The sequence below is a fragment of the Phragmites australis genome, chromosome 5 (genome assembly GCF_958298935.1).
Source record: "Phragmites australis chromosome 5, lpPhrAust1.1, whole genome shotgun sequence".
Classification (NCBI taxonomy): domain Eukaryota; kingdom Viridiplantae; phylum Streptophyta; class Magnoliopsida; order Poales; family Poaceae; genus Phragmites; species Phragmites australis.
In genome coordinates, this window is record NC_084925.1 from 40,813,219 (window position 1) to 40,883,032 (window position 69,814).

General features: G+C 43.4%; 7 protein-coding genes and 1 pseudogene across 16 annotated transcripts in view; 3 read left to right on the forward strand and 5 right to left on the reverse strand.

Moving 5' to 3' along the window:
* LOC133919691 (phosphatidylinositol/phosphatidylcholine transfer protein SFH9-like) overlaps positions 1-301 on the reverse strand; it is a 5,759-nt gene extending 5,458 nt beyond the window's left edge. For 2 of the 3 annotated variants that reach the window (XM_062364164.1, XM_062364162.1), the window contains exon 1: positions 75-301. The gene's annotated coding sequence lies outside the window, so the exon portion shown is untranslated. The other variant, XM_062364163.1, reaches the window with a different exon arrangement.
* A 5,963-nt stretch (positions 302-6,264) lies between these two features.
* On the forward strand, positions 6,265-9,441 carry LOC133919693 (transmembrane 9 superfamily member 12-like). Of its 2 annotated transcripts, none has more exons than XM_062364167.1 (2): positions 6,265-6,387; positions 7,206-9,441. In XM_062364167.1, the coding sequence occupies exon 2, from the start codon at positions 7,239-7,241 to the stop codon at positions 9,198-9,200; it is 1,962 nt and encodes a 653-aa protein (XP_062220151.1). In that variant the 5' UTR covers positions 6,265-6,387; positions 7,206-7,238; the 3' UTR covers positions 9,201-9,441. The 2 variants fall into 2 exon arrangements, with proteins under 2 accessions (XP_062220151.1, XP_062220150.1); XM_062364166.1 differs by lacking the exon at positions 6,265-6,387 and adding an exon at positions 6,405-6,808.
* A 3,785-nt stretch (positions 9,442-13,226) lies between these two features.
* LOC133919695 (ADP-ribosylation factor GTPase-activating protein AGD12-like) lies at positions 13,227-19,798 on the reverse strand. Of its 4 annotated transcripts, none has more exons than XM_062364168.1 (9): positions 19,629-19,795; positions 18,368-18,468; positions 18,030-18,114; positions 17,670-17,745; positions 17,279-17,442; positions 15,691-15,820; positions 15,395-15,511; positions 15,209-15,304; positions 13,227-13,811 (listed from the first exon to the last, which is right to left on the reverse strand). In XM_062364168.1, exons 2-9 carry the CDS (start codon positions 18,417-18,419, stop codon positions 13,533-13,535), a joined length of 999 nt encoding a protein of 332 aa, XP_062220152.1. In that variant the 5' UTR covers positions 18,420-18,468; positions 19,629-19,795; the 3' UTR covers positions 13,227-13,532. The 4 variants fall into 4 exon arrangements, with proteins under 4 accessions (XP_062220152.1, XP_062220153.1, XP_062220154.1 ...); XM_062364169.1 differs by lacking the exon at positions 19,629-19,795 and adding an exon at positions 18,839-19,120; XM_062364171.1 differs by having other exon boundaries at positions 13,631-13,834; positions 19,629-19,798.
* Positions 19,799-21,428: 1,630 nt separating this feature from the next.
* Positions 21,429-25,486, forward strand: LOC133919696 (KH domain-containing protein At4g26480-like). Of its 4 annotated transcripts, XM_062364173.1 has the most exons (7): positions 21,429-21,771; positions 22,300-22,385; positions 23,117-23,265; positions 23,982-24,086; positions 24,164-24,280; positions 24,728-24,871; positions 24,976-25,486. In XM_062364173.1, exons 1-7 carry the CDS (start codon positions 21,662-21,664, stop codon positions 25,123-25,125), a joined length of 861 nt encoding a protein of 286 aa, XP_062220157.1. In that variant the 5' UTR covers positions 21,429-21,661; the 3' UTR covers positions 25,126-25,486. The 4 variants fall into 4 exon arrangements, with proteins under 4 accessions (XP_062220157.1, XP_062220160.1, XP_062220159.1 ...); XM_062364176.1 differs by lacking the exon at positions 23,117-23,265 and having other exon boundaries at positions 21,727-21,771; XM_062364175.1 differs by lacking the exons at positions 21,429-21,771; positions 23,117-23,265 and having other exon boundaries at positions 21,784-22,385.
* An 8,804-nt stretch (positions 25,487-34,290) lies between these two features.
* On the reverse strand, positions 34,291-42,947 carry LOC133919697 (enhancer of mRNA-decapping protein 4-like). Its single transcript, XM_062364177.1, has 13 exons — positions 42,071-42,947; positions 41,301-41,350; positions 40,988-41,144; positions 40,682-40,900; positions 39,793-39,921; positions 38,755-39,328; positions 37,805-38,679; positions 36,481-36,840; positions 36,286-36,405; positions 35,697-35,867; positions 35,401-35,559; positions 35,053-35,178; positions 34,291-34,961 (listed from the first exon to the last, which is right to left on the reverse strand). The coding sequence occupies exons 1-13, from the start codon at positions 42,809-42,811 to the stop codon at positions 34,653-34,655; spliced, it is 3,990 nt and encodes a 1,329-aa protein (XP_062220161.1). The 5' UTR covers positions 42,812-42,947; the 3' UTR covers positions 34,291-34,652.
* Positions 42,948-55,574: 12,627 nt separating this feature from the next.
* On the forward strand, positions 55,575-56,989 carry LOC133917688 (probable glycosyltransferase 7). The gene has a single exon (XM_062361560.1). It carries the CDS (start codon positions 55,679-55,681, stop codon positions 56,957-56,959), a length of 1,281 nt encoding a protein of 426 aa, XP_062217544.1. The 5' UTR covers positions 55,575-55,678; the 3' UTR covers positions 56,960-56,989.
* A 656-nt stretch (positions 56,990-57,645) lies between these two features.
* On the reverse strand, positions 57,646-61,285 carry LOC133918064 (protein PECTIC ARABINOGALACTAN SYNTHESIS-RELATED-like; annotated as a pseudogene).
* A 1,247-nt stretch (positions 61,286-62,532) lies between these two features.
* On the reverse strand, positions 62,533-65,514 carry LOC133917689 (DNA-directed RNA polymerases IV and V subunit 4-like). Its single transcript, XM_062361561.1, has 8 exons — positions 65,430-65,514; positions 64,606-64,704; positions 64,333-64,437; positions 63,164-63,275; positions 62,993-63,070; positions 62,847-62,880; positions 62,687-62,755; positions 62,533-62,607 (listed from the first exon to the last, which is right to left on the reverse strand). The coding sequence occupies exons 1-8, from the start codon at positions 65,512-65,514 to the stop codon at positions 62,533-62,535; spliced, it is 657 nt and encodes a 218-aa protein (XP_062217545.1).
* Positions 65,515-69,814: the final 4,300 nt, after the last annotated feature.

The window sequence follows — 69,814 nt, forward strand, 5'->3', positions numbered from 1 at the left end:
CGGCGGTGACGAGGACGACACGGACGCCGGCGGGAGAGGAAGAGAGGCGCAGTCGCGGTCCTAAGCAAGGATACCTGGATCTGGATCGCGGCGTGCTCGGCGCCGATGGCGCTGGGAAGCTCGCCTCCGGCGTCGCCGTGGGATCGACCCGCCGCCGTGAGATCGCGAGGAGCGGAGACGGGGCAGCGGCGCGAAGAGTTTGGTGTGATCGGGGCGGGCCTCCTCTTGCCTCCCTACGCGGTACGCCTCCGTTTCTTGCTCCCGAATTCCGCCTACTCTTCCTATGCTTCCTGCTAGACCGCTAGTGCTCGTTTAGACCAAGACCAGGGATTCCCTTCACGGTCAAATTCCCATCGTAAAATGATTCCCGTTCTCTTTAGCGCTCCTAACAGTTTTCTTTCACGGTTCCCTTCACGACGAGATTCTCAGGATCATTCCCTTCAGAACAGAATTCTCTCTCCTTTCCCTTCGCGATTCCCTTCGAAGGGAAACTATTAAAGATGAGAGAAAATAAAAAGAATAAAAATAGAGAAGAAAATCGGAAAGGGAATGAAATGAAGGAAATATAATTGGGGATAGTCTTACGGGGACGCCCTTCGGTCTGCGCCGGGCCCAGCGTCAGCGACGCGCGCCCGCTCCTCCGCTCGGCTCGCCTGCGTTGCGCCGACGCTCACGTGCAAGGTCACGAGCAGGCGCTCAGGCGTGGGGCCCGTATGTCGGTTAAGGAGAATTATATTCAAGGATTTTTAAGGTCACGTTTGTTTTTAGTCTGATAATGTATTCTAGCTAAAAACAAAAGAAAAAACAAACAGTTATAATTTAAAAGTTAATTCTCACAATTAATGATCTATGTTATAGTATAAAACCTTACAATTTATAATCTGGTGAAACAATTTCTACATAAAATACAGATTACAACAATTTACAACAAAAACAAACAAGCTCTTAAACTTCTGCTTCGAATTTTAGGCTTCCAGAGGCCTAGCGACAGAAGCTAGGATCATTGACCTATAATAGTGGTGGAGTTTGAACAAAAATCTAAGGCCCCGTTTGGATGCTGTCGGTGACACAGGAACCAGGGGTCCTCGAGTCCCGAGGCCAGAATAGCAAAATGCCACGTAGCGCCCTCCTTCGGAGGTTATCTCCCTAAGGTCCGAGAAGATCAAGTTTTGGGAGAGGGTGCTTGGGGATATGAATAGTGGTCTCCAAACACCCAAGTTCCCCGATGATAAGAAAGGCCAAGTTCTAAGAGAGAATGCTCGGGGTTGCGAACAGTGGCCCCCGAGCACTCGAGTCCCCCGATGATCCAAGGGAAGTCAGTTCCAGGAGAGAGTGCTCGGGGTCGTGAACAGTAGCCCCCGAGCACTCGAGTTCCCCGAGGACCCGAGCAATCAAGTTCCGGGAGAGAGTGATCGGGACCGCGAACAGTGGCCTCCGAGCACTCGGTTCCCCGAGGATCAAGAGAGGGCATATCCGCGAGAGAGTGCTCGGGGCTGCGAGCAGTAGCCCCCGAGCACTCACAGTTCCCCGAGGGCCTGAGAAGTCATTCACCGGTGGTCTCCACAGAGGCTCAGCGGTGAGGTGCCAACTGGTGAAAGGCCCGATGCTGCATTTAAGAGGGTGTGTTGCCTATCACTTCAAACCACTCCCCCCACGCCTACTATCAATCCCTGCCACGGCCTGGCAGGGAGCGCGTGGGGACATTTAATGCACGGGTCCCATCGCGTGTTATCCGGTGCGCCTCGGGATAACATCGCAGAGCTCGAGGCACCCCGCCTGCTGCCCTGCTGTGTCAGGCTTGCTCTGACTAGGCGGGCACGCCGGGCTGCTCGGTGGCTGCCCGGTGGGCCCTCCCCGCGGCGTCCGTTGAAAAGCGATATGAAGACGAACAAGACCGGACGGGGGCGCGTTTTCAACCCTCCCCGTCACCTCGCGCAGCAGCCCATGATGGTTGCTTTCTATTTATGACGCCTTGAAACTCGCGCCATCCTTTCTGGGCACGCTACCGCCCCGACGAGTATATAAGCGGGGTGGGCTCCCCGGAGAACGAGAGATCAGAGACAACCGACGAGATGACAAGTCTGGGAGCCTTGACGAACACCGAAGCACGGAACACATCGATGAGTCCCGAAGAACAAGGAGCACGAAGCTCTAGACTTAGACAAATATTCTTGTACACAGCAGATCCTCCGAGAGTCATTCTCAGAACATTTATAGCATACACACAGGAGTAGGGTGTTACGCTTAGGGTGGCCCGAACCTGTCTAAAAATCCCCTGAGCATTTACTCCTTCCTGCATCCAATCATTCCACCTCCACCTGCATCTCATTTACTCCCATTTATTTTCACCTACGAAGCGGATTCAGAATCATCCCCCGGCCGAATCTCAAAGGGGGTCCCTCCGGATCCCCGCTTGAGGAGTTCAACCCTCCGACAGATGCCAAAATCGTTTTGAATTCTCGACCGTTTCAACAAATCCAACAGTCAAACGCTTGAGTGAGAATCGTTTCTAGGCGTATCATTTCTTGAATTGGGAGAGAATCGACGAAACGGCCAAGGGGTTGTTTCTCTCGTTTCTTACCGAGTCTGACCCCACACTCGTAGTCAAGCTTCTCCTGCCACGCCATTGAGCTCCACCACCACCACCCATGTCGCCCTCCCACAAGCTGTCGGCTGCTCTGCCTCGCCGCTCAAGCCACCGGCTACTCTACCCCATCGCTCAGTCGTCGGCTGCTCTGCCGAGAGAGATAAGGATAAGGGAGAGAACCTATGAGATAGGGAGATTTTTTTTTATCTGGCTAATAGATCATCAGATTTTTTTTTAAAAAAAAATAAAGTGGTCAATATTATGCCCTTTAATAACTAAATCACATTAGATACTACTACCTAGAACTAATCCGAAGATAATTAAATTTTCTAAAATGAAGTGGTCGATTGCACCATTTCTAACGTTGTTATCTGTCTTACTTAAAAAGGGACTTGTGACTTTTCTATTCCGTCTGATTCCCATTTCGCTCCCACATTATCGTTTCCGCTCCCTCATTTCTGTTTCACTCCTTCATCGACCCACCAACCACGTCATCGTCGCCAAACCGCCTTGCCTCTCTCCTATCGCTTGACTTCACCGTCAAGATCCCCTCCCCAACTGCTGAGATCCCGCACTCATCTTCCACATCGATTTGTGCATCACCTCCATCTCCGCTGCCCCCTCATGGGTCGCCACTACCGTCACAGCCGCCCCACATCTTTCCATCCTTGCCCGATGTCCGCGAGTCCCTCCACCCCACCTCTCAAACCAATCAATCCAACTTCTCCGCGCGTCCTTGTGTGCCTTCGGTCACCTAATCCACGTGCCACCCTCACGCCGAAGTCGCGCAACCCTCCCGCGGCCCTAATCTGTCTGTGCGCCGAAGTCATCGCTCGTCGCCCTAGTCTACCAGCCCCTTTCCCTCTCTCCTTCTCTAGTGCCCAGTTGGCCTGGGAAGAGGAGGAGGAGAATGAGGGAGGCACGGGCAACGCCAGCAGTCGGGAGGATGACACAGTGGGTGTGGAAGGCGATGGTGCCAAACTTGAGGACAGCGACAGGGATTCGTCGGTGCTGTTGTCGGAGCGTGGCTTCCTGACATACGACGGCGGGGGCACAACCACGTGCATCGCACATGCTCGGTTGGCATCGCAGGGGATGACGGCCGCCCGGGAGCCCTGACAGCTCCCTCTCGCTGCAGATGTTTGTGCCCCAGGTCGTGCTGGTTCTGTTAGGGTGTTGCTCGTACAGACCATCTACGGTTGGCCTGTCACTGTGCCGAGATGTGCTGCCCCGAGCGTAAGCGCGGACCGTCGTGCTAGATGGCTTCCACTTGCAGGAATCTGTGCGCTTCGCAACGGGGAATTGAATCTCGATCTCCACCGTCCAACAATGTATCTACATCACACATCTAATGTTGCCACGGCCATTGAGTCCGCAGAGCTCATTGGACGCTTCACTATCGGCATTGATGCCCTGTAAAAGAACATTGATGTCATGTAAAAGAACACGTGCGACGCTGAGTCACCCTGGGATGTCTACCTCTCCTTGCTTCCTAACTACAAGCCATTGTGGCTCGTGCGGCCTACCAAGTCCAGGCACCTCCTCACGAAAGCTAGACAAGGTGAGATTATTTAGTTATACTGCCATCGATGTCTGTGAGGATGCTGCAATGTAGTGATTTGGTGGTACTTTAAATTAAAGATCTTTGGTTGTTCCTCATCTATCATTGCACTTTTTATCTGATGCTTTGTGCTTGGTTGTAGCGTGCAGATTCAAGTTATTCTTTGGATGATCCTGTTAGTTGTGATATGCGAGTGCACATATGTTGTTCAACTAAATGATTATATGTATAGTTATGTATAATTTTGTATTTCCTTATTCTTTCAAGTGAATATGTTAATTGAGAACATGTTAGCTTAGTTAGATATATATATTAGTATGAATCATAATCTTAATCTACAATAATCTTTGCAATGGTTGTGAATATATGATAGCAGAAATTTTATAATATCACCCGTCTATGGAACACATGTAAGATGGATTTGGTCAATGAGAGGCCCAATGTTCAACCTATTTAACAAGTAATGTTTAAGTAATTGTGTGGCGTGTCTCTTACCTTTTTGGATTGAATTAACCATGGTTTTCTGACACCAGCTACTGCAGTCGCAAGCAACTCAATCAAAAGTTAGGTATATTATAGTTTCTATTTTCTGCTATTGTCAGATATAAGCAAGACACGACATCTTATCTTTATGAACATGTCTTAGTTCTCAAAGAATTAATATGTTAGATAATTTGTTTATAATCACGCACAACAAACTGTAGTAGAATAGCCTAACTTTTGATTATTTGTAGCCTTAATTGATGCAATAACTGAAAAAGGACCATCAATGCAATATAAGCCTATGTTGAGGATATATACATGATCTAGCTCTGTAACATGATTGTTCTTTACAGCCTTGTGGTTGCATGTTTGAGGCTTATATTGCATTGAACCCGGAGAAGTCATTGCCCTCATATTCACCTGTGGGTCTTATAACAATTGGTAAGATCTTAATCCGTGGCCCACTATTGTTGGTTGAAATGAGTAAATAGTTTCACTTATTCCTACCAAGTTGAACATTGTTGTTCGGTAATATATTCTATTGCTTTGATAATATACTCTATTGCCTTGGTACTATCTTAACTTCCTAAATGCAATTATAGTGGCCCTATAGTGAGCGTCGACTGGAGGAGCTCGAGCAGTAGAGAGGGCGACTAGATATGGGCGGGATTTCATCTCCAATGGGTGGTGTCGTGGTAATTCATACATCGAGTAATGCATGCATCCTTTTTCGTTGAATCGTGTGGGAGATGGTCAATCCTATCTACTTGTTAACTATTGTGATTGTTCTATCATTTTAGTAGATCTATCATTTGGTAGAGCTATACATCATAGTGAGATCCCGCACTACCGAATCAAACATCGAAAGAGAGATTTATATAGGTTCGAATCTCTTAAATGATAATAACTCTACGTCACGTGTTCTTATATTGATCTTGAGAAAGATTACATGGAGATCGTGACTAACTTAAATGTGATCTATATTTAGTCGAAGGTTCTTTGCACATTGTTTGATGAGTTGATCATGCAGGTTGCAATCATAATCTTGATTGTGTATGCTAGATGGTGATGCCTCCTCAGCAAGATTCCATAGCTCTATATAGGCGAGTTACCATGTCACACCAGATTCTTTTTTAAATAAGATTATATTATTTTTAAACTTAGGGATATATTTTCTTGTTTAAAGATATCATGATATATACGTACAGTTTCCATATATCTAGAGATTCTTTTTCCTAAATATACCTGTATGGTTCGAGTATCCGAGATACCCATAAAAATTCATATACAAATAAGATCCTCATATACAGTAGATTTATACTCCTCAACATTGACCGTAGGAGACAATGACGAGGACGGTTGATAACAGCTGCCAACGTAATACAACACATTTTACCTTTTACGATGCTGCAGTGCCTTCTATTTATGCGATAATGCACTTCTCATAGCTGACAAAGTCAGGCCCAAGTAGGGTTGTCGCAGAACAGTAGTAGCCCAAGCCTGCGGCCATCCCAAAAAAGAAAAGAAAAAGAAGGAGGAGGAAAGTTCAGGCGCACCCGTCCAACTTAAATCGACGGCCCGTGCGGTGCGACTACTGGCAAATCCCCAAACACAGCCCAGTAAAAACTCGCGAACCATTCGTGCAGGGGGGGGGGGGGGGGGGGGGGCTCTGCTGCCCAGTGCTCGCTCGGTGCTGGTCACGCCTACGAGCACATCCTCGTCGGCTCCACCGCCAGCCTCTCCGGTGCCTTGCCAGGTGCGTATCGATCGATTCCTCCTCAATTTCGCCGTTCACGACCTTCGATCTGCGGTTGTTGGTCGCTCTCTCCCTTTCCTGCCGCCGCCGCAAGTTGCTGTGCTGTGCGACACCGTCGGCGCCCTCGCGCCGCCAACGGGGCACATCAAGCCAGGCCTCATTCGACCGAAGCCTTCTCCCGTCGAAAGTCGCCGCCCTCCTCCTTTTCCTGGCCCTCTACTGGTACCGGACTGGCGTAGGGTGGAGATCCATTCGGTGCTGGTGTCTGGTTTAGTTAATGGGTAGAGATGTGCCTGGATCTGGCGCTGGTTTCTGGATCTGGAATGTTTGCTGCTTGATACCCTGTTAACTCAATCAATTCCACCGGTCCGGTTAGGTTCTTTTTCAGGGCGAAAGATCAATCTACCCAAGGTGCGGTACAGTTAAGTTTCCAAAATCCTGGGGGTTGAACCGAACCCTTACGCCTCACGTAAAGCTTCTCCTGCAGCCTAGTTCCCATTCTGACTCGGACGGTCTCCGCGAGCAAACATCTTCTACATTTTAGTTTATTTTGTCTGCGAACGGTTTCTGCTAATAGATGTGTAATTTCTATGTCGTCAATATCTTCATGATATCATACCCTCTAAACTGTCAATATGGATTTTGAAAACCTGGCTAAGAGTTGGCAGTATCCTCCTGCAATTTCAACGTAAAATGTGTCTGTTTGCAAAGATGCTGTCTCGTGCCCTTCTGTTTTATTTTTTTGCCCATACATTTACCTTGCACACAATTCTATTTAGGGGAACTGAGTGTGGATGATATTGTTCTTCTGGTTACAGGTTATAGGCAAAGTTTGTCCTGAACTGCTAATCATGGCGAAAGGTTGGGTATTCTCTGCTTTGTTAGTGGTGTTTCTAGTGTTTGCTCCCCCTTGCAAGGCGTTCTACTTGCCAGGCAGTTACATGCACACATATCGGCAAGGTGAGGAGATACGGGCAAAGGTGAACTCACTCACTTCCATTGAAACAGAACTGCCCTTCAGCTACTACAGCCTCCCATACTGTCGTCCTAAAGATGGGATTAAGAAGAGTGCCGAAAACCTGGGGGAGCTTCTGATGGGTGATCAAATTGATAATTCCCCCTACCGTTTCCATGTAAATGTTAATGAATCACTGTATTTGTGTACCACAAACCCACTTGATGAGGGTGATGTGAAGCTCCTCAAGCAGCGGAGCCGTGATCTCTACCAGGTGAACATGATTCTCGACAATCTTCCTGTGAGGAGGTTTACTGAGCAGAATGGATTGACCATTCAGTGGACGGGCTATCCAGTTGGTTATACACCAGAAGGCACCACTGATTTCTACATCATCAATCACCTGAAATTTAAGGTCTTGGTCCATAAGTACGAAGGAGGTAAAGTAAAGGTAGTTGGGACTGGGGAAGGAATGGAAGTGATCTCAGAAACTGACAGTGATGCCAAATCTGGTTATGAGATTGTGGGATTTGAGGTCGTCCCATGCAGTGTGAGGCATGATCCTGAAGCCATGTCGAAGCTTACAATGTATGATAAAGTCGATCCTGTGAACTGCCCTGTGGAGTTGGAGAAATCTCAACTGATTAGGGAGAAGGAGCAGATTACTTTTACGTACGAGGTTGAATTTGTAGACAGTGATATCAAATGGCCATCACGGTGGGACGCATACCTGAAGATGGAGGGTGCCAAAATTCACTGGTTCTCAATTATGAACTCTTTGATGGTAATTCTATTTTTGGCTGGCATTGTATTTGTCATATTCTTGCGGACGGTGAGGAGGGACTTGACTAGGTATGAAGAGTTGGACAAGGAAGCCCAAGCTCAGATGAATGAGGAGCTCTCTGGGTGGAAGCTTGTTGTTGGAGACGTCTTCAGAGAGCCAACCTCATCAAAGCTGCTCTGCGTCATAATCGGTGACGGGGTTCAGATTCTGGGTATGGCAATTGTCACCATTTTCTTTGCTGCGTTTGGCTTCATGTCTCCTGCATCGAGAGGAATGTTGTTGACAGGCATGATAGTCCTTTATATGTTACTTGGAATTGTGGCTGGATATGCTGCTGTCAGGCTCTGGAGGACTGTAAAAGGAACTTCTGAGGGATGGAGGTCTGTCTCCTGGTCAACCGCTTGTTTCTTCCCTGGCATTGTCTTCATTGTCCTCACTGTATTAAACTTCATGCTGTGGGCAAGAAATAGTACTGGAGCCCTTCCCATCTCACTCTTCTTCAGTCTTCTATCCTTGTGGTTCTGTGTCTCTGTGCCCCTTACCCTTTTAGGTGGTTTCTTTGGCACAAGGGCTGAGCCAATTGAATTCCCTGTTCGAACCAATCAAATACCAAGAGAAATCCCTGCAAAGAAGTACTCATGGCTCTTCATTTTTGGTGCTGGAACTCTACCGTTTGGAACACTCTTCATCGAGCTCTTCTTCATTCTTTCAAGTATTTGGCTAGGAAGGTTCTATTATGTGTTTGGCTTCCTCCTTGTTGTCCTCCTTTTGCTGGTTGTGGTCTGTGCTGAGGTATCAGTTGTTCTTACCTACATGCATCTCTGTGCGGAGGACTGGAGATGGTGGTGGAAAGCTTTCTTTGCCTCTGGAACAGTTTCCCTTTATGTGTTCCTGTACTCTATCAACTACTTGGTGTTTGATCTCAGAAGCTTGAGTGGGCCGGTTTCTGCTATGCTCTACATTGGATACTCTTTCATCGTCTCTTTTGCCATTATGCTAGCTACTGGCGCTGCTGGGTTCCTGACATCGTTCTCTTTCGTCCACTACCTTTTCTCATCAGTCAAGATTGATTGAAGGCCTTATCTTGCGAATCTCCAAGGATAATCACCTGCAAGCTCAAATGGTTTGATCATGGCATGTTGGGCCCTTTGAAGAGTTGTGCTGTTGTTAATGTAGCTTATTACTGAGACTATTGTACCAAGATATGAACGGTATATTCCAGCAGATGTGCTTTTAAGCTTGTCACTCTTTTCTTTGTCACAACATTTTGTTGGTGCTGCAAATGCTCTGAAAAAAGGTCTTGCATTGTACAATATCATTGGTGCTGCAAGTGCTCTGAAAAAATGCTCTGCTATGTAGGTTTGCAACTGGAAAACTATTATGTTGTGGTATAATCGATATGTACAAACTTGTGTTTCTAATGCACACCAGCCTGCGCTCTTCTTTTGTCTTTATGTTTTTACCCAAGATTCCATAAAACACTACAGGTATGTTTGGTTTTTTTCCCACACTTCCCTAGTCTTGCCTAGTAAGGTTAGAGAACAATCAAGCATGTTTGGTTCCTTTGCATGGTTTGAATTTAAGCAAGGTGGGCAAGGATTTCTTTGTTTTTGAGGGAAGCCAAATTGGCTCTTCTCCCCTAGCAAGGTTTGCCTTGCCTAACCTTGCCAAGCAAGATTGGTGAGCAAAGAAACCAAACATACCCCTAGTCTATGTTTGATAATGAAGCACGATATTCCATGTCACTTTTTTACTTCACCCTTTATGAGCAAAAGTGATATGTGTTTTTTATTTCAGCATAACGCTGTTATTTTTTGTCACTCAGATTCAGATTTCATTAGGTTTGTTTCTATCAGGTTACTTTCTTTTAGTTAAGTTGATTCTGAAATCTGTGAAACATAATTAAGATATTTTCGGAATGCTTTCATTCAGTTCATTGGATGTTTTCACATATTGCGCCAAAATTTTTAGGGCTCTATGTTTCCTGGTTTTTAACTGTTGTAGAATACTTATAAGACACGCATCGAAGCCTTTGTCATACATGTAGATATAGTAAGCAAACCAGTTTTGAAGACGTTACCACAGTTATTCTTTTTGTTGAATCTAGAACGTGTTGTTTCAATCTTTGCTGTTTACCGGCTCTAGTACTATTTGTAGCTGTGGAACTGAAACTTTGCAAGTCTCAGCATGTCATGTGCCTTGTTACACGAACATGTGAGGTACTATATGGTTTGGTAGGTTGAGCCATATTTCAGACGTGCCAGGATCTATGCTTGACCCCATATTGATGGATGTCCAGCCGAATTTATTGTCAGGACAATTTCAGCCCTTTCCTCATTATGCACTTTTGTCCAATTTCTCATATGGCAGCTAAGACTTCATTCTGAAGGGTGCTTCGTTCAGTGATCAGCTATATGTTGATGACCTGACGCAATGTGTCAATTTGTTTGCCCCTTTTTTTGTTCTGGAAGGAAGTCTCATTCTCAGTTTTCAGTCTCTCCGCGCGCATCCCAATCCCGTTCTGAGCTCCATGCGGCGAGGAAGTAGCCGTACGCCCGCCCCGAGCTCCGCCCGAGGCTGCTCCTTCCGCGAGACCTGCGACGGCGTAGGAGAACAACCTGGCCGGCTGCCAATGGCTTTCAGCAGCAAACGGTTCTCAAATCTATAACCAAACCTCGTTATTATACAAGTTTAGTACTCCTACCAGGGTGCGAATTGAGTCGATCACTTGGTAGCATTTACTCACAAGCATCAGAATAAGGGTGGCATCTAGCAACCACTCTACGATTCAGCGTGGATCAAGAGACTCATGACAGATATTATGTCAGTTGCAGGGATTAAAATTTTGCCGAAATTTTGATGAAATTTTGAGAATTTTGAGAAGTTTAGAGAGGAACGAAATATCTAATTTTGATTTTTTTTTTAGGATTTTGATCTTTAGCATTTATATCAACTATCGAAAATCCCTGGTCAGTAGCATGTATATCAACTATCGATTCAGTCAATACTCGGTAGAAATTTCCTTCAGAAAAATGAAAATCTCAGTAGTACGTATTAGCACTACTATTAACAGACTGCAAGAACCACAACATCTGTGGCAACCACGCGGCAGTATAGCCTTCTCAGAATCACAAGAAACTGTAAACGAACAGTTTGTTTCATACAGAAGTGGGGGGACTCTCGCCATCTCTGAACACGAACCTTGGCGCGGTCCACAGACCGACGTACGCGGCGGTGACCGGTGACTCTCATTCAGATAGTCAGATATGGACCGTCACCACCAGCACCCCCTGACGTATGTATCAACCAACCCGGCCGGCATGAACAGATGGGGAGAACGATGGGTTTTGCATGCCTCCAAACAAATAATGATTTCGTAAATGAAGCTATGGGATCAGCAGCAGTGTTACATGGATACAAATATAGGTGTTAAAATCCGATTCATTTGGCCAAGAAAATTTAAACATGTGAAATACAACTTAGAATCTGATATGGATATTGAAATCTAACTCAGATTCGGGATGTTTAATTCAGAAAAAAATTGGACACAGGTGCAGATAACACTGATAAGTAGGCGACGACGGCCAAGGCCACCGGCAAACGCAGCCTCTGCTCGACTAGCTCTCGGAGCCCTCGTACAGTTCGTCCGAGGAGCGCCTAGTCAAGAGAACCGGGGAGTCCCAGTTAACTACCGATCCGCCAAGATCATCCTTCCATGTGATCCATTGCTCAGCTTGCATTCGTTGCGGTTTATTTGTTCTGGCTCTGCGTGAGCGTGCGCAGGCACGGTATGGACGCCGATGGCTCACGTCATAACGGCGGTGATCGGGTCCGGCGTGCTGTCGCTGTCGTGGAGCGTGGCGCAGCTCGGCTGGGTGGGCGGCCCTGGTGTTCTTCGCCGGGGTCACCGCGGGCCAGTCCTCCCTGATCGCCGACTGCTACATCCCCCACGACCCGGAGCGAGCTGCCTTGATAGCTTGGCAATCGATAGCTACCTCTCTCTATAAAAAAAAAGACCGAATCTTCGCACACTAGTAGAGCGAATCCGGCACTGTTGATATTATCCATAAATACAGGACTAGGTCGCTACACAAGTATTTATACGTTATAAGGAAAACAGTGATTGAAATCGAATGATGAGATACATGGATTTCCTCAGCAAAGGCTTTGTCCTCCCCCAGGCTTTATGCCACTGAATTTGTAGTAGTCATTGGCAGAATGTTGCCCTCCACTGTATCCTCCTCCTCACTGGTTTTGAGGCAGAATTCGGCGCTGTTGGCGACCTGCTCGGATCCATCATTCGTCTTCCCCCGTCTGCTCGTCGGCTCGGCGCTGGCCGCGAAACAGGAAAGTTGGTCCGTACAATCAGCGGCACCTCGTCGCGGGATTCATCGCGATTGGCCCTGCTGACGCGCAGCTTCCCGAGGATGTCATCGACGGCGTCGGTTCCCGAGAAGCTACCGTTGGCGTGGCGAGTACTGAACGATCGGAAGAAGGGAAAGACTCGCTGAGCTTCTCCAATCCAAGACGGGAATTGTGGACTTCGACTGCACACTCCGTAGGGTACGGGGTATAAAATGCCATGACGAGATGCGGAAAATAATTCTCGTCTCATGCATTTAGATCTAGATCTAATTCTTAACGTGACACGTGCAATTTCTTTCATTGCTTGTTTCATCACACATGATTTTCTATTTCTATCATAAAACAATATGAATTAAGTTTAGATCCTAAATACATAAGATCATATCTTACTTACAGGATTATTTTCCCTAATGATGCGCGTCGAGGAATGCCGTGCGCGCGTGCATGCACGCACCTCCATTTTTGTGCTACACACGCATCCGTTGAGTACGTGGTTCATCAGCTTAGACAGGATGATTGTGCTGTGACCGATTGCAATCAAGCACAAATGTATAAATTGGCGAATGGTAAGAATTAAGAGTTGGAAAAATGTAACTTTTCGGTTGCTGAAGTGCAGCAGCATCTCCACCTAAACTGAACTTCATCAAGGTCCGAGCATAATTTGGGTTATTGAAGCTCTAGGAAAGCCAACAGAGAGCTATTGAAGCACAAACATAACATCACCAACAGTTCACAAGCTGTAATTGTCGTCTCTTATAATACACAAGTCGTTTCAATGAGACAATACAACAGATCGAGAGACAATGAGTACTTACATGGTATCAGAACGAGGGACTAAATAGAAAATAAAATCGGACGTGAGTATATCCAAGAAATTACACCAGGATACTCTACAATGACATTTTTACAAATTCAGGCCATCCAGCAAAAATGTCTAAGACATATCCAGCAAGTGGATAGCTTTGAAGGCATTCAGCTCAAGTTAAAAAAAATTGATGCATCTTGAGGGTAGATTTTAGACAAAGACCAGGTGAGGTATCATTAGTCTAGAGAAACCCATTCCAGTTCTAACTCTATCTCACCTGATTCTACGTTCTGCAGCTTTAGGTGCACTTCCTGTTTTACCTTGCCCCCAAAAACATTGACAGTACTATCTTTCAACAGGGCATTGTCTTTGGTCATAAACCACCTTCCAATCTGCATGTCACCAAGACGCGAAGTATCTCCAAAGGCCATGGCAGCTGTGATCATTGGTTGGAGATCTATCTCCGCTTCACCCATTATATCGTCCGCAGAGAATGTATCGTGGTCATACACTTGCTGGAAATAGAAATTGTGTATTTCTGTTATTTGGACGTGGTGAAAAGTCAGCAGCGTTTTCTTGGCTGTTTTGCTAACATGTGCTAAGAGTACATGATTTTGTAAAGGACCTATTCTCTCCCATAGTACCACATTACATCTTTCTTTTTTTTTTTAAAAGGAAGGAACAAACTTGACAAGGATGCTGATATCATCATTACAAATTATAAACTGGGGATTCACACATCTTGTGTATTTTATGGGATTTCTATGATACACCCTGTGCTTTTATTTTGTAATTGGACACCTCATATTTGTTCCTAGTTTCCTTCTTTACATTTCTAGCATCAAAATAAATTTTTAATGTATCAAAATAAATTTTTAATGTGATATATACTAAATTAACTGATTCTAAGCTGGAATGAGATGTATATGCACAAGAAATACCAAAGCTCAATTTAAGGTACGACCTAGCATGATTGTCTGCATTCATATATTTTTATGTTGACTATCTATGACAAAAAGAACTAAGAGTTGTAACCTCGAATGCTAATCATCATATTTGTACTACCAATGGCACAAATAAGTGTTTTCCTTATGGCAATGGATTACAGTTAACTATGCACGAGGAACCATTTATATGGAACCATCAGACAAGGATCATTATAGTGAGGATTTATTGACATTTCTTCCACTTTTACTACATTGAAATTTCAAGAATTGTGTTTATCATCATTTCTCATCTTCATTTCTTTTTCCAGTACTAAGGTCCTACTTGTTTCCTACTTATGGTTCTGGTTCTGCTACTACCAGAAGCTAGAAGCCAGAATAAAATGGGGTTATGAAAAAGTGGTTTCTAGAGAAGTCGGAAACTTGCGTCTAAGTAAAATGAATTAAAGCTGAGAAGCTCGCTGAGTGACGCTTTTTCTGAGAAGCTATGTGCTGAGAAACCAAAAATTTGTTGCAGAAGCCAACAATCTATTTCCAAAAGTAGCTTTCCAGACAAGCCAAAAGTACAATTTTTCAGAAAAGTCCAAAAGCAAAAGCCCAAACAAACAGGCTCTAAGTTCATCAAGGGAACAGCAAGGCAATTGGATATTACTGAAAATGAATTAATGATGCAAGTCATGTTTCTCAGCAAAGTATGCTGACGCCATTTATCACTTGCAACATGGAATAATCAATATAAACTATCCATTTATGGCCTTCTCTTGAAACATTATGCATGTAATGATGCTTAAGTTGCTTTCTAGCTGTTTAACTCCATTTATTATTTTGTGACTAAAATCAGGAAATATAGACATAGGCAAGGTGCTATAATTCATTGAACTTATAACATATTTTGCTCACTTGAATCAGATGCCTCTGAAAATGAGCAAAATAATTTTCAGATTGCAAATAAGTTCGATCAAACTTACAAGTTTTAGAGGTCCATAATTTCGAGGAACGGATAGCTTAAGCACCTCATTCCATACAGGGTTCAGGTCACTCTTTTTAACTGTTGTCTGAGCTTTCTGCAATTAGAACCAGTGCTGAATGTTATCAGGGAAAGATTAGCATAAAAATTAAAATGATCAACATATATATAAATGAAATAAATGTACCTGTTCTCCGAGTGCTAAGATAACATATGGGTCACTTGTTAGCATGTCTCTGACGGCTAAGTTAGTACCTTTCACCACTGTAATGTTCAGCTCCCCAACAAATTCTCTTGTATCTTCCTGTGATCATTTTGCAAGGGTAAGGTGGATCGGCTGGATCACAACAATTATACAAGTTTCATTGAATATGCTCCATCGCAGCATGCAATTTCTATGCAGAAATGATGTCAACCAGGAAAATAAAATAGTTAGATAAATATCTAGAATTGTATCATTTTTTTTTCAGCATAACAACTTACAAGGACATCCTTCCTTGAAGTGCTAAAGAAACTGCTAGCCACACTCTTCACAGAAGTGGTAGATTTAAAAGATGATTTTGAGGAAATCCGCAGACTTGGCTTCAAAAAATCTTGTGTCTCATACTTGGCTCTGTGTATAGAAGAGATAAGAGATTACTATAGGAACAATTTCGTTTTTGCTATTAAGCCAGACCCCAATCTTGCTTCTGCCATTGTCTTTTCACAAGTTTTATTTTTCTCACTCCTTTCGCAAATTGCTATTCACAACTGCCATTGCCGTCTCATTCCATTTGGTCAAGCTCTGTTGAGCGTCCAGGGCTCCTAAAATAGGACTAAAATGCCCCTGCGAACGGACGGAGGACGAAGGTTGAAGACAACCAGTGCCGAGATCAATGGCTCACGGCAGTCCGGCTCTCAGTGGTGACTCACGGCGACTCAGAGCAATCAGCCAGCACGGGAGGTGAGAGGGGAACTCGGGGAGTAAATCCAGTGGCTTGGATGTGGGCTTCGGCGGCCAGCTGTGGTGATGAACGGAGTTCGGCCGCTGACATGGCCACCACAAATGAGAGCGGAAGGGGATAATTCCTCCAGGTTGGAGCTTCTAAGGGCTAAGGTGGAGCGAAGCCGACGGTCGCTCGGGGCCAAGCTGCCTTCTACGGCGCTGGCGACGACGAGCAGCGATGGCCGAGCACGGCACACGCCAAGGGAGAGAAGGGGAAGGACACCGGCCAAATTAGGGCTTCGGCTAGCTAGCTTAGGTGCTATAGAAGGTGTAGGCGAGCGGAATTAGGGAGAGAGTGTACCGGTGGCTGGAATCATGATGGTAGCCGGCGACGGGCCCAAATTGGGTGTTTCCGCCTCGGAGCGTTTCGAGCTCAAGGGGCCAAAATGGACTCACGGCGATGCCCTGTGCGTGTTGATGTCCTTGGTTCGACGTACGGAGCACCGAGGAGGGGTTAGTGGCAGACGCCAAAGCTCGAGAAAAATTAGGGAAACTTGAATGAGCAAAGCAAAAGAGAAGCAAAGGAGAGGTCTCGGGGCACTTTATAGATGTGGGAGGGCGAGGGAGAGGCGGTTTGCCACAATATGGTGGTGGAGCTTGCTTGTCCAACAGCACGGGCATGGGCTGCATGACTTGGCCATGACTGCAGCAAGCTCCATGGCTCCGGCTTTGGCGCGGAGTAGAACTCACACCAGGAAACCCCGCTTCCAAGTCCACGGTGAGCGCGCCACGCAGAGGGCAGGTGGTGGCACAATCGCCCTGGCCACGGGCCAACGACAGTCAGCAAAGGGTGTGCGGGTGGAAGTTGGGGGACAGTCAGGCTAGGTGAACGGTTGAGAGACAAGGTAAAAGACAAGGGTAGAATGGTCTTTTCAGGTGTCTCATAAACAGAAAACGGCTCAAAGTTGACGGTGGTGGCAAAAACTAACAACAAATTTCGAAATAGATGACAAAAACAAAAGGTGTTAAAACATGATGGCAGAAGCAAGATTTAGATCCTCTTAATGGCAAAAACGAAATTGTCCCATTATTATATGAGACAATATTGATGAAATTACAGTGTGTGGAACATAACAGTTACCAGACCTTATAAATTTGGTCCTATATTCCATCGTTGAATCCAGTTTGGGTTTTGGGTGATCCTTTGGAAGAAAAGCCTCATAAATTGAATTTGCATACGAGTTTCCACCAACTTCAACCATGGAGTCGATATCACTATCAGACCAATCATCCAAAGTTACAGATAAAACCTGATAAACAAGGTGAGAGAATGAAATGAGTAAAGAGGTCTATAAGCATGAACTATGACAGACTAGAAATCATACACACACTGAAGACTGGAAGGTAAGTTTGAAGGTGCATTCACATATTATATACAGTATGCTGAAAAGAACATATAAAATGCATAAAGGCATTTCGTGATAACCATTTTGGAAGAAGTAAAAGTGAACAAGAAATTTCTCATGGTTCAAATAACCTTTGAAATGTCAGGTCCAAGTGCCCTATGAACATCTCCACATTTTAAGCAAAGGAAAACTCCAATATTAGCAGACCTGAAATGCACAATAAACATAGCTTTTATATATAGGTGTGAGATATCAAAAGGAAGTTCTGCACACGCTTCAGCGTTCGGTGTATTGCACACCGTGGCTATAGCGGCAAAGCTATGTGTGTTGCTGTATTCATTTTCACGTAAGAAATCAATGATCCAATTTATCTACATAAAAGGAAGAATCTTCCTTCAGAAAAGCCAGGCAAATATCTCTTTCTAAAATGGAAAATGCCGCAAGTGATTATACAGAAATGATGACTTTATCAGTGTAACAGTGGCACTTACGCCCATTTGGGATCAGGTGCACCACAATCAGCACATATCCGATTATCGCTTTTTAACATGAGATCCTTCAGTTTTCTTGCTTTGCCTATCACATGATTAAAAAGAGTTTTAGAAAATTCTTGCATGATATTGGTAAATCATGCTATAGCACGACACATACAACTCCTATCCTAGTCAAGAATATAGAGAAATGTATGCCCAGAAGTTTGCTTTTTTATTAGATTCAACCTTACTGTTGTTGTATTGTCATTTTTACCACCGATGCATGCGCTCTCCAGTTATAGAACAGTAAGATGACACATGGCATATAGTCTGTTAGCAAAGGATATGTTATGCACCTAGAATAGGCTTGGTTGATTTGATGTGTTGATAGCGATTAGCAGTACTCATCTTTGCAGTGCAACCTTGGATAACTCAATACCAAACAAACTACTAAGACCTGCAAGCAACATAAGGAATAGCCGGAGTCAAAGATCAGTTTTTTTTGTATATAATGAAAGGAAGAGAACCATGCCAAATAAGAAAAACTCCAGCTTTTATCCAATATAATAAGAACATTGCTCAATCATGCACAAGAACCACTGATCCCTCACCACAAATGAGGTTTCCATTAGCCCAGCCAATATCAGACAGAATGTATAGTCAAATGCCTGGTTGCTAAAACGTGAAGCATATATAAGAGTTGGTACTGGGGCTGGAACAGATTTGGGAACCCTGGATACCAAAGCTTACAGAGTTGATTCATCAAATTTCTTTTACATATTTCTCACTTAGACAAAAACATAACCTGGTCAAAACAATTCACCAACCTGATACGAACGTGTGGTTGGCTCCTCTCACATTGATCCAATGCAACATCATCACTAAAGCTCTGCAGGGCATGTGCTGTACAAGAGTAGAAGGGCAGAACAAGAACCACTACTCATGTCTTGCCTCAGACACCCCATTATCCCAATGACCCTGACCGCCCAACCGTACCCATATATGCAAATGTCATGTGTTCTCAAGCCCGACAGAACAGATCGGCCCAGATCAGGCAGGATTACAAACCGAGATATATAACATGAGGACGAATGGCGTGAAGGGACAACCTGCATTTTGAACTCGACATATGTTTAGAGCTGGTTGGCATCCCTATATTTCACACACGGCACATTTCAATTGAACTATACGCAAGTACGGATGTACGATGGATTTCATCCCAAGCATGAAGCATCCTAGATTCCATACATACAATCAGCGATGAGATCTTAATTGATCGTCCCGAACTCCCAAAACGAATAATCCTAGATTCGATACAGCATTGAATTCATGGTTGCATTCCATGTCCAAAATGGCACGGAGCGGCCTAGGAACAACAGAGGCAATGGAATTCAAACCCCGCGGGAGGGACCAATCAAGCGGTCAAACCACCAACCGGGACTCGGCAAAATCAAACCGGATCAAATGGAGCTGCTACATCGAACCTATCCCGCTGCGTCACGATCCCTTCTCTCTCTCTCGCGCGCGCCAACCGCATCGGCGCTCGAGATATCCCAAATCAGTCAACGAGACCGAGAATCCACCGCAGAGGGTAAGAAAGTGCGCGAGGAGACCAACCTGCGGGATCTCGGCGGCGAGGGCGAGGGCGGGGCTACCGCCGACGGCTTCCGGGGGGTTAGGTCGCCGGCGGCGGTGGAGCGATCGCCCCCACGGCTTCGTCGCGCTGGCTGGGGTGGGGGTGGTGGACGCGCACAGGGAGCACGACGACGTGCGGGGGCGCAGGCCGGGGCGGATTATATGGGGGAGGACATTCTATCCTTCTCCTATTCCTGTAGGCGACCTAACCTTTTCACACGGTGGATTCGGTCGAATTTTCTTTATTTTTTATTTTTATATTATTTGAAAAATACATAGACATTTAAAAATATTGAACATTTAGACTTCCATTGCCCATTGAATAGGCATCACAAGATATCACATTTTCAACGAGCGACAATTTAAAAAAAATAAAAATATCACCTATTCAACGAGCAACACTTTTAAAGAATAAAAAAACATTATGTTCAATTACTCTCAAAATTAAAAAAAATATTGAAATTATCATGAAAATTTTTGAAAAAAAATACTGTAGAGGATTCTATGTTAAAAAAAATCATCTCAAACAATAACTTGTACCATGAAAAAAAAAGACAAATTTTATTTACACGGTCTAGTTTTGTCTGAATTTTTTTAAGCTAGATCATAGTATGCCCTACGACATACATTTTTTTCAGAATTTTTTTAATTATTTTGATATTGTTTTGAATTTTGAGAGTAATAGAATACAATGTTTTTTGATTTTTTAAAGGTGTTGCCCATGGAATGTATGATATTTTTATTTTTTTTAAGTGTCGTTCGTTGGAGGGATGATATCTTGATATCACCTATCCAACGAGCGATATTAACCTAGATGTATAATATTTTAAAACGATTATGTATTTTTACAAATATATAAAAAAGAAAAATATAAAAATAAATCGGATTCGGTCGCGGTCATGACGACGCCTTGCCTGGAGCCCATGGAGCTTCCACACGGTGGGGTTGTTCGTTTGGGTTTGGGCCGGTCAAACGCGCGTGGCGAATCGGTACAACAAGCTCCTTGAGACGGCTCACTGCAACCGTCTGCTCAGGCTTCTCGTGGAGCGCCACTGTTGGGAGGAGGATGAAATGCTTATCAAGGAGGGCAGCATGGCATACTACGTGCTGGTCCAAGGGCTGTCTATGGAAGGGTGGGTGGAGGAGGGGAGGAAGCTGATCGAGGAAAGGAAGGGAGGGCTTATTGAGCAATGTACGTGCTTTTTGGTGTTTGTACCAATTTGCCTTTATTGATTTCGTTTTTCTTAACAAAATACATCAAATTGTTTTTCGGATTTTGTCTGCAGATGTACCAATTTGCGTATATACGAATCAGTTTTGCCGAGTGAAAAACATCAAATTGCTTTTCAATTTTTGTCTGCAGTAATCCTAGTTTGCTTTCCGAATCAACTATTTGCGTTCAAATGTACGTTGATTTTCTTTCATCAACTAATTTGTTCATCCTCTGATCTGATTTGTTCAAATGTTTTGATCTAATTTGCTCCTAAATTTAAAATCAATTTGCTCCTCCTGAGATCTTAATTTGCCTTTTCAAATCACCCTTATTTGCTTTTTTTGAACCCCTTTTTTTCTTAATCCCCTGATTTTGCTCCTAAAGTTTTCACTGTTTTGCTCTTGGATTGCGAATTCACACATCCAAAATATGTACACTATTCGGTTTGCAAGCTGACGATCGGACGGTGGGCACGCCGCGGCCCCCTTCCATTCCCCAGCAGTCTCCGGCAAATTTACCAACCGCCGCCACTGTTCTCCTCCTCCTCCCGCCACTGTTCACTTCACTAGTTCGTAGTGACCGCGCGCCTACCACTACTCCCTCGTCACGCTGCCACGCGTGGACACCTATAAAGGCCCTCATCCCCCTCGGCTTCTCCCTCCCCTCCCCTCTCCCCGCCGCCATCTGCCAGGCCTAGGTCTGTCGGCGCGCGAGCGCGCGCAGCTACCACTCCGCCGCGAGCAGACTCCTCGACTTTGCGCTGCCGAGATCTCACCGAGGGGGAGGAGCAGCAGCAGCAGCCATGTTGTCAGGACGGTACATGGCCTACTCTCCCTCGCCCTCCACCACCCCGCACTCCCCCCGCATCTCCGGCCTCCGCGCGCCCTCCGCCGCCGTGGCCGACCAGGAGAAGTAAGCAAGCACCCTCCGCCTCACCCGCTTCTTCGAGTCGTGCGTGTGTGTCTCCGAGGGAATGAGCCGCTGCTTCCTTTGCGTGGGGTTCGGCTCCGATCGTGCCCGGGACGACGGTTTGGGGGCCATCCGGTGCGGGTTTCATGTGTTCTGGGAACCATCGGAGGTTTATTGGTTTGAATCTGATGTAGCACGACAAATTTTGGGGCCTAGTCATCGGATCTGATTCACCGCAACGAGATCTCTGTTTTTTCCGTAAACAGTTGCGTCTTGTCGTTGTTCCGCTCGATTTTTGCTTAATTGAACAAGCGAGCTGCTGGGTTCAGTGATCATGCTATGATTTTTATGTGTATCTCATGAGATTTTTTTTTGGGGGGGGGGGGGGGGATTCGTGTGTTTTCATGCTATCTAGGAAGGACTCCTGTTTTTACCAAATTTTTACAAAGGAGATGAAGTATGGGGCTTGGTAAGACTGGCACGCTGTACCACTAGGGAAGAACGATGAGCGTGTTCCACTCGTTTTTGTAGGTACCTTGCCGAACTGCTCGCGGAAAGGCACAAGCTGAGCCCGTTCATCCTTGTGACCCCGCATAGTGTACGGTTGCTGAATCAAGGTGAGATCTGATGCGGCCATGCCATTTGAATTGTGATGTATCTGAGCAGATGAATGACTGAAAACTGGTCGAATTGCTACCGCTGCCACGCATTCAGAATATTCTGTTATGATGTAGGAATCTTTGACTCATGCTGCTTTTGTGAATTGTGCACCTCCTGTTCTTTTTCATGCCTTAGTATTCCCAGTATTGGTTGCTCAATGCTCATGAGTGTCTACTCTTTCATCTGCACAGTAGAAGTTCTTAAGTTGTCTTTATCTATTGAGCTAAACTAACCGCAGAATCAATAACTGTTGATTGCATTTACTTGTGAACACACACACACACACACACACACACAATGGCGGCCAGTACACGTTTTTGATAACTTGCAACCTTCCTCTATCGCCTCACGCATCGGTCTCGATCTTCGGGAAGTGTGCCTCATTGCAGCTTGGCCCCTAGACAAATGGTCTCACTAACATGGGCCCAGGCATTCCGGATCATGCTATGTATTGACAGATTGGTGTATTAGTTACTGTAATTTGCATATCTTCTCAACATGAGCATTCTAGAAAAGAAAAATTGACACTGTTATGACTTCGCAAGTTGTCTGTTTTAACGAGAAGAAAAGCTCTTTCAAATTAGTGATTTTTACGCTAACAACGTCAGGCTATGTATGCATTTACTGATCACTAATTCTAACGGCTAACTTTCTACATTTTATGCTTGCAATTGCAATGTTGGAGCAGAAATTTTATGCGTTTCCACACTATTGGAGAATGTATCCCTTTTAAATCAAAGTGGCCTTGAACATGGTAGTCCACTAACAACGAGAGGATTATATTCAAATGGAGCAGCTACTGACATGAATGGGTGGACATCAGCATTTCAATCAGAAGTATGGATACTGACCATTTAACATGACTTACTCTTCATGCCTAATTTACCATTTTTTAAAGCTTAGATCAGGTTTTTTCTAACTGATTTTGACTCAACTGAAGATGATTACATTCTTCATACTGCTTGCCCCTTTTGCTAACTTGCTAACTATACTAATCCCTTTCAAGCAGTGGGTTCCAAGGATGCCATCAAATTCTTCTACGTATTGCATATGTTGGAGTTGGATAATGTGCTAACACTAATTCTCCGATTTGGCTCCACATGTCCAGTGTCTTGTCATATTATAGTCAGTTACCATCCTAACATCAGAACCTGCTAACCAGATTGCTAGCCATTTTGTGTTCCCTTGCTGGTTGCTGCGCTTGAAGTGATATTTAGATTATTGTCATTATAATATTAATGTCAAGTGAATTATGATAAAGCTCTCCCTATTGGTCAAAAATATCTTGTTAGCTTTTGAACCTTAGCTCAACTATAGAACAACTGAAATTGAACCCACTTGCTCAAAAAATAGATAGATGTATCATCGTTCTTTCAGCATAATCCTATAAATGCTTGGACCGCTCATAAACTATATGATATTCACAATGTTTTTTACTTTGGCTTTAATTCTGTGGTTTTTCACTTCCTTGCTACATTAACTATCTTTGTTTCATATCCAACGCTCCTATTGAGAAAAGAGGTTATAAAATGATCAGCCTGTGACCATTGCAGAGTTCACCAGCTTATAGCTGGCTTGGAGGTTCTGAAGGCAGCTCCTCTGGACTGATTGTCAAGAAAACAATGAAGGTTGATATCCCAGTCGACAAATATCCAACAGTAAGTGTACTATCTCCTGAGTTGATGTCCTCGTGAATTGCTATATCCTCATTGCGCGTTTATGTTTATTTTCCTAGTACAATTTTGTTGGTCGCATCCTTGGTCCTAGAGGGAATTCCTTGAAGCGAGTGGAGGCAACTACAGACTGCCGTGTGCTAATAAGAGGACGGGGCAGCATCAAAGATCCAGCTCGGGTAAGATCCTGATACAGTGCTTCTTAGTCTCGTAAGTTAGATGGAGTAGGAAACTTGGAGTGTATGTACTACTTGTGAACTTAATTTGTGATGTATGATCAGATGAGCTATATCATTGTCATCTTTGAAATGGTTAATCCCGTGTAATGCAATGCCAGACTAACACCGCTGCCCTCTGGTTACAGGAAAACGGTTGGTTTGAGTTTTTTCTGTTCAGCCTTTTGTTCTTTTATGTATCATCTAGTTTATATATCGGTATGAAAAACCCATACTGGCTACGTGGCTGCTTGTAAACCAGGCCAGTATCTGGCTGGAACCTTAACGCAGGATGGGACCATCGATCCTTTAAATCTACCAGTTACCTTTCTGCATGTGTACATCTACTGACATTTATGTTTGCTTTGCATTTTGATGGAATTGGTGGTCACTTATGGTATAATTTTGTAGGAGGAAATGATGCGAGGGAAGCCAGGATATGAACATCTGAATGAACCCCTTCATATATTGGTTGAGGCCAAGCTGCCTGTTGAAATTATTGATGCTCGCCTGATTCAAGCCTGTGAGATACTCGAAGATCTGCTAACACCTGTGGTATGCAAATGATATCTTCATCCTTTTGAAACTTTTTATATTTTCTGCTTTCATTTTATCTTGTAGAACCAATGCATTAAAAGCTCTTGTTTTCTTCTATGCAGGATGAATCCCAGGACTTCTTCAAGAAGCAGCAGCTGCGGGAGCTTGCAATGCTCAATGGCACCCTCCGTGAGGAAGGCATGCAAAGATCTGGTTCGGCATCCCCTTTCCACCACAGCCTTGGAATGAAGAGAGCCAAGACAAGGGGGTAAAGATGCAAGTACTATGAGGGGAGAACCAATCATCTATTCTGAGACCAATCCTGATTCCTGAGTATGCATATGGGGTTGCCTTGCTGGCTAATGGCCCAATGCGGTCTCGCACCACCAGCATCGGGGCGGCCTGTACTTGATAAATACATATATCTGGAGTTGTGTTTCCTGCTACTGGGGAGGTTTGGTTATGGCCACATAGGGTGTTGTTGAGCTATATATTGGGTTGTGCAGAGTTTTGTAGCGATGTGTTCTATGTACTGCTCCTTCGGAGCTATGAACTGGTGAATGGGGTTTTGAAAAGATCTGGGCTTGTATTTATCATTTGAAGACTGATTTAAGGATGCCGTTTGGGATTGAAGCGAAGCTGTAACCAGTGTAGTGTAATTGTGTAACTGTGTAACTGTGTAAGCCATAAGCGTCTCTCGCCATATTTCATTCGAACTTCTCACTTGTTACTGTCAATGTTTAGTGGTATTGACCGATGTCTTAGTTCTATCTTCAATTTGGATTCTCCTTTGCTGATATATTGATTGTAGTTCATCCGCTGTGAAGAGATCTGAAGAATTACGATTGTTGATGGCACGTTCAGCTACCATCCAGCTGGTCCGTTCAACGGTTTATCGGCAAATTTCCTGTGTTCTGAAATTGAGATTCAGCGGCCGTAAAGCAGATATATCCGCTCAATACGAGGAAATTTGCCATACACTGGTCCACCTTTTGACGGTGTGATTTCCCAGATGACGCTTGCCAGTTTGCCGGCCTCTGCTGCTCAACCGCCCAACTAGGGATGAAAATAGAACGGAAAAATCCCGTTTCGTTCCGGTGCTGTATCCCCTTTTTTTCAGTTCGTTTTCGTTTTTTTCTGTTCCCGTTTTCGTTTTCGTCCGGCTGAGAAAATGTGAAAGTGAAAACGGTAGGGGGGTTTTCCGGCCGTTTCCGTCTATTTTCACCCCTACGCTCACTTATGTCTTTGGTTGAGACTTATCACTTATATTTATTATATGCTCGAGTATCAAGTTAAGGTTTATATGGTTCTTTTTTAGAGGGGTACAAAACATGACGTATATAACCCACTTATATCACACTCACGCTTAACGCACGCACACACGTGCATGTCCTAAGCATACACGTTACAGATATATTCTCGCTAAATGGGCACGTGTGTGCATACCCCTAACTACTAAGGAAAAACCCTCGATGAGGCTCGTGGGTCGATCCTAGGGATCGAACCCACGACTGGTCATCCCTGTCAGTCTGCCACTGGGAGCGAACCAACCGAGCTACTGCTCGGTCCCAAGGCTTATATTGTTGTATCTTCGTATCTTGTATTGTTTGAGTCAAATATTGATAAAAATGATATTTCATGTGAATCGAAAAATCATATGACATTTTTTTACTTTAATGCGACTTGCTGATTGGATTGATTCATTAAACTTATTAATTCAGTGTTATCTGAAGATAATGTTAAACTTATATATGTTGACATGTCTTGATGGTTCTGTAGGTCGGTGTTTCCATTTTGTGTTTTTGAATCCCGACCGATACCGGCATTTTCCCGATCGGATTGGTTCGTTTTCGACCCTCCGATTATGTCCGATCGTTTTTAGTTTTTTCCGTTCCCGCATATCCCGTTTTCTTTTTCGTCCAGCAAAGAAAATATGAAAGTGAAAACGGTTAGAGAGTTTTCCCGACCGTTCCCGTCCGTTTTCATCCCTACGTCCAACGCTCCGGCCCGTGGGCACAGCCGATCGAACGGCAAAGCATCGCGTTGCGTCTCGGCTCCGATTAACTACCTCCTAATCTTCATATGCCGAGTTCTTACTGCGAGTAGGCAGTAGGTGTCTACAGCCTTCGCTGCAACGAACTTGGCCAGGGTTTGCGCGCTTCGCATTCCGGTTCCAGAGCAGATTGAGCTGTAGTACTCTATGGACTATGATCCATCCAATTAGTATGATCACATAGCGAACGGCTCGTTGCCCGGGTGGTTGTGGCTCCCGATCGATATCAAAGAAACTGGGTTCGAGTCCGTTGCCGGGGCGTGAGTGGCAGCGCTCCCGCCCACACCGAATGCGAGTTTTAGGTGTTAAGTAAATGTTGCTACCGAGCGAAGTTCAATAATTTTTCGAGAGCGATTGCAAAAAAAGAGATATCAAATAAGGGAAAAGTCTGTCTATTCTTTATTGATCTGTTTTTCTATACGTTACAATAAGAGGTCTCCCCCGTATATAAAGAACCAAAAACCTCTAAGAGTTGGACTCCAATCCTATTAGGATTCGAGACGGATCCACTTCAATACGTAACCTGCTAGGTTTCCTAACACTCCCCCTTGAGCACTTCTCGCGGAATGCATATGTCTCATCAAAACTCCCTAAAAACCTGTGGAAAAAATTAGAAGAAAGAGTACATAGCTCGTGATATGGTCATACGAATTGCCTCATTAAAAACCTTGCCATGAGAAACTTCAGGAAAACTCATATAAGGGAAAAAGAGTACAATTCACCCAAATACTTCAAGTAATCTTCATGATTAATCTTGAGTACTTAATCTTCTTGACTAAGATTTAATTCTTCTTATCGGTATTATGTGAAATATCCCCCCCTGAACTGTGCAACTCTCTAAGCCTCATCATCTCAATGCCACGAACACATCTTTCAAAACTAAATGCAGGGAGAGACTTAGTGAACAAATCTGCAAGATTCTCATACGACTTGGTATGCATTACCTTTATTTCGTTCATCTTATGCAATTCATAAGCATAAAAGAACTTAGGGTTGATATACTTCGTTAAGTTGATTTTCACATATTCCGTTTGCACTTGTGCGACACATGCAGCATTATCTTCATAGATAATGGTAGGGGTGTTAGTAGTGTTCAAGCCACATGACTGCTGGACGTGATTGATCACTCTTCTAAGCAATGCGCATTCTCGTGCGGCTTAATATAGAACTATTATTTTCGAGTGGTTCGTCGAAGTCGATACAATACTCTGCTTTGACGATTTCCAAGAAATTGCAGTTCCACCACATAGAAAAACATAGCCAGTCTGTGACTTCGCTGTATGTGGGTCTGACAGGTACCCAGCATCCGCGTATCCAACCAGACTTTGATCCTGATTCTTTCTGTAGAACATGCCCATATCCTTTCTACCTTGCAAGTAGCGTAAAATATCTTTCAAGCCCTTCCAATGCCTTTTAGTGAGCACTGCACTGTACCGTGCAAGTAGGTTTATTGCAAATGCTATATCCAGCCTAGTGCTATTAGCTAAATACATCAGTGCACCTATTACACTTAAGTATGAGTATTCCGGTCCCAATACTTCCTCTCCCTCTTCTCTAGGTCTATAAGGATCTTGATCTGCTTGTAATGATCTTCCGATCATGGGGGTTTTAGCAGGGAATAATTTATCAAAACCAAACCGCTCTAACACTTTCTGAGTGTAGTTTGACTGATGTATAAAGATTTCATCTTCCATATGCTCTAGCTGCAGGCCCAAGCAGAATTTGGTTTTACCTAAATCTTTCATTTCGAATTCAGACTTCAGGTATGAACTTGCTTCTTCAATATCTTTTTCTGTACCGATGATATTCAGATCATTTACATATACAGATATTATGCAAAATCCATTCTGGGACCTTTTTATGAATACACAGGGACAATCTGTGCTATTTGTGTAGCCTCATTTTCCAAAAAATTTACTTAAACGATTGTACCACATCCTACCTGACTGTTTCAACTCATACAGTGACTTCTTCAATTGTATACTATAAAGGTGTTTATTTCCTCTATCCTAATTCGGCAGTGGTATTCCTTCAGGTACCTTCATATAAATGTCCGAATCTAGGCTCCCATAAAGATATGCGGTCACAACATCCATCAACTTCATTTTTAATTATAGGTTCACTGCTATCGAGATTAAATATGTAAAGGTAATTCCGCCCATCAACGGGGAATAGGTTTCTTTATAATCAACGTCTGGTCGTTGAGTGAAACCTTACGCCACTAGTCGTGCTTTGTATCTCACAATTTCATTCCTTTCATTCCTTTCATTCCTCTTACGAACAAAGACCCACTTGTATCCCACTGGTTTGATGTGGGGAGGTGTGCGGCATACTGGCCCAAAGACCTCTCTTTTGTTCAGGGACAACAGTTCAGCTGTTATTACCTTCTGCCAGTCTTTCCAATCTGATCTCATTCTACATTCAGCGAGCAATGCAGGCTCATAGTCATGATCTATGACTGTGGCAATTTTGTTTGCGAAGTATGTGTTGACTATCGTGGTTGCTCTATTCCAGGATTCCCCTGAATTCACATCGTTTATTGCTATTTCATCATGGGTTGCACTTTCAGGTGTTTCTTCATCTTGCTCTTCATGATTTGGGGCAAGGGCCTTTAGTTTACCAGTGTTGATTTCAATGCGCGTATTTTTTCTGGTTTCTTCCTGCGTGGGAAGATTCAAATCTGGTATGCCTACTTTCTGAGGTTCCATACCATCGCCAGATCTCAACTGGCTCCCCTTCTTTTTCCTTTGGGGCACTTTTGTGATCGGCTGTGGTAAGCTCTCATTTCCTACTTCGCCAGACGTCTCCAGCTATTTGGGACTTGAGTAACCGGATTTCTTGTCTTTTTATTATTTTTCGGAGCTTCTAGGACAAGATGAGGGGTACCTTCTTTTGGTACTTCCACCCTCTCCGGTGCATTGCGTGCAGGCACATGCGACTTAGTCACGCTCTTCAAATCACAAAAATGATCGGGCAGATTGTTTGCTAATTTCTGTAAGTCGATGATTTTCTGTACTTCATTATTTGCTTCACTAGTGCGAGGATCATGTGCCGTAATTCCTTCAGCTTGCTATATAATTTTCCGGTATTTCTCATCTAAGGGTTTATTTCCTCCCCCTAATGACGGAAAATTATTTTTAATCAAAAATGCAGTCAGTAAAGTGGGCCGTATGCAGATTTCCAGTTGTTGGTTCTAAATATCGGATTATAGATGCAGTCTCATAACCAACATATATTCCAACTTTCCGCAAAGGCCCCATAGCAGTCTGCTGTGGCGGCGTTATCGGCACATAAACCACACATCCAAATTTGCGTAAATGAGAAATCTTCGGGATCACCCCTTGCACTAGTTGCATAGGTGAATGGATGTTGTAGGTGGAGGGTCTGTAATTAATGAGGGCTGTTGCATTCAAGACTGCGTGTCCCCAACATGTAGCAGGCAAATTACAGTGTTGCAACAACGGTCTAGCAATGTACTTTATACTCTTGATCAGTGCTTCGGCTAGTCCATTCAAGGTGTGGACATACGATACAGAATGTTCAACTTTAATCCTCATGCCAGTGCAATAATCATCGAACGCTTTCGAAGTAAATTCTCCAGCGTTGTCCATTCTAATGGACTTCACTCGATGATCCGAAAAATTATTCCTGATTTGTATGATCTGCGAGATCAACTTTGCAAAGTCGTGGTTATGAGTAGATAATAAACATATATGCGACCACTTCGAGGACGCGTCTATTAACACCATAAAGTACCGAAACGGGCCAGAAAGCGGCTGAATAGGACCACAGATACCCCCCTGTATTCTGTCCAGGAATGCAGGGATTTCATCCTGTACCTTCAAGACAGATGGTCTCACTATTAATTTTTCGGTAGCACATGCATAGCATACAAAATCTTCATGATTCGGGAAATTCTTTACGTTTATGCCATAACCTTGTGAGTTAGTAATTATGTTCCTCATCATTCTAAGACCAGGATGACCTAATCTATCATGCCATATGAAGAATAATTTTGCACTACGGAATACAGTCTTTAAGGTAGTGAGCACTCCAGATGCCCTAATACGAGTGTAGTACAAGCCACTGCTCATGGAGGAAAGTTTTTCTAATATTCTTTCTTCACTATCACGCTTAGTGATGTATAAGTACTCCCTATCATCTTCTTCACCAGTTTCTACATAGAAACCGTTAGCGCGAATGTCTTTAAAACTTAAGAGATTCCTTGTGGATTCAGAGTACATCAATGCTACTTCAATGTGCAAAGTAGTTCCCATAGGTAGTGTGACTGTGGCTCTTCCAGATCCAACTATGCATTTATCACTACCAGTGACAGTCATCACTTTTCCAAAGCTATTACTGATAGAATGAAAATACTTCTTTTCTCTTAAGATTGTATTTGTGGTTCCACTATCCATAATACACACTTCCTCCATGCGAACGCAACACATATTCTATAAATAAAGCATTCAATCATTCACATGCAAGAAAGTAGCACAAAGACTAAATACTTTATATATACTATCGAAAAATTATTTGCAGCTAAGATCCGCTCTTCTAGAGCTTACATATATTCAATCCTCCTAAATTCAGCAACTAATCTAAATAAATGGCTAATTACTCTAATTCTAGATAGAGTCTGCGAAACATTTGGCCACTTCATCTTCAGTGGCTTTGTTTTCTGCTTCATTCATTTCGGCATCTACTATGGCAGTGAAAGAGGGCAAAGTGGAGGTCTCTGCATCATTCTTTGGGAGGTCATCAACTTCCATGAGATATGCTACCTCTTCAGAGAATGCTTTGTCCACTTCCATCCCCACTGCTATGGTGAGGTGTGCTTCTGGTTGATCCTTCTTCTTCTTCCAGTATGCTTCCACAACATGCTTAGGTACTTTGCAAATACGGGACCAATGGCCCCAAACACCGCACTTATAGCATGTCTGGTTCTGCTCACCATAAGGCTTGACTTCTTTCTTTGTCTTGTCGTTATTATCACTAGGCTTGACTTTGCCTATCACCACTTTCTTTCCTCCCTTATCCCGCTTCTTATTGCGGATCTTGCGCGCTTTGAAAGAGAGTTGATTGACTTCTAGTCCACTACTCCTTCCTTGCGGTTGGGATAAGAAGTTCTTATTTATGACTTCGTCATGAACTTCATTGAGTTGCAACACATCAATCAATTCTGAATACTTCTTGTAATTCGATTGACGGTGATTGCGTGCGGATTCTGCCGCATTCGGGTGGAAAGTGGAGAGAGTCTTCTCAATTTTCTCCTCTTCTGTGATCTCTTTCCCACAGAGACACAGTAGTGTGCATATACGGTGCAGCGCGGAGTTGTACTATCTGATATGCTTAAAGTCACAGAAACAGAGCCGGACCCATTCTTGCTCTGCTAGAGGCTTGATGGTGTATTTAAGGCGCTCAAAACGCTCCTTCAGTGCGTCCCATAGTGCCTTAGCGTTGGTCACTGCCATGTACTCATCCTTCAGAGTGGGAGAGAGATGATGGCAGAGGAAATGAAGTGCTTGATCATTCTCATCCTCCGTGGGAACTGTTGCATTGCTTGTTCCCAGACCAATTACAGCGGGGCGCCTCTTCGCTCCAAGTACGATCCGGACATCGGATGCCCAAGTGAGATAGTTGCGACCATCAGCACTCAGCTCAGCGAACTCCTTGTTCGTGATGCTAGCCATCTACATATTTTTTTTAATAACGCAAACATTACTACTAGTAAAGTTGCATCATGTTGCTAAATTGAATTACTACAAAATTTCTGATATTTTCTATGCTATTATTCTAATTTACTGAATTTAAATACATAATAGGCAATTTAAACAGTAAAATAATAATTAACAGCATAGAAAACATAATAAAGGAATTAGGTACTGCATAAATACTAAAATAAGTACTAAATTCGGATTCTAGGGGATTTTCTATGCAAAAACATGGTTTCTGGGCAATTTACAGAACTACCAAAAAAATCAAAAAATTGCGCTTAAATTACTGAAAAACCAAGGGTTAAATGCAAAATCCCACTTTTTTTTCTTTTTTTTTCTCTTTTCTTATCCCGCCGGTTACTATAGCTCGGGCTGGGCCCTTCTTTCTTTTCGTTTCAGCCCAGTCCAGCCTGTCCCAACCCACATATAAGCCGGGCGGCTAGGGTGAAACCCTAGCCACCGCATTCACCGTGTCCCAGCGAAGTCCAACTCGGCCACCGCCCTTGTGTTTTCCAGCGAGCAAGGGAACTGCGGCAGCGCCCAGCGGCATGCTTCCGGAGGCAGCGCACGAGTTTGACGACGACGCGACGGCGAGGCTCGACGGGAGGCAGCGGCGACGGTGAGGCGCGACAGGGAGGCCGACGGCACCTTACGGGGCGCGACGGGGAGGTTGGCGCGGCCGGATGCGCGGCGACGCCAGCCGCCGCATCGGGCGGCAGCGCGGCGACCTGCGGCACGGCGAGGCGCAGCGCGATGGGAGCCGCTTCGGGTGGTGCCAGCGGACGGCGGTAGCGGCGCGACGGCTTGCGGCACGGTGGAGGGAGGTAGCTGGCCTTCCTGCCGGCGGCGACTTCGCCTCTTTCCCCCCCCCCCCCCCCCCTTTTTTCTTCTTTCTTTTTTGTGGGACGTGCCATCGAGCCGTCGTCTTCGGATTGCCAGTATGTCGCCGGATTCTTGCGATCTGTCGACCGGTCCGTCGCCGGAGTTCTGTCGGTGGCGAGTGGCGGCTGCGGGCCCCACCGTCGATCCGTGTGCTTGATTTTGTGGTGCTCGGGAATCTTTCCGTATGCATGCTATTGTCGTCGAGATCGAAGGCTACTGTTGCGAATCGATCTTTTCGACGGGAAGAATCGCTAATGTTCATGTGCGTAGGGAAACAGTAGTAGCGTTTACGTACCGAGCGATTCGTACTTTTTCGATTCCTGTGATTCTTCGAATGATCCGAGCCGATCTGATCCCGCGAACAGCGATCCGATCCAATCCGAGCAGAGGCTCATGCTGATAACGTATTAAGGAACTGTTGCTACCGAGCGTAGTCCAACGGTTCCCCGAAAGCGATTGCAAAAGAGAGACACCAAATAGGAGAAAAGTCTGTCTGTTCTTTATTGATCTGTTTTTCTATATGTTACGATGAGGAGTCTCCACCGTATATAAAAAACCAAAACCCTTAAGAGTTAGACTCCAATCTTACTAAATTTAAGACATACCCACTTCAATACATAACCTACTAAGTTTCTTAAAATTAGGAACCCACAGTGCACACGAGTTTAAGTGATAGGGCGTGCATACGTGCGTTTGTTACAAAAAAATTCATATGATCACATAGCTAAGGACAACAGTCCGTCAACAGTACCAACATCGAGTAGGGAAATAGATTGGCTGCTTGGTGCCACCTGAAACAATGCCTCCAATGGATTCCAAAATTTGGGGGCTTCGACAACTGCGAAGCAGGAGCAGCTACTGGTTTCAAACCGTTCCAGATACAAGGACTACGACTGCCTATATGACAAACGAACAAAATGGACTGGACAATTCGAGGATACGAAAATACCACAATAGTCCAATTTTAAGAGTGACACAAGCCTAATTTACACCCGGGGGTCGCCTCCACCCTCTTGCGAGTGTTTTTGGCCACAACGTCACGCCATCACCCTTTTTTCTGGGTTCCCTTCGCGTTTCAAAATTTCTCTATACAAGATAGAATAGACCGTACTTCCCAGTTGCACAGCCACCAATTGGTGCCTTAGAATCACTTAAAGCTAAGCAGAACCGAGTTAATAACATGCATGATCACGCGGATGCTGGTTCCATCTGATGCGTTCGTGGTTGGGAGTGACCGTTGGTGGGCCAGTTGGCTGTAGACTTGCTCAAAGATGGGCCGCACGTGCACGGCGATCATCGAGTCTGTTGGATTGATTGCCATGGCAACATCTGTCATCCATTGAACCTTCCGTGATGTTTCATTGTTGATGTCAACTGCTAGCTGCTGCAATAAGGCCAGAAGGACCCCCTGGTTCAGAGGGACAGGGACCATTGCACATAATGCACGCAAATCAACCTGTACAAGAGGGTATAACTATCACAAATCCAAAACATATGGATGAACTAGGGTGGATCTTAGCTGAACAATTCAGTGGGAGGGAAGATACCTGAGAACACAGCCAAGACACAATGGAAACGTCACCTCTTTGAAGAGCCATTGTAAATGCCTCATCAAACTTGCGTTCAGATATCAGTCTGCCCAGCTCTTTCATCGGATCTAACGGAGCCTCGACCTGTCAAAAAACAAGGCAGGTAACGATTTATATGTATGCTTCTCATTTCATTCTTCATATTATACTTTGACACAGGGAAAAAAGAATATAATCATCATAACCTATAGGCATGTTAACAAAGATGAATGTACTACATGAAAAGGATCAGACGTGTCACAAGAAATGAAATAAATAAATCATGATCAGCAGTGTTATCAAAGGTGGAAAATTGTCTGTATTCACCTCTGGGGGACCGCCCATAGGACCGTTGATGGGCTGCAAAGCATTGGAATTATGCGCCTTAGCATTCCCAGAAGCAACCAGTGCCAATAGCTTGCGATGGCCATCAAGTAACTCCGATGAAAAACTCTGGGTGATTGATGATGCAGAATTGATGGTTTCCTGGGGTGGAAAAAAAAATCAAAATACAGCATACTAAGTCATTTCTTAGTAGATGACTGGAAAGAAATGAGCATCCATCAACTTGCTATTTCCTGTTATTTCACATACGAGTATACAAAAAATAGAGTCAGACTTACCTTTAAAGTTAACGCTAATGGAGTATGTGCTGCCTCAACCTGCTGCTGAATAGCAACAGTGTGCTCAGACATTCCTTTCTGAAATGCACCATCTACTTGCTCAAACATTGTCTTGCAAGATTGTTCAAATGCTGGAACAAGCAATGATTCGAAGCTAGTGCGTAAAGCATCCTGCATGCGTACATTTAAAACCAATCAGTAGATGTAGCATAGCTAAAACAAAAGGCATTTAACAGCAAATATCATATCTCCAGAAGATCTAAAGCAATCTTCAAAGACATAATTGTCTGAATCGGATCAAGAGTGCCATGCTCAATGGGGAATTAGCTGCTGCTTGCCAATCATATAATAAAAAAACGAAGGAAAAATTAGGTGGATACCATTTCAAAGATGCTTATATTGGAAAATGCCATCGGCTGAGGATGACACGTGGGCCCTGAGACCACATGCCATATACACTAATGGTATTTTCCAACTTGGGTATTTTCCACCTGATGGTATATACACTGACGGTATTTTCCAAATTGGGTGATCTTTGCGATGGTATTTTCCAAATTGGCCCTAAAACGAATCGCACAAGGATCCATACCTGAAGAGCTTGTTTTACAGATGTATGAAACTGCATTTGGATTTGCCTAGCAAGTGTAGCTTCAAGTTTTCCACTAACAGACTTGTCCAGCTGATTGCACACCTTATCACCCACCCCTTTCTGAAAACAAATGATCAATAAAAGGAAGCATGGCCGAATTCAACATAATAAATACAGCAAGAAATTAACTACAACCTGAACTGAATCAGAAACAGCAGAGGCTAAGCATTTCTCAATAATAGGTGTTATTGCCCGTGCAACAACAGGCCCAAGTGAAGAGATCTCTTTCTTAAGTGACTTCTCCAACATAGCAGGATAGTCCTTGTTTATTGAGCTCGTGATGAGAGTAACCAATTGTTGCATTCGCTCTCTTTCAGCCTTTTCACGTTTAGTATTTTCCTCCTGGAGACGAGCCCAAACGGCATCAATGTTAGACTTGATAGATTTCTCCATGGTACGCCCTAATGATGTCTCGAGTCTTTTGCCTTCCTTTGCAATAGGGGCAGAAATCATAGTACCCAATTGCTTTTCCATGTCCTTTTGCATCGCTATAAGCTGGAAGACATACAAGCACAGTAAATAACTAAAAGCTCGTAATCATATAACGTCATTGCCTTTTAACATTTAGCTGAAAACAAAAAACATATAGTTAACCTAGAATTCTCCAGCACTCCAATAGCAGTAAACAAGCACATAGCAAGTTAAAACTAACTAAGTAAAACCATAAGTAATCTTTTTCCTTCTTCCCAAAAAAGGTAATGCTTTGCTGGTTTTACAAGCTGACAAAAAAATAAGTTGAAAAATATAGAATCAAGCCCAACTCAGGGTTTGAAATTGGGCTTATGGATCGAGACTTTAAGGAATGGAATATCCCCCAAAGAACTATCTACAGATAGAAGCGCGTAGAAGTTAGCAATCCACGTGCCAGAACCATAACTTATATTATTATTATTATTATTATTATTTTCTCATCATCTTTTTAGTTGGATCTTGTGGGTTTCATCTCTAGCCTACCCCAACATGCTTGGGACAAAGGCTTTGTTGTTGTTGTTGATCGAGTTGCCCAAAACTACTAGATGGAATATCATGGTCTGGAACACCATGGAGCTGAATTTAACTACAATAAGTTGTCATAGCAAAAGAAAAGGCTCATGTAAATATAGATTCATATAATGTCCATATACTTATATAGCATTAGGACTTCAGGACTTTGATCTGGTGAAATTTACTTGTAAGTTGTACAAAAGCTAATATGACGTGCCAAAACATTTATAAATGCCATCATCTCGATATAAAAAGAGATTGACATTTGAAAAGCAAAGCCGTCCTCAATCTTCACAGCTAAAAAGATGCAATTAGAGAATGACTGGTACACGAGAGCAAATGTAACCATGTTGCACTGAACTGTGTAGCCAATGTCTGAGAGTAAAATGGGTGAAACTGCAAAATACTGACAATATATGTGTTTCACTAAGGACACTGCGTAGTGTATGTATTATTAATAGCTTGATGTGATCACCTGTTGCAGCATCCCTTGTGTGGAAGCAACTTCTGGAAAGGAGTCGATAGGAGGGTATGCGCAGCTCAAAGGCTCATGTGACTCAATTGAGTTGAAAACACTCACAGAAGGAGATGACTGACAAGATGTTTGAGGATGCAAAACTTTCTCCTCCTTCGCATACGAAGATGATTGCTCCCTGGAAGCAGAGGAATGGTCACTTTTCTCAGGCATTTCCACAAACTTTTTCAGGATATTTTCATCAGCAGCAACAGTTTGCTCAGACACCGGTCTATCAGATGGTAACTGTGATTCTTCCACACTGTACTTATCAGTTGTTACTGAGCGCTCACTGATCATTTCAACAGTTTGCTCTGACGAACTCTGAGTTTCCTTGATAGCTTCAAGTTCTGAATTTTTATCTGGTTTACTCTCATCAATATGTTTTGGTTCCACTTCTGCAATCCGAGAGCTGCTACTAGAAACATCTTGAATTTTTCCAATATCAGATTTAGAGACATCATTGTTTTCAGCAGAAGAGAGAGTGCCCGATATAATTTCAGACGGAGTTACCAAGTGTGTAGCATTCCCTCCAACCTGAAACATCAAACGGGGATTTGGAAGCATTGCAACATCGCTGTGACTGTCTCTTGGCTCATCCTTTCCTAAGATATCCTTTCTCATGGGCATGGGCGTATCTTGCCTTTTCAAAGCATCACGCTCCATGTTTCTGTTTGCAATGTATTCATAAGCTGATTGGTCTATATCACGGCTGCCAGGTGATGGTCCTGATCCAGCAAGCTCCATCTTTGATGCAAGAGATGCAGATGGAAGATGCATGGAATTATCACCTTCTGAGTATGTAAGCGGTGGAGCTGATGGTTTCAGATCAAACTCTGCAGATAAAAAACGAGAATGAACTATTTCTGAATTTGCTGAAGCAATTATATGAGAATTCGTAACTGTGTTACCTGCAGACTGGTCAACAGTTGATGGTTTACTAGGAGCACCGACAGAGCAAGAGTCGGTGAAACTAGTTCCTGCAGATGACTCTGTTCCTACCACTTCCAGAGGTGTCTCATAAACACGGGAGGTAGCTGGATCTCTTCCAGACCCAGTAGTATCAGCTGTAGGAGGCGAACAGAGTGATAACTCCAGTCCGTACTGCTGAATGGCCATTGTTTGGACACAGTATACTTGAACAACTTGTGCACCATCAGGTTGGCTTTCATGTGTTCCAGTGAGGCTTAAAATAGGCATTGCAACTGTGAAATCTGCTATATAGTCCAAGCGAGTAGAAGCAGGATCTGGGCCATATTCAACATGCACGGCGTAAATAGCATTCTTTTTAGCATTTGCAAGCAAAATCAGGCTTGCTTGAGGCAGCACTGCGACCTGGTTGAAAAATGCCTCCTCAACTCTAGGTTCCAAAGAACTAACAAGTTCCAAGGTCTGAGTACACTTCCAAGTCTCAGAATCGCTTGGTAATAACCAACCATCTTCATTAGTAGAAGCCCAAATTTTAATTTCCCGGTTAAGAGGACCCTGCACCATCAAAAAGATACTAGCATGTAACATCTGGTGAAGATATCTGCTTAAAACCCACAACAAAATATTTTTTCCAAAGAAAAAACATTTTCTCAAATATATCAAGCATTTCCCCTGAGCAGTCTTAGGTTCTTAGTAATTGTAGGCACCTACAATTCCGTTCACATTTTAAATGAAGTATAGCAGACACTGCTATGAGGTAACCTTTTAATTGAGAACCAAAAGGGGGGATTTGATTGTATATCTGGTTGATTGATGTCTAGTATGGGCTGGTTGCGACAATGTTCTTACACCTGTACTCATTTATTATTTGGTGGCAGATTTAGGCTGCTGAATAGATCATTTGGCTCGGCATATCTTGCCAGCAAAAAGTTTACGGAACAAAAGCAAATGCTTAAAAAATATACATGAAATGGATAAAAGACTGGCATAGTTAACTTGAAACATATAAGAATACATACTGATGTAATGAGATTTATATGATTTGGATGCTCAGGTGCCGTAAGAAAAGCAACCGAGTAAACAGCTTGACCATCATGTGGTTTTAGAATGGATAGAGGCACTGTCTTGCGATCATCCCAGATCTTTACCTGCAAAGAGAAAGACAACACAAGTTACAAAAGGGCTAGTACTCACGAATAATACTTCGCTAGATCACAATGTGTCTAACAAGGAAAAGTACGGCCAACTAAGACTCAAAACCGCTGACAGCTTTACACTGTCAGCTGGTGCTGGATTCCAGTCAATTGCTACCAGTAACGTGAGAGCATAGGCTCTTTTCTGCATGGCAGATTTTCTGATACTCTTGAGGGCCACACACTATACAGTTAGGCTTCGCAAATAAAAATGATCATGTTTTCCCCTTTTTTCCCAAAGAATTTTACAACGTAAACATCAGTCATACACAAGAAATGAAACTCAATCAGAACCATCAATAAGGGGCACAGACGAAACAGATCAATTGATAGATTACTCTAGCATAGTCATGCCAGATCCACCTGATCAATTTAAGCAGCAGGCCTAGCCGCCCAGATACAGGTATTATGTTTTGCTTTTTCAAGTGTAAGCGAAGTTGATCCATTAGAATAGAGCCAAGGTTTGAAAAATGAACGAGTAAAATTTTTACTGCAATCCTATTATACTAATCATGTCTTGGAGCATATCTTAAAATTTATAGGACGTACTGTTTAGTAACTGAGGATAAGTCTTTCAAGTTGCACCTAAGAACAATTAAAGCCTAATGAGATTGAACCTGAGAATCACATCTGAGCTTAGAACAGATACAGTGCTCAAAAAGTTTGAGATCAAGCCGCAATATTTTATGACAACAGTAGGATATTTGATACAGACCATGCCATCCTTTGATCCTGACGCCAGGCGTGTACTCATCCATTGAGATATGGACAAATCTGTCACATTGCCATCATGCTTACCAACTAAGCGCACGCCATCAATAAGCTTTTCAAGATGACATATAACAGGTTCTTCCACAGTAAAGTCTCTTCCCCTTCCCACTTTAGTCGTATCTATTCTTAAGACACAGTTTCCAATTCCAACAAACAGAATTTCCTGCAGGATATAGGCGCAAGTCAATTTGTAGGTTTGAGATGCAAAAATAGCTTCAAGGGAGCAAATGTGATGTAAATAAGGCTTTACTTGCTTATGAGAGTGCCAACAGATCCTTGGATGGTAAGCTTCAGAATCGCCTACAATCTGAATGGCGATTTCAATCTTTCCAGTAATTTGTGGTTTATTTTCCTCATCAGGTCCCTCATCAACCCTCCACACATATATCCGCCCATCTACACTAGCACTGCAGAAGATGGAAGAAAATTAGGCCATAAAATCTACCAAAAAACAGTATATACATAGAAAGGATCTGGTAGCTCCAAATGCAATCCTAGATTACATGATAATATCTCTCCAAGGGTAGTATGTGGATCACTTGTTATTGCATTTGTATTAGTACCTTGCCAATCGATGGACATCCTCAGCAAAGAAAGCCATGTCTGTCACCCTCTGTGGCATAACAGAAAGGTAACAGAATAGATCAAAACAAATGCAGTTTCATCTTGCATGCTGATTAAAATCAGAAATTCACGAGAAAAAAGAGGAGCATATAACCAAATAACAAGACTAACAAATATCGGACATAACAAATATCCCTAATTTCATCTTTAGGCGCCTAGAATTTCAAGACACGTCACATATTACATCAGCTATGTTGTTAATTTAAGATTTCTGCACATTAATTGAGTGTGAGTAATTCAACACGTGACAATGGCTACAGATACAACTATCTTTTACGACCTCAGCTCACTAGGACAAAAGCCACGAGTGTACTTTGCATACATGAAGTATTATCCCAAACTAAACCATTTTAGCCCTATTTTAACAAGCTAACCCACAAAAAAACATAACTAGCCTCTCTGTTAGTCTGTTGGCAACGGTTAATTTATCAACCTCACCATGCATCAAATAATGTATGTTTCTCTTTTAAAGCCATATACAAGTATACAACACATGCAGCTGAGCATGGCATAAGAAAAAAAAGGCATCATAGAAGATGTTGAAGTATAAACTATGTTATTTTATCTCATGGGCAAATCAATATGCTTTTCTTCAAGTTTTCACCACAAAAACATGCATAATCGGACCATACACGCTAGCCAGTAATTCATGTAAACATTTCTACACGAAACCAATCAGTGACAATCTCTTTGAATCTACAATGCACACCTGTGTGTGACCCCGAAGCAGTGAGCGAAGCGCGGTGTTGATGTTCAGCACACGGATGTTCCCAAGCTTGAGTCCATACACGATGTACGTCCGGTTCACCGCGATCTGCCTTCCCAGCACGAGCCCCGGATCCGACGTGTACTTGGTGATCGGTGTCACCTCCAGCTGCGGCGGTTGCGCTTCCCCGGGCAGCCGCGAGTCAACATCGTGCACCGCTCGGTCCCCGCCGCCCAGCAGCCGCCCCCTGGGCACCTTGCTGCTGGTGCTGCTCAGCATCCTTACTGGCGGCGCGGACGGCATCGCCGGTAGCGGCGGCGGCTGCGCGAACTCCGACGTCGGCGGGGACATGGAGACCGCGGTCTCAAGTTGGGTCTGCCCGGAGTTGCCGAGCAGCTGCATGAGGCGCGCGCCGGGGTTGGGGCCCGGGGCAGCAGCGTTGGGGTTAACGTTCGGGTTGGGGTTGGGGTTGGGATTTGGCATGGGGAAGGAGACGACGGAGCGAGGCATGGCATGGGGATGAGGGTCCTGCGGGTAGTGGAGGTAGGGTCCGCGGTGGAAGGGAGGGGTAACCGGAGGGTAGGAGTACGGACCGGACGGCGGCGGCGGGCCCGCGGGGCCTCCGGCGCGGCCGGGGAAGATGGGGGCGGCGGTAGCGGTGGGCATGGGATTCGGGGGCGGCCTGAATAGCTTCCCGAGCTCGAAGGGTGGGTTGGGGTTAGGGTTCCCGGATGGAGACGCCATGGGAGGCGGCTCGGGAGGGGGGGAGGAGGTGGCAGTGGAGTAGATCTGAGCTGGGGAAGAGGAGAGCAGGTGGAGGTGCGAGGAAGGGCAAGTCGAGGCCGAGGTGGACCGTGGACGTGGTTCTTTATTTTTTGCGTTAAATCAACTCGCGCCTACATAACAGCTAAGGTCACCTTCAATCGAGACTCTAAAATTTTATACTCTATAATATTATTATATTATCCTTTAACGTTATTATAATATTTTTTTTATTTTTTTTATCTCCAACAACTATCTATTTTTATCTTTTATTAGTCTCCCCTTCTTTACTTTATAAACAGTGTTCGAATTGCTACAGTAGATCGCAAATTTGCTTCTCACGTTCACTGTACTAATCCAGCCGTATTCCTGTAGCGACAGATGAAGTTCCTGTTAGAGATGAAAACCGGATGAACAGTAGTCAGCAAAATCACTGTAGAACAGGATTCTTGAATTTTGCAGTTTTCGTAGATGGTCTAAGTTAAGGACAAAACTTTTTCTCGATAATTTTTTTAAAAAAATATTCACGGTGATTTTTAAAAAACTTTGCGATAACTTTTAAATCAGAAAAGTTTTTTTTTAACTTTTTTTAAAAAGAAAAGTTACGGAGAAAAAACTTTTAAAAAATAAGTTTTAAGCTGTTGACAAGATGTCTAAGCTATCCTCCTAGCGTGCGTATGGATTAGCACAGTCTGCCCCGCAGTTAGATTTTATTATAACAAAGGGGTTTACGAGTTCCGTGTTGTCATTTATGGGCTTCAGATTATTTAAAGGTTGGAAATTTTTTTGTGTGCAAATAAGTCATTCCAAACATCAAATCTCGTACGTCTAGTCTAGATTTCTGATATATCAGATATCGTATATTCGGTTTTATAATATCTAAAGTAATTATACATATACACAATATATCATATCCATATATAATATATTTCTTATACGTATATACTTTATAGTTAAATATATATGCGCATGGTATGCCACGTGGCATGTTTTTGAACATACGATTACCTCGTGCGACGGTCAACCCGACAAATGACTAGATATAACACACGTTGTTTTATGTAGGTACATGAAAACATGAAAACCCCATAAGGCCAACTCCGGCAGGTACTCTAAATTTTCATCCTCAAAAATACTATTACAGCATCCCCTATCACTATTACAGCCTCCCCCATTCCATTCATCTCCAGCAGAACCCTTATATCTGGATCTCTATTTTCTCTTTCATGTTTTTTAATGTTTTGTTGGTAACCGCCATAACCGCCGGTGCAGGATTCTTTTTTTTAATTTTCGGGGTCATGTTACGCAAATGAATGGTACGTCGAAAATTTGTGCAGACATTCATTAGGTTTTATACTATGGAACCATCTCACCCAACCACAGGTTAACCTAACAGGGCCTACCTCAATGCCTACCAATGTATGTACTTCATGTGTTGGCAACTACCATTTGTTTTGGTTCCTAATTGTGGTTCATCATTCCATTCCTACTGCAATGAAATGACAGGGTATCTAAAGAGTGCCCAAAGTTCTGTATAGTTCAACACTTCCCAATTCTAGTTCAGTTCCATTACAATTCATTCCTACCAATTTATAAAGTTTCATCTACTGCATTAAGGATTGCAGTACCACACCCTATTTCGGTTCATCAGTTCCCTACACCAAGTCCAGCGCTGAAACTAACATTGCCCTAACTACACAAGTGAACATTGCCCTAACCTCCTAAAACAGGTGCAGGACAAACAACCATATCCCATTGCAGAGCCATGATCAGCAGGACATAGCACAAAGGGTTAACCCGAATTGAGTTCATGTATTACAAAGCAGTACCTAAACATTGAGTATGAAAATTCACCTCCTAAAACAGATGAAGCACAAACAAACATATCCCATGGAAGTGCCATGGTCAGCCGAAATTACAACTACACCTTCACCCTAATTGTGTTCATCTTTTCCATTCATCAATGCATGTACAGGAAGCTCACAACCATGGCAATGAACATACAAAATCGGTATGGATTGCACACAATTCGTTCAACATACTAGCTTACTGTCTCCTTCATCTCAAAATCGTCCCACTGCCTTCTCCCGTGCATCTATGCACGAGCAGCAGCCCTTCGCCCCACCGTCCCCTACGCTGCAGCAATTACATCCCCCTGCACGATCTTCACAACAAGGCCCTACGACCTCACGCCGGCGACGACCACCGTCGCCTTCATCCGACTCAAAAGGCATGACCACAGATGCAATTGTACACCCACTCCAATGTACCATAGGAGCAAATTCTCCGAACAACCCCCATCAATCGGACTCCCCGCCGTGGTCGGATGCGACGTACTCCGACCTCCCCACACCCCACCCTCTCCACCCCTTCCGCCCACCGCCTCCGAACTCCTGCCCACCGCCTATGCACCTCTACCGCAACCGACACCCTCCCCACCCCGCCTTCCGGCAACAAGTAGCGACGAGGACGTACCAGGGACCACCTGCGACCGTCGCGGAGCACACCGAAGGGGGAGATCCAGGGATCTGGCTCGCCAGATCCGCCGCTGCCCAGTCTTCCGGACCCGGGGACGCGTCCTCTTCGCCCGCGCCGCCTGCTTCTTCGCGCCTGCGTCGCCCGCCGACGCCGCCCGCCTCCCCTCTGTGCTCCCCCTCCAGCTCCGCTTCCTTCCCACCGCGGGAGTGCCGCGCGCCGCACAACTGCCCTCGCCCACAGTGATGCAGCCGCCGCATTCGTCCGCAGTTTTGCCGACGCTTTGCCTCTCCCCGCATCGCTGTTCAACCCGAAAAGGGCTCTGCTGGAGACGGTAGCCGCACGCCAAACGGCCCGTATCCGACGTGGATGCCGCTCCTGGCCCAGATACGGGGTCCGCTGGAGTCGGCCTAACATGTATGTAGGTTTTGCATTTTGCCTTGCTTTCTCGTCTCTAGGTATAAAAAAACATTTGTTGCGTAGATTTGCTTCGCGAGGTCAAGTGGGCGCTCGTTTAATTATTCGAGACCAGATTTGATGGCGGAGATGTACAAAACCAACGGTGCACGCGTGTCGGGGGCGCACGATTGGTTCGGGCACGGCGGCACGAACTTGACGCGGTACGGAGATGGCGGCGCGCGGCGAGGAGGAACGGTACAACAACACGTGTGCGCATGCAGCATGCCTGCCGAAGGCGCCACACGATCCGGCCTCGCCTGTCGAGCAGAGCAGCCGTACTCAGGTGAGCCACGAGCCCATGACCATCAATCTAGGCAACGACGAGCGAGGAAATTGCAACAGTTCCAGGCTTCCAAGCACAAGCATGCCATTTCTGATGCCACAACCCAAAGCAGAGCAGACGCTATTCATTGAGGGCCCTTGGATCCCTTGCTTGTGCACTCTGAAAAGAGACACCTGACCCACACCACACGACAGAAGGAACTTGCTCGAGGTTGTAGGCCTCCATTCCACAGTCAAAAGTCCCATCCAAATTCAGTAAAGTGGCAACTATAATTGATGATCTCTTTCCCCCGGTCATATGATTGACTTATTATCTTCGTGACGCTCCCCACTCACCTCACCCAGGCACCCAGCGACTAAGTTCTGGAAATATGATAAGATAAAAGCATGGCCTGTTAGATCTTAATCATCATAAGACATGGCTACTAGCTCTCAAAACAGAACACCTACATCATTGCGGAAGCGTGACTGCACTGTCCTGATCCGGATAACGACATGAGGTGCTTGATGATGGCTCAGAGACAGATCAACCGTGAATGTGTCGGTGAAGATATTGCCGACTTTACATTGTTATTGATGGTGATCACCATTGATGGACTGCTCGGTGTAGAAGTATGGCCGCGGCGGTGGCGGTCTTCACCCATAATGCAAAGTCATGGAGGGGCAGCACCGGTCACCAAGTTATCATATCATTTTTTAATGAACTAACAAAAGAATATTGTTACGTTATATGTTATATTTGACTAAGGTATATTTTAACATTGTATTCATTTTTAGAGTGATATGCTATTCTAAAATTAGGATATACGTTTGAAATATTTAGATATCGTTGCAACGCATATGTATTGTATTAGTATTAAGACAGGAGGAGAAAATGAGTGAAAAAAAGATACAGCCTCCTCCTCAAGGCCAATTAGCAAGGCACCAAGTTATCATACGAATGGAAGTGTAGGAAAGAAAAAACAACTGCTTGCTAGGCGTAGAGACTTCCTGATAGTAACGCGAGGGATTTCGCATGTGAAAGAAGAGAAACTCCATTGTCATGGGGACTGACTAATATTTGAAGTATGTCGGCAGCCGAAAGTTAACAGTGATCACCTGCAGTAGACTTGACAGCCAAACCACATAAAGATAATTGTAACCATTTTGAATGAACAGCTAGCGGCTTGTTTGAGAATATAATTGGTGTCTGTATCACCAAACACTACTGTCCTCATCTCCGGTGGTCTTTTCAATAGTATGGAGCTCACTGCGTACAGCCGAAACTCTCACAGTGCAAGTGTGCAAACTTCAGAAAAATTAAAGTAGTTAAATTCATCTGCGCGATGCATATTTATTTGAGGAAGTAATTGTTGGAACGTGGCCCATTTATGGCACATTCGTGAAATATTAAAGCATGCATATTTTAGTCTCATATTACTGAGTTAAAGAGAAGTGCACATATTTTAATATGTGGATCTCTCATTTGTCTAAATGGGAAGCATATAGGAGAGAGAAAAATAGGGACTTTAGCTATACTTATACACATGTGTATTTTTCGTGTGAAAAATCACATACGTGTCAATTTGGCAACCAATTGCATAATATTCTTTTCTTTTAACTATGATGATTATGTTTTAATGTGATTAAGTAGGCATTTGAAATCGGAGTTAATTTGATTGTGATGGATAGCCATTTGTGTGTGAGAGAAAAACTGACATTTTATGGCTATAAAAAATAAGAGATGTCTTGTGCGAGCTCTGATTTTTTTGTCTCTCAATTTCCCCCCAAATCCTTCTCTCTCGTGCGAGTTGTTGTACTGATCTATTCTACTACGGAGCCTTATTGACTTTTTCGATTGGCGTGCACGAAGAAGAAAGGAGAGCGAGATTTTTGAAACCGGTGCTGCATAGAGTCTTGCACAGGGTAGCAATCAGGTTTTTGGGCAGTGTCTTCACGCGACCGCTTGGTGACTGCACAGGGCAACAATTAGGTTTTTGGGCAGTGTTTTGTACGACCGCTCCGTGACTGTGAATCATCTTTGACTACTCCCGTGATGTCGAGCCGCTTCCACGACACCGACCAGATAGCCCTCATGGAAACACATGTTCATCAAATGAACAAGTAATTGTGCATGTAACTTTTAATCATGAGAAATATCTATTTTGATCTGAAGTACATGATAGACCTGTTAGCTTTAGTGTTTGCATCTAGATTTTCATATGTAGTTTTTATCTTAATAAAATGTAGATTTAATATTTGTTGCAAATTTTCAACAGTAATTAGGTCTGTTTGGCAGAGCTCCACTTTTCAGCTTCATCTCAGATTTGAAGTTTGTACGCTAATATAAAACTGGTTTAAGTACATGTTTTTATTCTAAAATTAAAACAAATTCCTAGTGTATTAAAATGAAAATTGATTTAACTTTTGGTGTACTATCAGTTTTAGCTCTACGGACTTTTAGAGTTAGCGATACCTAGATCTAAAAATTATTAGAACTGAAGGTCTACGCACCAAACATGCCCTTAAATCCATGAACAAAGGAGAAACTTCAGAGAAAGTATCTGGATTGGCCAAAGAAATTAACAGACCACGGTGAATTTAGGGAGAGAAAAAAAACGATTGTGTCCGGTGATGGTTTGAAGGTTACACTAGATAGTCTGGTATTCACAGAGGTTTTGAGTGGGGTTCCAACAGCTAGTATATGAGGTTGTACTCACCGGATGATCTAGTATTAGTATTACTATTATCACCGGATCATCCGGTGTTAGTAATTTTTCTGAGCCATTAGGAAAACGACTAGTTAGCGGGTTTGAGGTTATAAATATTCACCCACTCGGTTATTTGAATGTGCTAGACTTCAGAGAAATACATAGACACTTGAGAAGACATCCAAGCTACCAAAGTACTTAATATGATCATCCGAGGTAATTAAGCACACGATTAGTAAGTGATTAGTGTTTATAGGCTTAGAAAGAGTGTCGCTAGGTGATTACTACCTAGAGAGTGGATCAATGAGTGATCATAACTTGTACCGAGTGGTACGTCAACTCCTTGAAATCTTAGTGACTCGTCGATAGCTTAAGTTGGTGTTGCTCAAGCTTGTTAACTCTCTGACTTGGTGTGGAGCGGCGACAAGATGCTTGTGCGGGGACACAAAGGCCATTGTTTTGGTGGCTCAAGCTCCGAAGTGAAGATGACGATAAGTGACTGGGAGAGAGACTAGTGGTGAGACCTTGACTTTGTGGCTTGGTGGCTCATCCGGGTTGAGATTTTATCTTTGTTTGGCGACTGGGAATATACCCTTGGTGGAGCTCTAACGTGGACTATGAGTGGTATTTATACCATCGATATCACGGGATAAAAAAAATTTATGCCGAGTTTGCTCTCTCTATATTTTTTACGTTTCACATTTACATACTTTCAATTTACCTTCCTAGATAGGTTGCAAGCTCTTTTGATTGGTAGAGTAGACACTCTAGATAAATCTAGAGTACATTTAGATATAATTTGATATAGATTTATCTTGTATAGTTTTTAGAGCCAAATATATTCTAAGTATCCTAATTCACTCACCTCTTAGTACGTCACCGATCCCTATAATTGATATCAGAGCTAGGACTCACATTTAGCTCTACAATTTGTACTAGAGTCTCACACCTTTCATAAGGTTTCACCAATTCAAACCTTTCACAAGGTTTCATCAATTCAAGTGACATTTAAGCCTAGTGAGTTGCGACGCCTGAGGTTTGGATGGATACCTATAGCGCATCATATTTTGACGCACTAATTTTTTCCGTTGAAAAATTCTAATGATCTAATATTTGCAAACTAAAAGTTTAGATATTTGGAGAGTTATCGAAGAAGGGATGAGATCACGTGTCACCAGCAAAGAAAGACAATAAGATGTATTGACAAAGAGTATCTTTTTATCATTTTTAAATATTGATGCATTTAATCGTGTTTACTCTATTACCAGTGCATATGATATTTGAAATAGTCTCATTGAAATAAATGAAGACACAAATGATGTGTGCAACAAAAATATCTTGTGCTAGTAACTATGCTCAATGGTATCAAACAACTACCCTATAAAAATACTAATAACATATACTCATATTTGAATATTCTTGTAAATGAGATCAATAGGCTAGGTTTGATGCCAATTGACGATGATCAAATGGTGAGAAGAATAGTTAAAGCTCTTTTTTTAAAGTATAAGTTGATAGTCTTCATCATCTACATCAATAATGACACCAAGAATATGACTCAAGTTAAGTACCCGGCAAGATCACCGTCCATGAGATAACCATGAACATATGGGTGGAAGATTTTTTTCTCATCCGATATTAAGAACCTTGCTCTCGCAAGCAAACAAGCTCACTGTCAACATATGAAGGCAAGGATGAGGAGGCAAGAGCAAGAGTCAAGCTCAAGCGAAGATGATGGTGATCAAGATGAATAGAGTAATGAAGAGGATGATCAAAGCACATCAAGTGATAAAAAATTGATCCCAAGATCGCCAAACTCATCTTAAAATTAGAGAAGAATATGAAAAGGATCAATGTCAAGATTGATCATCTAATTTTCATTGAAGACTTGGTTAACATAATTGATCATATAAAGAATGAGAAGAAGACCAAGAACAAGAGGGAGACAAGGGGAGGAACCAAAGCATTCGTAAGCATAGAAAGATAGATGAGTGATGATGAAGAGTCAAGCTCAAGTGATGAAAGCCTCATCATCCTCCCCTCAAAGAAAAGCTCTTCCTCAAGAGCATCATCACACTAGTCATCTCGCAAGTTATCTTACAAGTATCTTATGGCCAAAGGCATGAATAGCGATGTAAGTGATGATGAGTTCGATGAGGATTTTCTCTCTCAAGAAGAACTCCTTTATTTGATCAATGAGCAACAAAGGACCCTTAAGAAATAATATAAAGAGTTTAAGAAATTCAATACCCTTAATGACATTCATATTACCTTTGTTTCTAATTATGAATAATTATTAAGCAAATTTAATTTGTTAAACAAGTAGCCTGAAGAGCTTAAGGCAAAATTTGAGTGCATTAAATCTTAATCTAAGACCCCTTTGAAGCAATCTACCTATCTCTTTAATTTCAAATCTAAGGTAAATTTCTACTTCTTGTAATGATTTGATTGATTTATCTAGCTCACTCCTTTGTAATGAGATATACATTGAGAATATTATAGTAGAATCATCTAATTAACTCATTGCATACGAGAATAATGAGCTCGAGCAAAAAGTGAAAAAGCTTAAGAAGGATTTGGCAAGATTAAAGTGCAAGAACCATGTCCTCAAGATAATCATGATACTATGGTGAAGAAGCTTACGAAGGGGTCCACCGTGATATGCTTCAAGTGCCATCAAGAAGGCCACAAGTCATTCCAATACAAGCAAGTCAAAAATAAGATTAAGGAGAAAAAGAAGATCATGAATCTCTTCAACAAGACTTCTAACATTTACACCAAGCCTAACTACAAGAACAAGATTAAAAGCAACCACTACAAGCTCAAGAAAAAGGAAAACGACAAGGTGGTTGCACATATAGTTGGTAGAAATGACCGGGGGTGGAACCAATCTATTTGGGTGCTTATGTAAGTAATCACTAAGATAAAGGGGTCCCAATCGATTTGGGTTCCAAAGAAGACTTAAAGCTCTAGATGGCCATAAGAATTTGGAGATTTGGCTCACAAAATAAAGTAACGATTCAAACAAAAAAACCAAGTGTACAAGATTATGCGCATTGATGAAGATCATGATTATCATATACCTAAATTCACATCCAAAGGTAAACAAGACAAATGTACTATATGCTAAATTGATGAACTCACTTTCCTTATCTAAGGTTGCATACTCTCAATTCAATTTATTGCAATGTCTAGTGTAAATATTTTATATGGTAGGTTACTTGTGTTTCTCTTTTTTTTATGAGCAACCTACATGGTTTATAATAATAGATTTCTTATATGACACTAGTTCTACAATTGATATCATTTATGTGCCATGAAACCAATCTATATGGTAGCCTTCCTATTATATCAATAACAAGTGTATATATCTTACAAGTATTCAATACTTATATGCACACGTATAAGTGTTTCAAGTGATATCTTTTGTAGTCTTATGGAATGATCAACAAGTCTTCGGAGGTATGCAGTGCTTAAATGTTTCAATTGGTATCATTGTCAATTCATTTATTCATTTAAGTTACCTCCATGCATAATATAACTTAAACTTCCATCTTGGTATAATTGTCTAGTTGTGCATATATCTCTCTTTTATCATATATATGCACATATATATGAGGAGTTTAAATCATATAATGTGAGTTTTTATGAATTATGATTTTTGTTTGTCCTTCAATTGATATCAGTATCTTATACCCTTACAATTGATATACTTTTCAATTGGTATCATTTCATTGCATCATAATTTATGAAGTTCTGTCACATGTGCTCTAACGCTCTTCCTCGAGTTCAACATGTGTTTGTAGCCTTTTTTTTAGATTGTTAACAAAGGGGAGAAGTTTAATATCCAAAGCAAAAGACGTGCATAGTGGAGAACAAGCAAGATGACAAGTTTGATAAAGAGGAACTCATCTATAGTTAGTATCAAAATCATGCAATGAAGAAGCTCTTGCATGAGTCGATCAAGAAAGATAGTGACGATAGAGAAAGGGGGAGCCACAACAAAAAATGACTAAGTGGTAAGAACATGTATCCAAACAATGTGGTAAGACTTTGTGCTCTTTATAATTGATATCATTTATTATTTGTCACTTGTTTTGGTTGTGTTGTCATCAATCACCAAAAATAGGGAGATTGTAGCAAAAATGACCATATTAGGTTATAATTGTGATTTTGGTGATTAATAACAATATAGTCATTGGGACTAACATGTTTATCAAGTATATGCTTTATTAGGTCTTATGGATGCAATATATGAAGAAATTACCACAGCCAGAACAAAATTTGGTTGAATTAGAGAAGTCCTAGGAGATTTGTTCTCACCGGATAGTCCGGTGTACTGAAGGATATAGTCACTGGAGTATTTTCAGCAGAAGAGAAAGACCTCATCAGATAGTTTGGTGTTAGATTTGAGTGCACACCGGAGTATTTCTGTTAGTAGAGTTCATAGAAGTTACACTCATCGGAAGATCCAGTTATGAACCGTGAACACGCCAGCGCATTTCTGACGGAGGGTGAGGATAGCCCCATCGGATGATCCGGTACTCAATGAAGTAGTACACAACGGAGCATTTCCAGAAGAAGACAGTTGAAGATCAATCCACTAGAAGGTCCGGTGATTGTAGATGTACTCACCGGAGTATTACGTCAGAGCATTTCCTGCAGAGAATGATTCAAATGTTGAAGATTGAAGGTCAACTGACCGGATGGTGCGATGATATATGTCTGTACACCGAAGTATTTTGTGCAGAGAATAATGAAATAGCTTAGTTAGCTCAAGATAACTCACTGGATAGTCCAATGATGGTTTGAAGGTTACGCCAAATAGTTCGATGTTTACAGAGGCTTTAAGTAGGGTTCCAACGGCTAGTTTTTAAGGTTGTACTCATCGAATGATTTGGTGTTAGTACTACTGTTATCACCGGATCATCCGGTGTTAACAATTTTTCTGAGCCATTGGGAAAGCGGTTAGTTGGTGGGTTTGAGGCTATAAATACCTACCCACTTGGTTATTTAAATGTGTTAGAGTTCAGAGAAACACATAGATATTTGAGAAAATATTCAAGCCACCAAAGTACTTAATGTGATCATCTAAGGCAATTAAACATATGATTAGTAAGTGATTATTGCTTATAAGCCTAGAAAGAATGTCGTTAGGTGATTGCTACCTAGAGAGTGGATCAAGGAGTGATCCTAGATTGTATCAGGTGATACGCTGGTGACTTGGAGTCTTGGTGACTTGCCGGCATCTTGAGTTGGAGTTACCCAAGCTTGTTGACCATCCGACTTGATATGGAGCGACGATAAGACGTTTGTGTGGGAGCACGAAGAACTTTGACTTGGTGGCTCAAGCTCCGAAGTGAAGACGACGACGAGTGACCGAGAAAGAGGCTAGTGATGATCTTGTCTTTGTGGTTTAGTGACTCATTCAAATTAAGATCTTATGTTTGTGATTTGATAATTTAAGAGCCGTGATAGATTAGATATAAATCAGCGTTAGGTGCTGAAGTAGTATTGCTAAACATATGAAGTGTAACATATCAGTATCACGGGAGGCGAACGGGTCATGAATTGGGAGTCAGACGGATCGAGAGGTCTGTTGGCTGTTGCCATGACTGTTGGACTGTGGATCAAGCAAATTTGAGAGTTATTGTTGAAAATTTCCAACCTAAAATGAAAAAACATAAAACGATAGGAAGTGTCATAAATCATTTTTATTATCATTTACGTATAATTTTATTGTTGGCTTCTACGGCAAAAAAGTTCAAAAACGATATCCGAAATTTCGAGTTTTACGGTTTTTGTTTTCATAGTCTTTTGCAGAATACTTCTTGAGCCGTTTGTCTCGCCTGGTTGACTGCCCGATTCACATGCCGCACAGGCTTTCTGCAGGAGCTCCTCGTACCCCGAGAATGGCAGGCAGGCTCATGCAGCACAACAATTGTCAGCCCACTCCGCCATCTCCTCAAGAAACACATCGTCCTGCTAACTTCTCTGCATGAAAGCAGGGTTCGGTACGTTCCCTAAGGCAACAAAAAAAAGAAAAATCGAAAAGGCCAGAAACGGCTCAAGGTTTCTCTCGCTTGTACAGTAGTCAAGTGAAAAGCAAGTGCTCACTTCCTTCAAAAACAAGTTAATGTTCTCCCGTTGCAGCCTGAACCCCGAAGAGCTGTCAGGCATTCCCTGTTAAACTGAAGGGCGCTATAGCTACAAGCTAGACTGTGGCGGCCCAGCGCAGTCGCCAAGCACTCTTACAGTCTTACGGGGGCATGCACGAAACAAAAGCAGGCACGGTCCAAGACTGCAGCCGGCAGCCGCTGTGCCTCTGCCGCGGTGTGTCTGTGCGTGCTAGCTAGCGTGCAGGCCTCGCCAACACCCAACACGGGCAGAGTTTCAAAATACGTCACATGGTTACCGATCAATTTATTGCGGTTTGTATTCAGAAATCGACCGATTTTTGATTAAATTTAAATTTAAATTTCAAAATTTCAATTTTTTTATGAATTTCAACCAATTTCTACCGAATTACTGTTAAAAACCGTGAATATCGAAGAAATTGCTGGGGCTCAGTAATCGATCTTGAATCGAATTTTGAAACCTTGCACGGGGCTCACCTAGCGCGCCAGCTGCCATCCACGACCCATCTATCTCATCTCGGCTCTCGGCAAACGGCTGCAAGCGCAACGCATGCGTGCGCCCCGCGCCGAGTGCATGAATCCCCGTTTGGACGCATGCCGCCGCCCACCCGCCCGCTCCCCTACCCTTTGGCCTTTCTCTCCCCCGCACGGCACGGCGGCACGGCTGGCTCGGGGAGGGAGGGCCTTTGGCGTACGTGGCAGCGCCGCCAAACGTGGAACGACGCAGTCCCGCCTCAGCCAGCACGCCAGTATAAGTCTGTGGCGTGACACGCCTGTGCAGTGTGCACCCCGGGAGCTCACGCACGATGCCGCCGCGCTCCGCCAAGCCGCCGCTGCTCAACGACGCACTCCTCTTCACCGCGGGCGCCGTTGTGGCCACCGTGCTGCTGCTCGCGCTCGCCAACCCGTTCCCCCAGACGCCCGGTTACTACGACGGAGCCGCCCTGTCCTCTGACTCCGGCTCGTCCGTGGGTCGTGCCGGCCGCACGTTCTACGATGACCCGGCGCTGGCGTACACCGTGGACCGGCCCATCACAGGGTGGGACGAGAAGCGCGCAGAGTGGCTGCGCGCGCACCCGGAGCTCTCCGGCGGCGGCGAGCGCGTCCTGATGGTGTCCGGCTCGCAGCCGACGCCGTGTCGGTCCCCGGGCGGAGACCACATTCTCACGCGGCTGCTGAAGAATAAGGTGGACTACTGCCGGCTCCATGGCGTGCAGCTGCTGTACAACACGGCCCTGCTGCGGCCCTCGATGGACCTGTACTGGGCGAAGATACCGGTGGTCCGCGCGGCTATGGTCGCGCACCCGGAGGTGGAGTGGGTGTGGTGGGTGGACTCCGACGCCGTTCTCACCGACATGGACTTCCGCCTCCCACTGCGCCGGTACCGCGCCCACAACCTCGTCGTCCACGGCTGGTCGCACCTCGTGTTCAAGGCCAGGTCCTGGACCAGCCTCAACGCCGGCGTGTTCCTCATCCGGAACTGCCAGTGGTCGCTCGACTTCATGGACGCGTGGGCTGCCATGGGGCCCGACTCCCCGGACTACCGACGCTGGGGCGCCATGCTCAAGTCCACGTTCAAGGACAAGGTGTTCAATGAGTCCGACGACCAGTCGGCGCTCGTGTACATGCTGCTGCAGAGGGGCAGCCGGTGGCGGGAGAAGGTGTTCCTGGAGAACGAGTACTACTTCCAGGGCTATTGGTTGGAGATCGTGGGGCGGCTCGGCAACATCACGGAGCGGTACGAGGCGATGGAGCGGCGGCCCGGAGCGGCCGCGCTGCGGAGGCGGCACGCGGAGAGAGATCACGCGGCATACGCCGCGATGAGGGACGCGGCGCTGGCGGTGGCCGGGCTGGCGGAGAGTGGGGTGCACGGGTGGCGCCGGCCGTTCGTGACGCACTTCACGGGGTGCCAGCCGTGCAGCGGGCAGCGGAACGAGCACTACTCCGGGGGTACCTGCGACGAGGGCATGCGCCGCGCGCTCAACTTCGGCGACAACCAGGTGCTCCGAACGTACGGGTTCCGGCACTCCGGGCAGCTCGGCGACGACGTGCAGCCGCTGCGGTTCGATTACCCCGCGAGGCAGTGAGCCAGTGAATAGTTAAGCGTCGTGGTTGATCGACATGAGTTCCACTTAAGAAGTAAAGTCAGAGGGCAACAGTAAATCTGACTTTAGACAGATGGCAGCTGTTGGATCGTAACGGATGGTTAGGATTTAGAGCAACAGTGTGCTACAAAACCCATATACAGTAAATCAGAACAGTGGTTTCATGAACAGTATTTGTGCTACAGTAAATATGCGCGCATTTGGGCACAATATGTCATTCAAACGAGATTTTTCGTTATATATATCCTTACGAATCTCTTGGTTTACGATGCAGTCACAGACACATTTTTTGGTATGCGTTATGAACACTTTCATGTTCATTATTTCTGTCTATTTTTATTTTCATTTCTTCATAAAGTGAACTCGCATGTGAGGATTGAACTGACAATAATAAAAAATAATAATAATGACACAATAAAAAACTGAAAAGCAAACAATTCATCACAAAGAACAACACTGAATTCATGTATGTGTCTTTTAGGTCACTCGAATTTTCACACTCGTATAATATGCATAGAGATTTTTTTCACAGCTCGCAAAAATATGTTTATTGATTCACAACCCAACTTGGAGATTTAGAACTGAATGACCACTAGAGTTATCTTGCTTACTTGCATTCCAAGGATTCTTCGAGGTTTCTTCAGATGAAACATACGGGCAAGCTGCCTTTACCTCTGCAACACAAAATGAAACTATCAGCATCAAATAAAATATCATGCGAGACAAATATACAACTCGTAATGATATGGTCTTCTAGAAGAAAAAAAACTCGCAATGATATGCATTGCCAAGTTATGTAGAAGAAGGGTTTCTTTTTATTCACATTTGAATCTGTCCTACAGCCAAGGAACTGACAAGAGGAGGGTTGAGCTGTGGATTTGTGCTTACCAAGTTGGGGAATATGTTCCTGAGGGGAGCCATATGATTTTTGCCATCATACACTTGCCCTGACGTAACATATATTTGTGTTCCACTTATGTATCCAGTGCTCATAGCTATCTCACCTGGCTCAAGAGGGCAACACCCTTCTTTTCTCTTCTGCAGTGACAATGGTCATAGATGGGATCCATTCTGCATGTGAAGTTGCAAACACAAAAGAAAATATATTTGTTAGAATGGTATAATGTGTGTGCTTTATGTCTTCTTTTTTTAACTCAAACGCATCAATTTTTTAAAGATTGGTGAGACCTTGTAGCGAATTGGCCATTCTTTCTATCTGTAAGCGGCCATCATCGCCTTCTCCCCCCGTGTGCCAGCAAAGTCACAAAAGGAAAGGCCCACCATTCCTTTCTCAAGTCTCAAATGAAGAGCCCTTTAAAAGGAAGTGATAGTTATAAAATAAACTTATGACTGTCAAGTGTCAACTTTAGCTAAGTCGGATAAAAGATTAGTTTACATGTATGGATTTACATTGCCAGTTCGGTTCCTCATCCTGGATGCAAGCTTATCAGCCATTTCTTCAATATCGGGTAGGAACTTTAGCGTGTGATAGTTAACTCTGCATCTGAGCCGGTTAATCTCCATTGAAACATTATTATACATGAAATTGAAGCTTTACATTAGGTTTAGCTTGTTCAATTCCTATAAGGAAGATATAACAGATTGTACAACCCCCATTTACAACATCATAGAAGCTGATAGGATATCCTGAATTACAAAATTAAATAAACAAAAAATTACCAAAATAGTTGCATTCAAGATTTTACTTACCCCAACCTGTTGATAAATGGCTTAATAGACATTATCCTTTTCTCTCTGATCCTCGGAAGTACATTATCAATATAAAATTAGACAGATGCATACTTTGGGATGTTCTTCACAGTACACCTGTTATAGATACATAATTCAGTATGTATTATGAAAAGATGAATATTCATTTAAATGGAGTGGAAAACCCAGTTAAATAAAAGATGATTATAATAGATTTGATTGATCTCAAACACTCAAATTACTCTATTAGAAGTAAATATGCACAATGGGATTTTTTTTAAATAGTTGACATGAAATAAGATAAGGCAAGACAGCAGCTAATGAGAAACAAAAACAGTACCAACAATATATGAGTCTCCATTTTCACTTCGCAAGAAGGAAACCAACAAATAGGTGTGTTGATCTATATGTTGGTCAAGCCATGTAAAAGCACATTGTTTGAAGATCCGTTTAACTGATCATGTACAATTCACTCCATCTAGTTAGACATGAAAACACAGTTTGTATGGTGATTTTAAATACTATCCATCCAATCGAACAATTAATGTGAGCATACAACGTTTCATACATATTTTATTTTGAGGAAGAAATACATTACCATCTAAGGAAAGACTGTCTCAAATCTTTAAAATCAAATAAATTTATCTCCAATAAATCAGCTAAGAATGTAAGAGAAATTGAGAATGATACTATAACAACATCAACATAGACTTAAATTTTTCCCATGCCTATCGAGATGATATAACCAAAATCATAAATAAGTACTCCTGGTGATAGAAAATAGTCTAATAGTAAATTAGTAAAACAAAGTTCATTATCGATAATGTTTGCATATTGCAACATCAATTTCTGAAAGTTTGAGGTAGTTATGACAATGAGTAAGCCAAAATGTAGCACCTACTTTATGCTGGTGAAAAGCTCATCTTTCTTTGTGAACCAGCCAGGGATGTCTCACACAATGCGAACATCATCTTGCAAATAGTTTATAAAATAATCAACATCAAAGATATCTTCAAATTTCCTATAGAGTGTATAAATGTTCTCGCAATGAAGGCAATATGGCAGAAAGCAAAACACAATGCATATAAGGGCTAAAAAAAAAAGAAAAGAATTGTACAAAAAGACAAAAAAAAGAAGGGGGGGAGGCTTATGCATGTAGGGAGAGCCAGGAAGAGACCATAAATCTATAGAAAATTAGAGTTCTAGTGAGTCAGATATTATAGAACTATCCAGTAAATAACAATGAGGAAATAGACGTAGAAGAAATCAAAACAGGAAACAACACTTACGTTTGGTCTTTCCATATTTGGTCCTGCTTCAGAACTGGTAAAATAAGTGTTCCGCTCATTATCTTAGCAATAGCAATATCTGCTGAAGCCATAACACCAAATATGGGAAATTAACTGATGAGTCTCTGATGTAACTGGAACTCTATGCCATCTTAGAAAGCTAATAGTCAAACTCTATGCCATCTTAGTTGATACTCTATGCCATCTTTCTTTTTTTCTTTTCTTTTGAGAGGAATAGTTGAAACCCTATGCCATCTTAGAAAGCTAATAAACACAACTCACGAAATCAACATGACCTTCTTAGGAAAGATCCTAATATGTATTAAACAACAATCTTTTTTTATAAAAACAATCAATGTTTAGTAGGTCATGGCAAGCACAAGCAATCAAAAGGAATTACAAGTTTATATTGAAGTATATTGCAATTACACTTGTGCAGAAAAGCTGTTAATAGGAAAAGAATCCTCAAGTAACAAATTTGGACATAGACAGGTAGCAACAAATATGAGCTTAGACAACAAAAGACATTGCACCATCAAAGCAAATATTTAGCACTCACGCATAGCTAGGAGAGAAATAGAAGTGCATACATACCGCTATGCGTTGCTAGTTTAGTCCACCCTCAGCATGAGTAAAAATATACCTAGAGGTTTGATTCTCCGAAGGGACATCAACGTGACATAGAAATATATATTATCATCAGTCATCAGAACCCGGTCATAAAAGAAAACATATGGTAGATAATCCTTGAAGGCACATTTTGATACGCATAATGAGATGTACATGTCTCATAAATCTGCCATGTAACATGGAACAAATTTGATAAGTTCTCAAGAAACACTGGATAGTCAGGTTTTAGCAAGCCTACCAAATTACGTACCACACATCAAAGTCACTCCATGATGTCAAAATTTGCACATTCTAGGTTACTGACTTGACATTAATTGGGTGCCATATGAAAAAATGATGCAATATATGGTACATTACTGTCTTCAAGCACCGTGAATGGTGGACTTGCCTGAGGGCTCATCACTGTGTCGCTCTGTGCAAGGCTTCCAGGAGGCAGTGGCAGCACGTGAATTCTCCCATAGTGAGGGGGTTCCTTCGTCTACACCCAAAGCAAGAATTCCTCAGGCCACCTAATTCAAGCACGACTACACGAGTACCAAAACGAGCGTTGCACGTCCTTGCAGTCGTTGCCATAGCCGCCGCGGCTACCGCGAGTGAAGGGAGAGGCGAGGAAAGGGGACAACGCAGCGGAGGCGTCGGAGTCGAGCTTCACAGGGGAATTGGACGCGCGCGCCGCCATCGAGTGCCACAGCTCCGCAATGGGCACAGCTGACAGCGGTGGCTGCGAGGGGTGGGCGCGCGGAAATGGGAGTCACCCGCCAACAACAGATCGAACCGGGGGGGAGGGGCAGGCCTCCGGACTCCAGTGGCCCGGTCCCGGGAGGGAGGCTGGCACGAGCTCTGGCGAACGCGATGGAGGCGCTTGCTCGAAGAGGAAGAAGCCCGTCTGCCTTGTGCATGCACCGCTCGTCCAACCGCAGCTCCTCCGCCTCAGCTCGTCCAGCCGTCGCTCCTCCTCCTCCACTCATCTAGCTGACGGATCTGGCCACCTCGAGCCAGGGGCCGCCGGATTTTGCCGCCCCCCATGCACACCGTGGGACAGAAGCAGAGAGGGGGCGGAGGAGGGGGGTACATGGCGACACAGTTGTGTAGGGGTGGCTACACGTGGTCAAGGGCAGGAGGGCACGATTGCAGTGACGATGATGCTATGCGAGAGCAAGAGGACGCATGCGTGCGGACAAAGGACATGAACATCCAATCGGGCGAACTAGCGAAAGAATTGTAGAGGGATCGGGCAAGCAGATGGCTTTTTTAAGTAGTAGAAATTACTATTGTGTCTTTAGTTTTTTTGCTATTAGCGTTGAGAGTATATCCAATCATACTGTAATCACACTAGGTTTCTCTGCTGATTATAAATCAGAACGCAGAACATTAAGGTGTGCTACTACTCGGATCCAGCAAGTCAAGTAGCAGTAAAAACGTTGTGTAATGTATCTATCTACCGCCATGGAAACCCCAGCTTTTAGAATGCAATACTGAAAACTAGAGCTATAAATCACACTCCACAAAAAAGAACGTGTGCGCACAAGCCAGTGGGCTAAATAAACAGCTCGAGAGGCAGAAACCAAGAGATAGCAACAAGTCAAAAGCTTCATTGTTTAACCTAGTTGCCACAAGTGCAGCAGTACATAGCAATCCTGAGTAGACTAGTTCAACCACTCAAAGCTACATCTGCACTTATGCAGTTAGATATCATATAGGAGTGCATGCGGCACATGCCACGGTTTCACATATACAGCATAACCTGATTATGCAGAACATCCTAAACAACGAAGGATCGGGTTGCAGATTCCACATTGCTTGATCAGCAGCATAGCTGTTTCAGATTCAGGAGGCAATGGAGAGGAATAAGAAGTGTGTACAATCAGGATATAGGTGTTATTCCTATATCTGCATAGGGATTACCTGCCTAGTCCCATTGGAGATTCACTTGTCTGCTTTTATGTTAGCGAGAGCAGCAAGAACCTCAGTGATTGGACCTTCGGTAAGTGACCTAGTGGCCTGGGTAAACAATTTAGATTTTGCAAGAGTTATATGTTGAAAATACAGAAGTATTGAGGTACCAGTGGAAGAGGGTGACCTTGAGAGATGGCACTAGTGCATAAACCTCTTCAACAGTCTCGGGTCCAATGTTTGCTATCATGCATATCTGTTACAAGCACACCACATTGGTAGAGTGAGATAAGGGTAGTGTGACATAACAAAAAGTCGGAAAAGGAAGAAGAAATTAAGTAACAAACCTCGCCATCATTAACCCCGCATTTTTTAAGAGGACTGCTTCAACTAGTCAAGGAACTAAACTAAAACGCTTGCTTGATAAATGATAAACTCAATAATAACATGCAAGTTCTAATAGCTCTATAGTCTGAATCAAAACTTAGGATACTCCACAGCTTGTTTCACAGAGTTTGCATTGGTGAAATGATTTCCCTCTTTTGCATATTGGAAAGCTTTGTCAAATGACCTGTCGAAGCAACAAGAACGCGTAAACAAGAAACAAAACAGCTAGCAGACTTAAACATGACGAAACAATGATTAGTACAACAAACATTCTTACTCAGGAATTTTGATCTTTGGATCCTCTAATAAGATAGCCATATGCTCGTGAATTTCTTGCAACAGTTCAGCTGCTTCACAATTCATTAGCATTCTCAAATTTGGCGGGATATCTGCAACCAATTATAATAACAATAAGATTGTTTCAACGCTTGTGATTACATGCAAAGGTAGCAGGAGTAGCTTACATGGTTCATTTAGAGAGGACTCTTAGAATCAGATATGTGCACATTCAGGATGGTGTAAAATGTACCAACTCCATTACACAAACATTTCACACACACACAATGTTGTCTCATATACCAGTATACCACTTAAGATGTCATCGCTCAAAAGAGGTGGCGGAAAAACACAAACAGATAGGCCAAATTCTCAAATGCGTTTTCATGAACACCTCATGTGCATAGATCAACGAGCTCATAAATTGTTTAAGAACTACACACATTCACTAGCTCATGCTTCTACTAACAACGTACTAGCAAGAACCAGCTGACCGCAACAACATCATCCCAAGAATGCCAACATATCGAAGAACTCTAAGCATACCCATTAAGATATCAACATACACAGTGCCCCATCTCAACATGGCACAGGTGGCAAGCAAGGTGGTCAACTTAAGAGCAAGAACTGCAAGATATACCGGTGAGAGGTATGGGCAATGATTTAAGTGGAAAACTTTGCAGGAAAAACCACGAGAGGCAGTAAGAGCAATAAGTCCATTGTAGATAATAAGACACAAAGTGGGCGACAACAAATAGAGGATGGGCTCCAAATTTCTCACAACCCACACTTCAAATCACTTGATTGTGTAGATATGGTGAGGGAAAAACACTCGCCTTATCCTCACACAAACACTCCCAGATCCTAGCTCTCAAGGTGAAGAACAAAGAGAACAGAGTGGAGAAGAACTCCCAAAGTGGAGCAGCAGCAGCATGGGTGCTGTTTTGAGGTCTCAAACTCTCACTGAATATGTTGAAGGTACCAAAATGCCCCTGGGGATTTACCACGCAAGTGGGTCAAAACATGGGCACAACTAAATCTATACTGGTCTCCACATGAGGACGAAAGTCTAAGCCCCCCATCAATAATAGTCAATTTTAACATTAGAAGCTCGAGTGATTGGCATAAAAATAAGCAACATTTTGAGAATTTCACTGAAGGGGAACTGACCAAGTTCAAGCTTTAGTTCTGCATCAGACTTAGGAGGCACTGCATTTGATGCAGAGCCCTTTCCACCTTTGCCAGCACTGTATGCCTTTCCTTTGCTAGCTTCTCCTTAAAAGTGGGGGGGGGGGGGGATTATTAGAGCTTAACACTGAGAATATAGCACATGAAAGAAAGAAATGGACCAAGAGTATAAAGGTAAAGATCCTCATCTATATGCCCAATATTTTAAGTAACTTTTCAAGGGAATGATGTGTAGTAAAATTGTGCAGTGCATACCTTTAGAAAAGGGTGAGGCCTTTCCACCAGTTTTTAGGTTCTCTGATGAAGCCTTCCCATTCGACTTGGAGTGAACAGGAGTCAGCTCTTCCACAAAACCTACAAACAGGCAGTGCTATATGAGAGTGCTGCAAGTTTCAGCCATGCATCATATTATTCATGTGCAGTAATTCCCCAGCTATACTGTAAATTTCAGAGTTTTCTTGATGTAATGGCCCCCATATTTTGCTCTTATCAATATACTGAAGATCTCAATAATTACCACCTGACACCCGTTATGCGCACCCATGAATCATGATCCAAGAGCAATTTGTCTTACACATGTGAGCGTTTCACACTTAACTGGTGTCAATGAATAGGTAGTGGATTAAAACTATGCAAATAAAAACCAAATGACAACTAAAACATGGTATTTGTTCCTCCGCCGACATTCTTCTCAGTAATATATCAATCTTATGAAGCCTACAAGAAAAGCAGATGGCCAATACTAGAGGCTTATGGAATCAAATGACTCAAACCAATCACAAACGATCATTTCAACCATGCAATGTATTCTTTCCTCCTCTGAATGTCCTCGAATACTCCTTAGGTGCAACGTGAAGTCTTTTTAATGATGAATAAAATTGGCAGGAATGCTGACATAAAGACATAAAGCTCATTACATGTAATAAAAAATATACATGAGAACAACAAACATGTCTTACTTGCGAAGCACAGAATGTCAAGAGTTCAATCATAAAATACATGCATTAAAGGGAGAAAGGGATGTTTCACAAGTTTATAGAATGGCAAAGTTGTATCATGAAAACTGAAAGCACTATTACCTTCAGAGTCAGAATCTGATGATTCAATAACAACATATTTTGCACTGACAGAACTCTTATGCCTTCCATTCGGTACTTGATCCATTGGGAAAGCTTGTCAAGACTCTTACACAAAAGACATGCCCAAGAAAGTCCTGCTTCTCCAAACCTACATCATTCATTTAAATTCATCACATAAAAGGATCACAAAATTGCAGAATAGACAGAGTAGCATAAGAGCCTTAATTGAAATAATCTTTCCTGTCAGACATAGCACGAGCACCTTCCCTCCTTCACCATGGGCATTTACACATGACACATCTGACACTACAAAGTAGGCATATATAGCGCTTTGTAATTTACTTTTCAGGTTGGATCAAAGTCTTCACACAACGAATGACGGTCATAGTACCCATATTAACAGAGCACCCGTATAGTTCTCTTCAACTGAATTCCTCTGGAAACTATAACCCCCGATTTTCTAACAATGTTTGATCAAAACATTTCTTTCCTCGGCTCCAGGGGAAAAAGAACACAACTTTTCCAACAGCACGGGGTACCCATATAGAATGTGTGCCACGATGTCACCGAGTACCCCCGAATCTGACCAAAAATAGAGTAAACGAAGTAACCGAATCATAAGCGCTCACATAATCACAATCCATCCATTACTCCGAACAGTGCCACCCTTTGTTCGCCACCGGCCAGGGCACCACGACTACAGAAGCACAAAACCCCCCTTCCCGTCAGGTAAACCCTAACCCACGGTGAGGGGCGGACCTAATGCGGGGATTTGGGGAACGAGGGTATTTAACTCCCCCCCCCCCCAAAAATGGAAAATTTACTCGTACAGCGATGCCAGTACTCCACCATGCGGAAAATGAATCCGCAAATGAAAAGACTCCGCGGAACAAATCGAAGCGATCCGCCCAACCAAAGGTAGGGCTTTCTTACCCAGGAACGAGGAGAGACAAACCCAAGCCCGGATGGACCTCTACACCACGCCAGTGCAGGTCGGTGGGGACGACGAGGAAGCCTGTGGAGAATGAAGGGAGGTGCAGGTGCGGTGGGTGGGTGGATGCCGGGCTATGGATCGAGGCGTGTCTGACTCCGGAGGTGGAGACTGAGGAGCGAAGACAGCGTATGGGGAAGAAACTGTGGCATGTGGTGAATGGACTCGGCCGGCTGGTTGAACCTGAACTTCTGAAGGGGGAGCAAAAAATTTTTACCACCCTCCCAGATGGCACACTCTGAAACACCACTCTACCAGATATTCTGTCCTATTTACCATCTGAGCCCACACAAATACACTGTTAACATTATCAACAGTATCTGAGAGCTAAAAAATATACCAAAAAATATATCAATTTTTTATATGTTCTATAATTCATAATAAACCTATTTTAACTGGATTCACTAAAAATCTTATGTAGAATTTAAACTAAAATTTCCTAAAAAGAGCTACTTTTGCAACTTCTAGAAATTTGTAGGCCTCACAAAAATTTCCAAAAATCTAAAAAAATCACTAATATTCCTCTAATATGATGTAATAATTTATAAAATTATTTCTCACCCTAGGTTATAAGTGAAAAAGTGACTTCCCACCCTAGGTTACTGATAAATAGGTATTACAAAGGAACTTATTTTTTTCACTTATAACCTAGGGTGAGAAATAATTTTATAAATTAGTACATCATATTATAGAATTATTAGTGATTTTTTCAGATTTTTTGGAAATTTTTGTGAGGCCTAAAAATTGCTAGAAGTTGCAAAAGTAGCACCTTTTAGGGAATTTTAGTTTGAATTCTACACAATATTTTTAGGTGAATCTAGTTAAAATGGGTTGTTTATGAATTATAGAGCATATACAAAAATCTACACATTTTTTGGTATATTTTTTTAGCTCTTGGGTACTGTTCATACCGTTAACGGTGTATTCGCGTGTTCCCGGGTGGTAAATGGCGGAGAACATCCGGTAGGGTGGTGTTGCCACTAGGCCTTTTTTTAAGAGGAGAGATGCCTACTATATTAATAAGGATATTAAGCTTCATATGTTAGTTTCCTTGGTTTGTTAAGAGAAAATTGAGTAAAAATTATGAATATAACAGGTAAACTACTTATCTAAACTAGACCTATATCACCAAAGGAATGGCCATAACACCTGATCAACTACCTAGCTAAACTAGGTCAACGAAGGTCCACAATGCCGCAGTGCATAAGAAAGCTGGACCGAATCCGGCAACCACCCTAAGACATGGTGAAGGTAACTCCCAGGCGATGCCTCTAAGAAGGGGACGACACCAAAGGCGGCGCCGTTACCTATTCCGAAAGATAGAATTGGTTTTTACCCGGAGAACCTCCGGAAGTAGACAGCGAATACCTCAACACCGCCTCAAGGAGGGAACGATGCCCGAGAGTGTCGTTGGTGGAGGCGTCGACAGAAAGCCGAACACGGCTTTCGTCCGATGCTCCCGCACCTACCCAGGTTGAAAGAGCCAAAACGTGGCCGTGCCACTAGCTCATCACAACCTCCGTTGATGTGCCGCCAACCACACAACTGTTAGCCCCTTGAACAACCTCAGTCTAAGGATTCATCGCCAAGCCGTAAAGCTTCTTGTGGGTCAGATACGGGGGAAAAGACATATTTGGTAAGAGGAGGAGCCCGTAAAACGTTGGAGAATCCTAGACGTGGGCAAGCGTTGCGAGAAGAGGATTGGAGAGACAGTGCTGCCAATATGACCAAACGATAGACCACGTCGCCCTCAGAGCCATCAACTAGCCGTCAAGCTCCTCGTGGGGTAGATCAGAGGGGGGCAGAGATTGAACTCGCAAGGGGGAGCTGAAGTGGCCCAAAGAAACTGGAAGGGTGATGAGCACTGCGTAAGCCTAATCAACAACACCACTTGGAAGGAGCAGTGCGTCATTACCGCCAAGTAGATGAACGCCAGCCCTGATCCATTTGACATAATGATGCTTCAAGCACGAAAATGGGCTACACACTATGGAGGATCACCACTGCATGAAGCTTGAGAGAGAAGAATGGAAGCAACGACCCAATGAACTGTAAGCTATGCCATGGTCGGAAGAAACCATGACAAGCACACACTACTAGGGCCTCAGACAATCAATTTCAGAATAGCAAGGTGAGAGGCAGCCCCTCAGTTTGGCAACGACAAAGGACAAGCAAAATCGACCAACCACTGAGAGGGACCGAATGGAACCAACCAACCACAAGCATCACCACGGATGTAACCAACCAAACCAACTCGAAGATCTCATAAGATGTCGTCGTGTAGGTCCTAGTAGTGGGCCGCAAAACGTATGGCCACTCCAAAGAACAAGATGGATGCTCACACGCGCCATCATGCGAAACCCGATGGTGTCAAGAAGAATCGATCGCCACCTCACAGGGGCTTGACTACCCAACCCACAATTCATCCCAAGCAGGATGCGTGACGACGAAGGAGAATGCCCACGAGACGTCGTCACAACATCTAGACGTCGCACCCACGACCTCACGCTGCACATCAAGCACATCTTCGGTGACAACGAAAAGTGTGGGGATGGGCCTCAAGGAGAAGGCTCCAACGAGCTACATATAACACTCCGGGGACCACCATAAGTCTGGAGTGCTACCAAACTAACCTACGGCCCTACCAAACACGAAAATTTCGATAGCACCTCTCCTGTAACTAGAGGTATAACTAACCACATACCATAGGATGAGAGATAAAAATATGTCACACTAACAGTATAAGCAACATAGCAAACGAAAAAACATGTCTCGATCATATCCAAGCCACCACGGGCCAAAACATTCATAACAAGGCTACGAGTCGTCAACTAACAACATAACAAGTTTAATCAAAAGATAAATATGAAAGTGCAAATGACATATAGCTGCCTATCTCGTAAGCTCGCCATCACCTTAAGGTACACCTGAAAAGATACCAAGGGTGAGATTTAAAAATCTCAACAAGCGAATTACTTTAACAAGCTATTTAGCAACATTTTATTAAACATTCATCTTAACAAAGATAATAAGCTGCACATGTTAACAATATATGGAAAAAAAACATAACTAAGTCTGATAATACCGCAACAACCACATGCTATCATCCATTAGCTATGATTCACCATAGTTGTACCATCCAAAATGGTACTACATACCTCCTCATAATATAAGAACGACATCGATGCAATTAAAGTAAAGACGTCCACGTAAATACAAATGGATGCATATGTCATACTTTTCCTCAGCTTGCTCCTCCACAGGCAACATAAGGGTGTGCGTCATGCCCCTCCACGGGCAACGTATTACATTGTACCGGTACGATCGCGGACATAAGACGATGACTAAACTTCCAATGCATAAGATGCATATGCATGACATATTTTATACATTC

What these genes read in the sequence shown, in the direction of transcription:
- LOC133919693 (XM_062364167.1), top strand. Translation starts at nt 7,239, where the DNA reads ATGGCGAAAGGTTGGGTATTCTCTGCTTTGTTAGTGGTGTTTCTAGTG.
- LOC133919695 (XM_062364168.1), bottom strand. Translation starts at nt 18,419, where the DNA reads ATGAGTACTGCTAATCGCTATCAACACATCAAATCAACCAAGCCTATT. An exon ending in GCACCTGATCCCAAATGGGC is followed by an intron (nt 17,746 to 18,029) that starts GTAAGTGCCACT and finishes TGTGCATTTCAG; the next exon opens with GTCTGCTAATATTGGAGTTT. An exon ending in CTTCAAGGAAGGATGTCCTT is followed by an intron (nt 15,512 to 15,690) that starts GTAAGTTGTTAT and finishes AAATGATCACAG; the next exon opens with GAAGATACAAGAGAATTTGT.
- LOC133919696 (XM_062364173.1), top strand. Translation starts at nt 21,662, where the DNA reads ATGTTGTCAGGACGGTACATGGCCTACTCTCCCTCGCCCTCCACCACC. An exon ending in GCCGTGGCCGACCAGGAGAA is followed by an intron (nt 21,772 to 22,299) that starts GTAAGCAAGCAC and finishes TCGTTTTTGTAG; the next exon opens with GTACCTTGCCGAACTGCTCG. An exon ending in AAGATCTGCTAACACCTGTG is followed by an intron (nt 24,872 to 24,975) that starts GTATGCAAATGA and finishes TCTTCTATGCAG; the next exon opens with GATGAATCCCAGGACTTCTT.
- LOC133919697 (XM_062364177.1), bottom strand. Translation starts at nt 42,811, where the DNA reads ATGGCGTCTCCATCCGGGAACCCTAACCCCAACCCACCCTTCGAGCTC. An exon ending in CACAAGGGATGCTGCAACAG is followed by an intron (nt 36,841 to 37,804) that starts GTGATCACATCA and finishes TATGTCTTCCAG; the next exon opens with CTTATAGCGATGCAAAAGGA. An exon ending in CTATGGGCGGTCCCCCAGAG is followed by an intron (nt 35,179 to 35,400) that starts GTGAATACAGAC and finishes GTTTTTTGACAG; the next exon opens with GTCGAGGCTCCGTTAGATCC.
- LOC133917688 (XM_062361560.1), top strand. Translation starts at nt 55,679, where the DNA reads ATGCCGCCGCGCTCCGCCAAGCCGCCGCTGCTCAACGACGCACTCCTC.
- LOC133917689 (XM_062361561.1), bottom strand. Translation starts at nt 65,514, where the DNA reads ATGGATCAAGTACCGAATGGAAGGCATAAGAGTTCTGTCAGTGCAAAA. An exon ending in ATCAGATTCTGACTCTGAAG is followed by an intron (nt 64,705 to 65,429) that starts GTAATAGTGCTT and finishes GCCTGTTTGTAG; the next exon opens with GTTTTGTGGAAGAGCTGACT. An exon ending in GCGGGGTTAATGATGGCGAG is followed by an intron (nt 62,756 to 62,846) that starts GTTTGTTACTTA and finishes TGCTTGTAACAG; the next exon opens with ATATGCATGATAGCAAACAT.